Raw genomic sequence first — 60,948 nt, 5'->3', positions numbered from 1 at the left:
ATCTGTTGTTATAAACCAAGATGATTTTATATAGGCAGAGTGGAACTTGTATTAAAGCTTATCCTTCAACTATACTTTTAAAGGAGAAGTACCAGAACAGAGTGTTTTTTAAAATGAGCAATGCCAAAAGACAGAAACATACTTGGAAAATACCTGATCACAAACTTTGAGCACATTAAGTATAAACTAGCACATCACAAATGTAGCCATCACCCTTTATAACACAAAGGCAGCAAAAAAGTTTCTCAAGTTCAGAACCCAGAGCTGCATCAGGTTCACAAACTTCCCTCTTGATAAATTCTGTTTGCCTAATGTATACTAGACAGCAAGCCCAGCTGATAAAAATATTCAAATGGCTCAAGCCAACAAGGTTAAACTTAGTGTTAGGAGGCTCTTAGAATACTTAATAAGACACAAAAAGCCAAATATATTATAAACCAGTGCAATAAGAACTTTAGACAAGGGCAGTGCACCTCTGGTTTAAGAAAACCATATGTACAGATTAATTATAACAAATTAACACTATTTGAAGTGATAGTTTATTTGGAATAGTCAAAACCTGAAAAAACCAATTCTTACTTTAATTCTATATTGCACATACTTTAGTGTCTATTCTTAAAATACATTTACTTTCCTTAAATGTCAGGAGAACGTACCTGTTATTCCGCAGGAACAATTTCCCGTGAATAACTATTCTAATTTTCCTTTCTTGACAAATCAGAACATGAATGAATTCAGCGCTTTAGTCAAAACTGTTTTAAAGAGAATAGTTCTTTTATGTGGCAAAGATAATGTGGCATGTTAAAGACAACATTCTTGGTTTATCAATCGTTTAGTTTTGAAAAACATTTTTCTATTCAGTGCTTGAAAGCCTGACCCATCACCAAATATTCCCTAAATGGACGAGCTGGCCCTGGCCTACTTGAGCACCATGTGCTCAGTGGATGCGGGAGTGTTGAGGAGCCACCAGTATCACACCCAAGGAAAGGACCAGCTCCTCCCTCCTTCTCCTAAAGCAAAGGGTCTAACAGGCCACAGAAACCAGGTATGAACAGTGACTTCATTCCTATAATGCTGAGAAAGCAATGACATCAAAGGGATCTCATGTCCCAAAGTCTTAAGTTCAAGGTTGTTGTGTACAGTGAACTGAAGGGCAGAGAGAGAGGAAAGAGCAGGCCAGAAAAAGGTCCTATGGTGCCAGGAACCTCTTTCAAGGACTCTCACGAAGTCCATCTTCAGTTTCTAGTTCGGCCAACTGCCTCCTCAGGAGATTGACTTTTGCTTGTAATTCTTTATTATAGTCAATGATGTTAACCATTTCCTCATATGCTTCATCCAAATACTTAGACGATCTGTTCCAACGGAGGAAAATTCCTATGGAATCCATGAGTGAAAAACAGAAAGGAGAAAGATATATTCATTGTACCAACATATTATACATCTTACCCTTTTCAAAACTCACACTGATTTTTTTGTATGTGCATGCTAACTAAAAACTCTATTGCTGAGCTATCTATCGTTCCTTTTTGTAATGTGTCTTATGATGTTGCCCAAGCTTACCTCAAACACATGCTCCTCCTGCCTAAACACTGCACGCACCTGGAATTATAGGCTTGGACCACCATACCCAGCTCCTATTTCACTTTATTATACTCTAAGACAGGAACTCTGAAGTACTGAAAGAAACCAATACAGTATCCAAGAATTTCACGTACATGCTTATATATAAAAAGTACTCCTCTGTGATATATTCAGGAAATAAGCTGATAATTTAGTGTTATAAACATTCTAGTTTCCCATTCGTTTTTACAATTTCAGAACTACACAAGTCTGAGAAAGTGAGGGACAGATGTGTGTGCATGTGTGTGCATGTGCCTCCCTCCCTCACTGCTTTCAAGGCAGTCTTCTAGTTCGGCAGACAAATGAAGCTTTCAGTTAGTGTTTCCCTTGCACTGTGGGCTCGTGGGTAATCAGCTGGCATCCTGGGATGCTCCTAGATAAGAAAATCCTCAGATGCTCAAGTCCCTTATACAAACCACTCATCTACACACACCTCCTAGGATTTAAATAATCTGTCTCCACACTACTTATCATTCGTAATACAATGTACATGTTATAAAAAAAAATAGTTGCTTCACTGTGTTATTTGGGAATGACAAGGAAAACAGTCTGCAGACATAGTACAAATGGAATTTTTTCTGAAATTTTTTGACCCACAGTTAGCTGAATCTATGCATGTGGAACCCACAGATACAGAGAATCAACCATGTAAAGATCAAGCAAGCTGTACTGTTTCTTTTATTACATGCTTATTCTATCCTTTTTCTTCAAAATAGAAACCATTTTTGACAGCTAGCTATAATGTAAATATTCATGGAACAACCTTTCAGATCAAAAAGTAGTTTTATACTATATACATATATAATATATATTAAACATACACATGTACACATATACGTATATATACATAATAGCATGATATATTACACACACACACACACACACACACACACACTCATAGGGTTTGAGCTACTGCAAAATTTCTCCTGGCCTTAGGCCAAGAAAGTAAAACCACAATCACAAACCCAGTTCTTTGTGGAACAGTAGGAATTTATCCATAAAGCAAGATTTCCTTCTTTCACTTAATCTCTTAAGTCCCAGTGAGGGTCGATAAAAATTAGTTAAATCATATAACAGACCACTCAACTCACATTTCTCCCAAATTGTCTCTATACTTTTGGTAATTAAACATGGCAGTGATTTTTAGATAGACTGTCCCAGAGATTTCAATAGAAAGAAATCTGTAACCTGTCACTTAAGAGCTTACTCACTCTATGACCTGTAACAATTTATCATAACAAAGAACTTCTCTTTGTGAAATTCTTTACAAAGTCAATACACAAAAACCCACCCAAGAGAACATGCAGAGTTTGCAGGGGAGGGGGAGGCTCAATAGACAGGTGTAGATGTGTAAATGCAGGGAGAGGCAATCAACAGACCATGCCAGGAAATGGTGCATCCAGGACAGGCAAAAACAGAGGGAGAAGGGGCCAGGAGTTTGGCCTAGTGGTTAAAGTGCTTGCCTAGCATGCATGAAGACCTGGGTTCGATTCCTCAGTACCACATATAGAAAAAAAAGCCGGAAGTGGGGCTGAGGCTCAAGTGGTAGAGCTCTAGCCTTGAGAAAGTCCAAGGACAGTGCTCAGGCCCTGAGCTCAAGCCCAGGACTGGCAAAAAAAAAAAAAAAAAAAAAAAAACACAGACGGAGAAAACAAAGCGTCTCTCCTACAAAAACTAAATTGGACTTTCCACACCTGGATTGCCCTTGAGGACAAAACTTATGGTATTTAATTTGTCAAACAGCTACTATTTTTTATCTATGCATGATGCTATTTAATATAAATATAAGGATATCCATATTGTTCTTAAAAAGAGTATTTTACAGCATTGGTTTAATCAATACTTAATATATTCTGAATAGATTTGGGTAATTTTTAAAAACACAAGCTTCACTAGTGAGGACTGTATTTCCAGCAGTCTGGATACCCTACCTTCAAACATGGAAAACTCAGGTGACCACTGTCCCCTATGGATGGCTAAGTGGAATGACTGGGCCTCAGACCATACGATGACATTTAACACAAGAACCTAACTTTATGTCTACTTAATAAAGGCAACAGAGAAGTTTCAAGTTATTCATGACGCAACTGCCTAACTCTCTTATGCCAGATGTCTCTAAGGAGAATAGAAAAGAAAATTAAAACAAGGGTCTAATCACACCACTGGGTGACCAGAGAAAGGACATGGAAGAAGGATCACATCCCACTAAGAAAACATTAACAGCCAATACAGCCAGCTCACCACCTTCAAATGCCAACCATGGCATGTGCTCCACACAGCAGACAGAGCGAACCTGATAGTGGTTAAAGGGAGTTACCTTCCCACAGCTGGAGACTTTGTGGGGCAACCGAAGGCCAGATGACGAGATTGTTGGCTTCAAAGAGAGGATTGGTGAATTTACTCAGCTCACAGGGCCGATTGACCCAGGACCACAGAGACATTGTCTTCTGCTGTAGCTTCAATTTACATCTGCCCAAGAAAGAAAATGAATCAAAGTGGTTAATTTAGAATAACCACTGTCAAATGTACCTCTCAACAAAGTAAGTTTCTTTAATTCTGTACGGCAGAAGACAACACAAGACTCTTAAAAGGGGGGGGGGGAACACAATAAAATAAAAATACTTGCCAGAAAGTTCAAGCAGTACTGTAATTCTCAACAAAACCAGAATCTGGGCTTATCAAGTCTGGTTAATTGGAAATAAAGAATTTCTCAGATTTGTCTGCCCAAGTGGCACCAAACTTCAATTCTCTTATCTCAGACTCCCAAATAGCTAGATTTTTAGGTGTGAGCCACAGGTGCCTGGCCTTGGTTTTCAACCAGTAAAGAGTCAACAAATCCACACACTGGCAAACGCAGTTGTTTAAAACTTACTATTCAATTAGGTGAATGAGGCAAATCCTGCCTCCACTCAGAGGACATGTGGTAATGGTACCCTAAAGAAAGATGGCCCGTTAAGCACCTTGAAACATCACTCTTATCTATTAACTTGACAGCATCCCAGACGGGGGGGACTTGAGGAGGGGGTGGTGGTGGAGGTAGAGTTGGATTATGTTAAGAGTTCTTCCAAAAGTAAGACAGTTCTACATAAAGTAAAATTTAAAATTATCCAGTTTACTCAAAGGTTTTGACCAATAATGAATTTTAAAATTAACCTACTATATTAATTTTAATAGATTTAATCTAACAGATTAGTCTAAAAAATCCCTCATTCACATGTGGTTGTCATAGGCAGTCTTACACATATTAAGTCTATATGACTGTTATGTAATACTCACCTGTAGCATCTACCCTTTTTTTTTCAGCCAGTCCTGGGCTTTGAACTCGGGGCCTGAGCACTGTCCTTGGGACTTTCTCAAGGCTAGAGCTCTATCACTTGAGCCACAGCACCATTTCCAGCTTTTTTCTAGATGTGGTACCAAGGAATTAAACCTGGGACTTCATGCATGCCAGGCAAGCACTCTTACCACTAGGCCAAACTCCTGGCCCACATCTTACCTTTAATAAATAACATTCATATAGACCCAAGTCCTCATTCTCTTAGGAAGTTACTGAAACAACCAACCCCATGTGAGCAGCGCACCCACCTTTCACTTTCACTGTTGCCCAGAAAGGTTCCAAATTGTGAGGCATAAGCATGTTCAAAGAGCATGATGAGGAAATGCTCATTAAATTCAAAGGAGCATGGAAACTGACGGAGTATCTGCCACACACAGTCCAAGAAGAGAAGAAATACAGGTGCCTCCCACTTCTGTTTACTGTTGCAGTAAGCAGACTGTGCACAGCGCTGAAGGAATGGGTGACCAGCCTGTGGGATAAGACCATATTACAGTACCATTTCACATAGTTACAATGACATCAATAGCGACTGAGACATCCAAAAGCCAGGGTAGCTCCCATTCAGATGATTTTTCTAGGTTTAAAATAAGCAAGTTTCACAACTAAGGAAACAAGACAGTTTCCAGATCCTTAGCAAGGCTTGCATATGACCTGAGGAATAGCAACTATCCTTGGAACATGAAATGAAAAAATGATGAACTTAACTAATGACACACTAATAAATTTTCTTAGATCTGTAATATTTGGAGCCAAATCAAAGAATATAAATTCTTGAGTACAAAATCAAGGACAAGCACAAGGATCACATTTTGTTTATCTGAAATACTACCAATTATACTGTAAGCTACACAAACCTTGCCACTAAATGGAAATAGACATGCGACTCTTAAGAAACAGTTTACAGTCATCTTTGACATTGAATTTTTAATTGTATTTGAAAAGTTATTGGCTAGCATTGACTACTGTAGTTCTATGGAGATAAAGCTGTCTTAACCTCTTCTCTGAGAAAGAACTGTAAGAATCTATCATCTACTGCTCTTAGTAAAGAATTACTAGCCCTCCTGTCCAGAACCCAAGTTATGAACCTCACCACAAATCACACTACTCTAGAAATTTCCCAGTCCTGCTCTGTCTTTCCAGTCTTATCTTATCTAACAATGAAAATTCCAGTTATTAATGGGACATGGATACTCATTAGAAGGCAAAGTAAGTAAAGCACATGCTCTTGCTTTTTTTTCACTATACACCATGAATATATAGCCAGACAGATATTCACCAAACATGGCAAGTAAGTTCAGGATGGTCTGCCTTAAACGGAGATTGGCACTCAAGGTTTCAGATTTTGGAGCATTCTGGATATTTAGAAGATGGATGTATAGCTCACAAGTGTATTGCTGTTGTTGCCAAAGTGAATGAATGTGGCAACATGATCAAGAATACAGGCAAAGAAAGACCTCGAAGTTGAGAGGTGTTAAAGATTACAAACACCTACTGAAGGGAAAGCAGATTAATTGTCCTACAAAAATTAAACACACAATTTCAAAATTTCACATATGCTGTCAGCCACCACAAACAAAGATTGCACCATCTATAATTGGCAGTTGCTCCTCTTATCAATTGGCTTTTGCTACCTGTAGCCACTCTCTCTCTATCAGGGCTTCAAAGCCACGGATGGTTCTGCTCCTCGGTTCCAAGATGATCTGGGCCAGTGAGGTCACCTGAAGTGTAGAGTCTGTCCCTTCTGTTCCATGAATCAGTATGGATGCTCCTTCCCTGAGAGGAAAACCAGGGCACAGATGTGGTACACTCCTGGCAGGGTCCAGCACTCTGTTCATAGTAACTTAGTGTTTCGTTCTTATGCACCCTGCCCTGTGCTGTAGGGTTTCTACACAAGGAATTGAATAGATAAGAAGTCTTCTTGGGAAGAAAGAAAGACGAGAATAAGTCCCAAAGGTCAATGGCAAGAATCCCATTAAATTATAATAAATTTTACAGCTTCTTTCAGCTGGATCTTCCTTCCCTTTACAAAACTGAAAAGCAGTCCTAAGCAGTCCTTATCACATGCTTCACATGCTGATCTAATGCTCAAAGTGAAGCAAAGCCTTTTCTCACCCAATAAACATACTAAGATTTTTTTTTTTTTTTTGGCCAGTTCTGTGGCTTGAATTCAGGGGCTAGGCTCTGTCCTTGGACACATTTTGCTCAAGGCTAGCACTTTGCCACTCGAGCTCTAGCGCCACTTTCAGCTTTTTCTGTGTATGTGATACCGAGGGCTTCGTGCCTGTTAGACAAGCACTCTCCACTAGGCCATGCTCCCCCACACTAAGATTCTTTCCTGATCGTGAATTCTATTTGACCACCATTAGCTACCTACAGGGACACTTTCATAAACTATAACAGATCTGGGAAACAAGTCGTAAACAACAATTTGAAATACACAGAAATGGGAAAAAGCAAAGATAGATGTCAATCTAGGTACCACTGTCCTATGAGTTTTATAAGGTATGAGACCCCCCCTATTGAACAAGGAGGAAGAGAAGGAGGAGGAGGAGGAGGAGGAGGAGGAGGAGGAGGAGGAGGAGGAGGAGGAGGAGGTGGAGGTGGTGGAGGAGGAGGAGGAGGAGGAGGAGGAGGAGGTGGAGGAGGTGGAGGAGGTGGAGGTGGAGGTGGAGGAGGAGGAGGAGGAGGAGGAGGAGGAGGAGGAGGTGGAGGTGGTGGTGGTGGTGGTGGTAGAAGAAAGGAAACTCCAGAACTAAATAAGCTACATCCCTCCTCTCCCACTCTTCTTATTGAAACAACAATGAAGAAAAAGTTTCGGAAAAAGAAAGCTTCATGTTTGGTAATTACTGTCATTTCTCTCTCCATGTACAAATATGCTTACATAGTAATGACAATTATTTCCTATTATTTTCACTTTTGGCTAATAACCTCATCCTCAGGATAAAACTAATGAAAATGCTAAAGAATATGACCAAATACTTTAAGACTATTTTGTTGTTTGTCATGGGCCTTGAACTCAGGAACTCAGCTCGTTTGTTCAACTCTACTGCTCTACCGTTTTGAGCCACAGTGGTTTTTAGTGGTTAATTGGAGATAAAGAGTCTCAAAGACTTTTCTGCTGAGGCTAGCTTCAAACCATGAGCCTCAGCTCTCAGCCTCCTTAGTAGCTAGGATTATAGGCTTGAGCCAACAGTGGCATTTGGTTTTTGTTGGGCTTTTATTTTGTTTTTATTTGTCCTTTTTTGGGGAACTGGGAATTGAACCCATAAGGCAAGCTACTGAGCTACAACCCAGCCCTAAGGCTTTCCTACATTCTGAATATATGCCTTGCTTATATAGTTTATTCTGAACTTATTTATCTATCTTTATATTTCGAACAATTAATTCTAAGGCCAGATTTTTATGGACGCATAAATGGTAAACTAGCACATATCAGAAAAGGGAAGCTAAGTATTGTGACATTAATGAGACTCCTGATCTCTCAGGGGAGCTGGAAGGCCCTCTTGTTAAAGGTGGCCAGCCCAAGTAAACAAAAGGGATAAGGATAAAGCTATTCTGTCCCTGAGTTCCCCTAAACTACATCATTTTACTACTGTAGTTGAAAAGGTAGGCAGTACAGAGACAAGTACATGATTCACATTTCATAAGAAAATAGAAACTTGGCCAGGAGGTTGGCCTAGAGGTAGAGTGCTAGCCTAGCAAGCATAAAGCCCTGGGTTCAATTCCTCAGTACCACATATACAGAAAAAGCCAGAAGTGGTGCTGTGGTCAAATGGCAGAGTGCTAGCCTTGAGTAAGCCCTAGGATAGTTCCCAGGCCCTGAGTTCATGCCTCAGGACTGGCCAAAAAAAAAAAAAAAGGAAAATAGAATCCTTGCACTTATTAGGAAAAATCTGGTAGATTTATTAAAAATAAATAAAAACCTCAATGTTAAGGGCACTATTTTGTATTATTGATCTCTCTCCATGGAACCTTGGTCTTTAATTTCCCTATTTTATTGGCTAAATGATCCTGACCTGAAACCTGAAACTATAACAAAGAACAGTGATGGCCTAGCAAACCCATCTCCAAGGGCCTCTAATATTCTCAGTGTTGTCTAACTTACCACAAGACTACAAGCAGCCCATTCCATTTCCAATTTTCTCTCTAGCCATGACCTAGGACATATATATTATATATATATATATATATATATATATATATATATATATATATATATTTCTCTAATTTGGAAGCAATAACAAATGGAAATTTCAAAGGAAAGTGCCACCCAGTTAGGTGATGACAAATACTTATGCCTAGCTATGATTTCAGTGGAAATCCCCTTCTGAAAAAGGGCATTCTTGGGGCCGGGAGTTTGGCCTAGTGGTAGAGTGGTTGCCTAGCATACACAAAGACCCAGGTTTGACTCCTCGGTACCACATACGTGGAAAAAAGCCGGAAGTGGTGTTGAGGCTCAAGAGGTAGAGCTCTAGCCTTAGAAAGCCCAAGGACAGTGCTCAGACCCTGAACTCAAGCCCAGGACTGGCAAAAAAAAAAAAAAAAATGGCATTCTTGGCCAGGAGTATGGCCTAGTGGTAGAGTGCTAGCCTAGTAAGCATAAAGTCCTGGGTTCAATTCCTTAGTACCACATACAAAGCAAAGGCTGGAAATGGTGCTATGGTTCCAGTAGCAGAGTTGAGCCTTGAGAAAGTTCAAGGACAATGTCCAGGCCAAGTTCAAGTCCTAGGAATGGGGGGAGGGGGGTCATTCTAAGCTTCTATAATCATTTTTTACCAATCCTGCTGCCTCTGCCTCTGTTCAGATCTTCTCCCTCAAGTCTCAAGGACTAGTAACCTTTACCTGAGTAAATAAACTAAAACCACTTCATACATTCACATTACTGCCACCAGGCTTCCTCAAGATATAACTGTAGATATGACACTTTTGAGGGGTTTGTGAAGAAGAAATCCTTCGACTATGCAACACAACTACTGCCCTCTGTTCATTGATGCTGAAAAGGTAAAGAGGGAATGTGGCCCTCTGAGAGGAAATAAGAAATTTCATTCTTTTCCCTTTCTTCTTTTTTTTGCCAATCCTGGGCCTTGAACTCAGGACCTGAGCTCTGTCTCTGGGCTTTTTCAAGGTGAGAGCTCCACCACTTGAGCCACAGCACCACTTCCAGCTTTTTCTATGTATGTGGTACTGAGGAATCAAACCTGGGTCTTCATACATGCAAAGCAAGAACTCTACCACTAGGCCAAACTCCTCTTCTTAGTTTTTTTTTAATTTGCCAGTCCTGGGTACTGTCTTTAGACACTTTTTGCTCACAGCCACAACACCACTTCCAGCTTTTGCTGTGTATGCGGTCCTGAGAAATCAAACCCAGGGCTTTGTGCACACTAGGCGAGAACTATAGCACTAGGCTACGCTCCCAGCTCTTTACAGTTTTTTTAAAGAAGAAAACTAGTAACTTTTTAAAAAAATATTTTCATTTACCTTTTGGGTTTATGCAGTGCCAAGGAATCAAACCCAAGGCCTCATACATGCTAGACAAGCACTCTACCACTAAGTCACATTCCTTGCTCAACCTCTAAATATTTTAAGGATTTTATTTGTTTCATGTTTTTAGTGCTTTAAAAACAGTATCAGATGACCTGTATATATACAGGGCTCATATTCATTAAATGATAATTATTAAATACCAAATTCTATAAACATCAGTAACTAGTGTTACCTCTCACACAAAAATTTATAAGATGATCTAAACATTAAGTATAGAATAGGCAGAAACTTTAATACTCCTGTAAACATACATATGGATAAAAACAAAGTGTTTCACAGTCCATGCCCAGTTCAGAGAGGCTGAGATGACATTACCTGTCAATGCACTGGGCCGCTAAGCAGGCAGCTGTCAGAACCTCTTTGATGTGAGTCAGCCAGTTGGAAGCTTCCAACTTCCCGAGCCATCGGTCCATGTTATGTGTTTGGTCATTACAAGCTTCCACAAGCTTGATTAAACTCTCCTGAAGAATGTGGTATCTTTTAAAAATAAGAAAAAGGGAGGGGGGAAAAGATGAAATCAATGATGAAAGGCCATACCAAAAGCTCAACCTCTAATATAACCAAAGCAAAAAGCAGCTCCAAATATTGTAATACGATGACTGAAGACATAAATATGAACAGATGAGACGCAGGGCACAGAGCTGGGTCATCTGCTGGGGCAAGGGCTGGGATGGAGCATTTAGTGACTGGTCACAAGACATCACCACTCACATCCCCAATCTACCTCTATCCCCCACATTACCCTAGCACTCACCCTGAGCCCAAAGCAGTTTCCCCAAATGACACAGATTCCAGGCTTGTATCTTCAAATCTCACCAACCCCCAAGTGGCACTTAAAAAGCTTTCATTTTGTGTCAAACGAGAGACTCTACAGTAATAATCAGCTCCACAGATGCAGAAAAAGCATTCAACTTCCATTAACGACAAAACTCTAAGCAAATTAGGCATGGGAAGATTATTCATCACTACAGTAAAGGCCAGAAACAGAAACAAAAATACTACCTAGAGGCTAGATGCTAGCGGCTCATACTTATAATCCTAGCTACTCCAGAGGCTGAAATCTAAGGACTGCAGTTCAAAGCCAGCCCGGACAGGAAAGTCTGTGAGACGCTCCAATTAACAACCAGAAAACTGGAAGTGGTGCTATGGCTCAAAGTGGTATAGCACTAGCTTTGAGGAAAAGAGCTCAGGGACAATGTCCAGGTCCTGAGGTCAAGCCCTACAATGGGGAAAAAAGAAACATCTAATCTCACTCATCTAGAAAAAAGAAAACTCATGGAAGCAAAGTAAATGGCAGTAACCAGCATGGAGGAGAAGGCACAGAGGAAGAGAGATTTTGGTCCAAAGCTTGGGTCAGATAGGAGAAATAAGTTCTAGAGATGCAATATGCAATACGTTAAGTATAGCTTGTAATACTGTATTGTATAAGTGACAGCAACTCAGAATGCACACCTTAAATGTTCTCATCACAGAAAAATAAACCTGAGGTAATAAATTTGATTAAACATTTCACTATAGCAAAACAGTTCAAAATATACACAATTTTTATCAAACCTTAACCAACCTCTACCAAATAAAACCCACAATATAACTGCCCAGTTGATAATTAGCAAGTAAGTTTCATTTGAATATTGGTGATATCTGAGTAGGGTTTAATCACTCCAGTTGGCTTGCAGTAAGAGCTGTCTCTGTCTCCACAATCTTTACCTCTCAATGGACTTATGAATCCGCCTCCACTGGGGATAATGAGCTTCTTGTTCGAAGCCACCTCCTTTGGCTCTAGCTTGCTGGGCTACATTGAGAGATCGGGTGTCAATGATGTAGCCTCGCTTTCCTGCACGGAGAGTAGCATTTATCAGCTTCTCGTCCTCCTTACACCTTCTCCCATTGGTACCAGTAAGGGGCTGACCACTTCGCATAATTACCTAGAAGCACAATAAACTGAAAATTAAACAGCAGTTGCTTATAAGAGTTCTAAAAAGAAAGGAAGTAGGTGTACTGGAGTGTCTCATAGGGGTTGGAGGCCAATGAGCAAAAGCATCAGGTATCCTGAATTTGAATTCTGGCCTTGGACCAAAAAACAAAAAAAATTTAAAAAGTATCTCACAAACATTCTTGTAATGGGGGGAGGGGAAGGAGATGGATGTCATGGGAAAACAAAAGAAATATTTGCATGTTCTGTCAGTAGTTAATATTTGTAAAAGCAAAAATAAGCCTTGTACTATCACACAATTTTTCTTCCTTCTATCTCAAAATATATTCACAATTAGTGACCGAGAGTTTGGCCTAGTGGTAGAGTGCTTGCCTAGCATGCACAAAGACCCGGGTTTGATTCCTCAGTACCACATACATAGGAAAAAAAAGCCGGAAGTAATGCTGAGGCTCAAGTGGTAGAGCTCTAGCCTTGAGAAAGTCCAAGGACAGTGCTCAGGTCCTGAGCTCAAGCCCAGGACAGGCAAAAAAAAAGAGAAAAAGAACAAAATATATATATTCACAATTAAATCACCTCTATAAGAACAAATATTACAACTTAATGACTTGAACACTCATGAGACTTGCCCTGAATGAAGTAAATAAGGGTCTATTAGTCAATAAACCTTGACTTTATAGTGAAGTAAAATACCCTGCCCTAAATTAACTGCACATCTTTTCAAATACAGGCATGGCTCTCTGTCTACTCCTTCCCTCCCTCTTTCTCTTTCTCTCTGTATATACAACCTGTTTACAATAGTAAATAGAAATGTAAGCAGAGCTTTGTAATCTGATGTTCCTCTGCCCTTTTCTACCTACAGAAAAGGGAAACTTAGTGTCCGACACCTGGTACAGAAAGACAACCACAGACGCTTGGCTGATATCGGGAGATTTCGTCTGCACATGACATAATAAGGCAGCTCACCTTGTAATCACCTGAACATCACACATCCCTAGCAATCATGCTGCTTTTTGAGCCTTCACTCCTATACTTAGGCACATGATTAAAAAAAAAAAATCTGTACTTTTTTTTCTACTTACCTGTCTATTGTCAGTTTGACAGACAATCAACAAACTTTCTGAGAAAGGTAATATGACACTTCCCTACATCAACCACATACACACACACACACACACACACACACACACACACACACACACACACAGAGCTGGCAGGTTTTGGCAAAAATTATAAAAGAGAAATTGTACAATACAAAATAAAAATGAGAAGTTTATATACCATTCTTGTTTTGAGAAACATTTTCAGCATTTTAAAAGCTGCTTGTCTGTTATTTAGCCTTTAATGGCCCTTAGCTATCCCTTTTCAGTATTCTAGGAACTTTACCTTGTTATTTCATCAGACACCTTACTTACAAACCACTGGTAAGTGCAGTTATACCCAGTTGGAGGATACTGTGGCTGTCATGTACGGTATGTGACACGATTTTAGTTTATTCACTCGGTTCCTAATCTGGCATCCTGAGGCCACGTCTTTCGGCAACAGTTAGGGACACTTACCATTCCGTTTTTTTTATGATAATAGCTTAGTACTGGAAAACGCCCACCATGTCGAAAAGTAGCCACCTTGCGGAGAGCGTCATCATCAATGTTCTTGGGCACTACGACAATTGGAGGGTATGAAGGACAGACAGCAAATTCCTTATTGACATAGCTAAGTCTCCACTCGCTGGTCTGAAAAACAAAGCATTTTAAAGCTAAGCAAGCATTTTATGTCACAATATTATCAGAACAAGTTTAAAGGACCTCAGAGACCAATTTCCACTGGTAGAAAAGCCACTGCTTAGAAACCTAATAGAAGGCCTACATTTAAACACCTCAAGGGAGAAATTCCTTCAGGGCTAGCCTTCCTCACTGCAAGATACCAGTGTTCTTAGAAAGTTCTTCCTCATAGCAAGTGAAGCCTGTGGCCTGTCACGTCCTCCATCAGTTCTTACTATCATTCCAGACAGTTCTCATTTTATATCACATCCCACCAAGGATTTAAAGACAATTCTTAGTGTTCTAGTCTCCAAGTTAAGTATACTAAGTACATACAAGATGACTGTGGCCAAGATAATTCCAAGAAATCTGTTCTTTTCTGGGTACCACTAAGTTTGTGAATGTTCCTCTTAAAATAGCTGCCACAGGCTACAGCTCCAAATCATGCATAACAGGAACAGAGCTATATCCTTTGTTGCCTTTTAAGATTTAGAAAAGGAGGAAAGTATAGTAAGATTGGCAGCACATGCCTCACTACAAAGGTTAGACTTAGGAATCAATTAAATGATTTCTATTTCAATACTCTAAAGATTTTACAAGCAAACTATATAAAGATGATCAAATAATCTGCAGAGGCCTAGGATACAGCTCATGGTGAGAACTTACCTAGTATGTGTGAAGCCCTGGTTGGATCTTCAGCACCGTAACAGTTATTATCACTAGTGTTTCTGTGCCAGACTTAGGGCTTACGCTCAGTGCCTGGGCACTAGCGCTTTATCACTTGAGCCACAACTCCATGTCAGGCTTTTCTTTAGTGGCTAATTGGGTAAGAGTCTCATGAATTTCCTGCCTAGGTTGGCTTTAAACAGTGATCCTCAGGGTTCAGCCTTCTGAGTAGATGGATAAAAGGCACGAGCCAGCAGCTCAAAAGTTTTTTTGTTTTTGTTTTTCTTTTGGTCATTCCTGGGGCTTGAACTCAGGGGCCTGAGCAGTGTCCTTGGGCTTTTTCCTCAAGGCTTGCACTCTGCCACTTGAGCCACAGCACCACTTCCAGCTTTTCTAGGCATGTGGTACCGAGGAATTGAACCTGGGTCTTCATGCATACTAAGTAAGCACACTATCACCAGGCCAAACTCCCAGCCCCCAAAAAGGTTTTTCTTAAGTGAGAATTGCAAACCACTTGGAAGTTTCACTTTTTGCAGTTAAGATTTCAATATAGGCCGGGAGTTTAGCTTAGTGGTAGAGTGCTTGCCTAGCATGCACAAAGGCCGGGGTTCAATTCCTCAGTACCACATACATACAAAAAAGCCCGAGTGGTGCTAAGGCTCAAGTGGCAGAGCTCTAGCCTTGAGAAAGCCCAAGAATGGTGCTCAGGCCCTGAGCTCAAGCCCAGGACTGGCAAAAAAAAAAAAAAAAGATTTCAATACATAGCATTAATTCTGGCTGGACTAACAAACTACTATTAGTAGGAAGATAAAAGCTAAAGAGTTAGATATATTATAACACAAACTGGGCCTGAACTCTTGCTGTTGCACAGCTTTTTTGCTCACAGCTAGTATTCTACCATTTGAGCTATGCGTACATTTCTGGTGCACACAAACACACACCCTTTGGTTAACTGGAGATCAGAGTCTCTTAGGCTGGCTCTGAATCAAGATTCTCAAGTTTCAGACTCTTACATGGTAGGATTAAAAACATGAGCCACTACTGTCTAGATTCTTCCTTCCTTTTCTTTTTCTTTTTGGCCTGTCCTGAGGCTTGAACTCAGGGTCTGGGCTCTGTCCCTGAGCCTCTCTGTGTTCAAGGATAACACTCTACCACTTGAACCACAGTGCTACTTCCAGCTTTGTCTGTTTAAGTGGTACTAAGGAATCAAACCTAGGGCTTCATACATGGTAGGCAAGTACTCTACCACTAAGCCACACTCCCAGGCCCATGTGGATCTTTCAATTTGTGCTAAAACATACATGCATGTCCACCTGATGAATTAACTTTTACTATTATACTAAAAAAACCCTTTTCTATTCATAATATTCTGTGTCTTAATGTATTTTTCTTTTGTAATCTGAAATTAACCCACTGTGGAGACCTTAGAGTTTCTGGGAGCTATAACTGAGTGCCGGAAATATTAGTAGATGATGTACCTGTAGAAAGCCTGATGCCAGCGGAAAACTGCAGGTTTGTTTTTGCCTTATCTTGCGCCCAAGTAAAGAGACAAGATTCTGAGTTAGACATTACACAGTGATCCTGTCAAAAGATAGGATGAACGCTTGTATTCTTATCTTACTGCTTCCTGATAACTAGTAACCAGACCCTTAGAACGTGGCCTTTGCTCTGTAAGCAAAACTGCTCCAAGCTAGCATGTCATCTGAAGCACCAGGGTTATGTTGACTTCTGTGGTTCTCATCTGTAATCCTAGCTCCTCGAGAGGCTGAGATCCCAGGACTATGGATCAAAGCCAGAACTAGGCAGATACTTCATCTCCAATGAACCACCAAAAAGCCAGAAGTGGGGCTGTGGCTCAAGTGGTAGAACATCAGCCTTGAACAAAGAAGCTTGGGGACAGCACCCAGGCCCCAGTACAAAGAGTATTTTGTGGTTTAATTGGGTCTATTAAAATCTTTTCACTTTCATGATAAAATGAATATATGTTCTCAACACTGGCATTATGAATAATATGCATGAGTAATTTTTCTCCTCCGAATGCTGTCTTGCTTTTTAAAATAAGAATATGTCACAGTGAGGGCTGGGACTTTGGCCTAGTGGTACAAGTGCTTGCCTAGCATGCACGAAGACCAGTGTTCAAGTCCTCAGTATCAAATATATAGAAAAAGCTGAAGTGGTGCTGTGGATCAAGTGGCAGAGTGCTAGCCTTGAGAAAAGCCCAAGGACAGTGCTCAGGCCCTGAGTTCAATCCCCATGACTAGCAAAAAAAAAAAAAAAAAAAAAAAACCCAAAACAAAAAAGAATATGTCACAGTGGTAGAAAGACACATGCCAACAGACCTGCCTTACAGGGTCTTGCTTCACTCTTCTCCTACAATAAGCACATTTTTTTTTTTGCTCTTTTCTTTCATTCACTCTGCCTTTTAAATGCACTGCTTAGCTTACCAACATTAAAATAATTTTTGATATAACTGGATTTTAAGTCTAGTAATTATTTGTCTGTACCATTTTTCCTTGTTTCTTCTTTTCTTGCCATCTTGTGGATTATTTTAAAAACTCTTTAAGATTTCATTTTAATGTATGGATTAACTTTTTGTTTTTAAGACAAAATCTCACTATGTGATTCAGGCTGCCTGCCTAGGCTGGCCTTGAACGCTTGACTCTACCACCTCCATCTCCTCAGTGCTGGGATTACAGGCTTATGCCACCATACCCAGTGGAAACATTAACTTTTGGAATACAGTAAACCCACTGGAAGAAAAATGCATTTCAGCTACAACTTGGACAAAAAAAAAAAAAAACCACAAATCTCTTACAGAAGTGACAGTACTAACTACACATAGAACTCTTTTATTTTTTTTAAATTTTACTATGTATGTGGTACTGAGGAATCGAACCCAGGACTTTGTGCATGCTAGGCAAGCACTCTACCACTAGGCCAAATTCCTGGCCCCTTATAGAACTCTTTTATACATATAAAAGTCAACTTCACAGTCATTTTCACCACTAAATTAGGTGTTGGGTTGTTTTTCAACATATTTCTCAAACAATAACTTACAGCTGATGAGTAGAGTTCAAACTCTTGCTCAGGAAGGAAGGAATGCCAGCCATCTTCTATCACTTCAAACATGGGCCGGTAGAAGAAAGGGTACATCAGAGTGACTGAGTCCAGAGTAGACAATGCCTAAAAGGCAGAAAGAAAATGAAACAACTCGACATCCATATGAGTCTAATGACAATGGTATCTAGTATTATGCTCTAATATTGCAGCTACCACTAGATATAATTACAGTCCTATAGATGCAACCAACAAAACATTGACATCTAATCATCACCCAGTTATCAGCTATATAAACATATGCTTATTATTTATAATTGGTGCCAAAAAGATGGTACGCATCAGGCACAGTGACTCACACTTATAATCCCAGCCACTCAGAAAGCACAATTCTAGAGGATCAAAGTTTGAGGCCACTTCATGCAAAAAGTTAACAAGATCCTATCTCAAGAAATAAGGTGGGGGGCCGGGAGTTTGGCCTAGTGGTTAAAGTGCTTGCCTAGCATGCATGAAGACCCGGGTTTGAATCCTCGGTACCACATACATAGAAAAAAGCCAGAAGTGGTGCTGAGGCTCAAGTGGTAGAGCTCTAGCCTTGAGAAAGTCCAAGGACAGTGCTCAGGCCCTGAGCTCAAGCCCAGGACTGGCAAAAAAAAAAAAAAAGAAGGTGGTTATGGTGGCACACATCTTTTATAATTCTGTAACACATTCTTGTTTAAAAAACAGACATCTGTGAAGGTTCTCACCCTCCTTTTAATAGACAAACTCATACCATTCTGTGGGCACAGAGCCTAGAACAATCAGTCACACAGAGGTAGAGAAAAAAAAAAAGGCCAATAACTATCCAGACTATATAGATATTATTGTAAACACAAAGTCAATAATGATTTAAATGAAATAATTTAAAATTTGAGTGTATAATACAGCTGTTGGTTAGAATGAGGAATAAATCAGAGTGAGCCTTTAATCAAAATTTTAAACTATCCAAGTAAAATTTCTATTATCTGTGATTGAACCAACATTCAATATTGTTAAACAATCGCTCTTGCTGGGAGTTTGGCCTAGTGGTAGAGTGCTTGCCTAGCATACATGAAGACCTGGGTTTGATTCCTCGGTAGCACATACATAGAAAAAAGCTGGAAGTGGTGCTGAGGCTCAAGTGGTAGAGCTCTAGCCTTGAGAAAGCCCAACAGCAGTGTTCAAGCACTGAGCTCAAGTCCAGAACTGGCAAAAACAAACAAAAACAAAACAAAATAAAACAAAACAAAAAAAAAACACTCTAAAACTTAGATACCATTTTCTTTGTCCGAGATTAGCTCAAGATTTAAAAACTTTACCCAAGATTAAAAAAATCAAGATACAAACTGTGCTATTACAACAATCAGATCAATATTAAGATTTCTGTCACATGTCTATGGAGTTGCAATCTATTACAAAAGACAAGCTAGTACATTCAAGACACAATTCGGTGTAGTTGCTAATGAATTCTTTCACTAGTGCTTTTCATAACTGAGAGGGTAGGTGAGTCAAAGGAGCTTTTAAAGTACCACCTGCTGGGCCGGGAGTTTGGCCTAGTGGTAGAGTGCTTGCCTAGCATGCACAAAGACCCAGGTTCGATTCCTCGGTACCTGAAGTGGTGCTGAGGCTCAAGTGGTAGAGCGCTAGCCTTGAGAAAGTCCAAGGACAGTGCTCAGGCCCTGAGCTCAAGCCCAGGACTGGCAAAAAAACAAAATAAAGTACCACCTGTTTCCCTCAACTTGACCCTACAATGTTTCCAAAATCGGTTCTAACTGTACTTCCTGGTTTAATATTCCACACAAGCTGAGATGTGGAATGTTGCTTGCAGAGTGCTTGCCTAATGCATAGCACGGCTCAATCCCGAGCAATTTTTTTTTTTTTTTTTTTTTTTTGTGCCAGTCCTGGGCTTGAGCTCAGGGCCTGAGCACTGTCCTTGGACTTTCTCAAGGCTAGAGCTCTACCACTTGAGCCTCAGCACCACTTCCGGCTTTTTTCTATATATGTGGTACCAAGGAATCGAACCCGGGTCTTCATGCATGCTAGGCAAGCACTTTAACCACTAGGCCAAACTCCTGGCCCCCGAGCAATTCTTTTTTTAATTCCATAATATTATTTACACCCACTAAAGAAGGAAAAAAAATCTCACAATCTTTGATAAGAGAAAAATATCAAGATTTACATAGTGAACACAAATCATTAGGCAAAACGTTAAAGTTTCTCTTAAGAAGCTCTCTACTTGTTTCTTTCAAACAAGTACTCACATACTCAAGGAAAACAGTTCCTTTATCTGACCCCCATGACCTCCTGGGAATTCTATGAAGTAACTGGAATGTACTTCCACAGAGCTTTCAGCAGTTAATGGAATTAAGGTTCTTCCAACACTACTCTAAGTACAGGAAGCTCCATTACTCCAGTACCAGTGAATCAGGGTGAGACTTTCCCTAGTAGCCTACCTATTTACAAACTGACTATCTAAAGTAAGATGTAAGCGCTGCTCAGTCATAATACAGCTTTTGTCATCCAGTTTTGCCTACAAAATACCTACCTCAATGGAACTGGCTATATTTAAGCACTCTTCCATTCCAGGAATATCCAATTGGATAATTCGAAAATCTTTACATTTTATGATGATGGTTCCTAGTGATCCCACAAATCTGGAAGAAATTACAAATTAGGATAAGAATATAGAAATTCCTAATTTTAAATGACTATTTCTTTGAAAAAACATAGTTGAAATTACCATCAATATTCAAGTTGCTTCTCCTCAATTGGTCTAGTTAAAAGTCAAGTACATATTATGTAAATATTAGCCATAAAGTACTTAATACCTGTAAGTACTTCTTTTTCAAATAAAATAATTCAAATTTGGCTAATTCACTTCACAAAGCCTATGCACACTTCCTCCAAAGAACAAGAAAAGATCTGTAATTAAGGTGTTAAGCAGAGAGAACTTCATCGCAGATTGTACTGAGCTCTGAGCTTGCAGCAAGCAGGTCTTTAAAAGTATCAATACCTCTTTTCATTATTTGAAAACTACTAACTTGGAAGATCTGTATTAAACTGAAGAAGATGTGGGAGTCCATGTCATGTCTAGTCATAAATTCTGTTATCAATAAATTTCAGACAAGTTTATTTTACCTTAGTGAGGCTATCTCTATTCTCTGCATGGTCATATAGTTTGTCTATGCCACCAAGACGTGGCTTTTCTCTTGTGCACTGATTGACCTCAACTCACTTCCATTCTGAATAAACTGGGAAGAATCGATCAAAGGCTGGCAAGCTTACATACATTTTACCCCATCTAGCAACACAGCTCCTGTGTTATTCTTCCCAAGTTTCACCTTGGCACTTGAGTCGGTTAGACTCATATTCACTTCCTGTGGACTTCACAGGCAGACATGGTGAGCAAGGGACCAATCTTAAGAAAATTCCACGGGGCATCCACAACCCATCAGCACAATGGGATGCCTTTTACTAAAATGCATTTTCAAAAGTCACTTGACACTTCTGCTTGTATTAAAAGCAAGGTAACAGGAACTCAATTTACTCTCCCACCTCAAAGAACCCTAACTACTACATACCAAAAAAAGGAACGACTGTTTCCTAGCCACTACACAGCAAGAAATGAAGAAAGAGATAGATTCATGGGCACCAAAATGAGTCCTCCAATTGTTTTGAGAGTTTCCAAGCAGACAGGAAACCTAGAGAGAGCAAGAGTCTACAAAGTCCAAATGAATTAAAGCTCAGAAATGAAAGTACTAGAGAGTACAGAGAAAATTCCAGACATGCTGAGGGAAGACCTCAGGTATCCAGCCTAGTGCTGACCAGCACATGAGTTACAAATAAAGTAACCTCAAGCTGGTGCTATGGAAGTTCACAACGGAAGCGTAATCCTCAAAACAGCACTAAGAGGCCCACGTCAAAGCAATGAGTAGTCAGGGGGTCCCAGGAGCTCCACCTCTCTGGTTCTTTGGTCTTTATTGCTATGGGATAACACAACACAGTCCTTGCCACTAGGATTCCTGGCCTTCAGAACAGGAAGAAATAAACTTCTTTATAAAGTGCCGGTCTGCAATATTCTGTTACATAGCAACGCAAATGGACAGGGGTATCGGGGAAAGGGCCAATTCAGAGGATTAGAGAAAGCAACATCTATTAGGGGGTTGAAAATAATGTCACCAACTAGAATGGGATACCTCTTAAAGAGTACCTAGAAGGTCACACCTCAGTCATGGGAAATAACCACCTCTAAAGGGTGATGCTGACCAAGAAGCATTGTACATACAAATTAACCGATTGAATTCAAAACATTTTGTACAAATACTCAATTTTTTTTTCAGTCATTTTGAACTCAGGGCCTGGGCACCATCCCTGAGCTTTTTCCATTCAAGGCTAGCTTTGAGTTACAGCTCTACTTCCAGTTTTCTGGGGGTTAACTGGAGATAAATTACTGGTGTGAGCCACTGAATTTCTTTTTTAAAAGAAAGAAATAATAATATCCTCTACACTGAAGAGACTACACTAAGCAGACTGAGGTCTGCTTCACACTTATCTTACAAAGCCCCAAAGCCAAAACTTAAAAACAGAATTGTTGCCAAGTGATTTCACTGGTCCCAGACTGAAAGTGAAGAGCATTAGTAAGAATAAGGAAATTGGGCCAGGAGCTTGGCCTAGTGGTAGAGTACTTGATTTAGCATGCATAAAGACCCGGGTTCAATTCCCTGGTACCACATACATAGAAAAAGCCAGAAGTGGTGCTGTGGCTCAGGTGGTAGACTGCTAGCCTTGAGAAAGCCCAAGGACAGTGCTCAGGCCCTGAGCTCAAACCCCAGGACTGGCAAGAAAAAAAAAAAAGGAACTATCCAGTGCCAATCAAGAGACAATCTGCAACATCTGGCATACAATAACATAAAATGATGGCAAGAATGTAGGAGATAGGGCTTCTCTCCCACACCTGGCAGGAAGGTGAACTGGGACAGGCATTGAGTTCCAAGTGAGATCTAAACCTTCTGGTCAATTCTGTCTCAGACACAGTCTCACAGAAATTTATGCAAGACTACACAGGACATGAGCGCACATTTTTTTGGAGTTGTTTAGGACTTGAGGTTATGTAAAAAGGTCTACCAAGTAAAATGTTTTACATACTTTGGAATTCTATGCCACAGGTATGAATCAGTGACATGGATATACCTACTCCTATCGCTGTAGGAAGAGATCCTGAGAAAAGGTGTGTGTCAGAAGATGAAGAAACAGAACAAGTGCTGCAGGGTACCGCTCCAGCAGCTCAGCACTGGCCTTACAAACAAAGGCCCTGAATTCAAACACCAGTGCCTCTAAAACAACAGCATCTGCAACAGTCCCTCAACCAAATCAGGTAAATTAAACTCACATGCATGTGTGTACACACCCACATATGGCAGGGCCATCTGGTTTACAGAGACGCTTAATATGGCTGCCTAAAGGAATTGTGAATGAAGTAGGAAATGAGAGTGGAAAAAACAGGGAGGCCGAAGAATTAAAAATCAGAAGAAGGTTAGAAACATGCTCAGTGATAAAGAGTGCTCACCTGGCATGCACAAGGTCCTAGTTCAATTCCCGCCACCACCACCAAAAAAGAGAACTTTTTATGGTATCAATCATAAAAACTGATTAATCATCAAGTGAATAAGATTATCTCAATTTTCCACCTCCGAGAAGCATGAAGAGAAACGGTCAGTACGACTGGAAGATTTGTATGTGACTGTGCTAAGAAGGTCAAATAAAACAAAAATAAATCAAATAAGCAATGTACATGAAGTTACCCTATAGGCTTATGAAAAAATACTCAAATACAAGGTGCTTCTTCTATCAGAGGTGCTATTTGTTAAGTGACAGACAGGTTCAAAGAGGAACAGCAGCTTTCCCAGGACACCAGTCACAAAAATGTTAAGAAGGCAGGCGTCATCCTCAGCCACTATGTGACTGTCGCCACAGTTGCACTTCATCGGCAAGGCAAACTGCTCCAGCTTTACATCACATCCTACACTGCACACTGCTCACCCCACCACCACATCACCACCTCATTCTAAATCACATCACCCTTTTCCTGGGTCTCTCAGCAGTCTCCTGGCCAAGCCTGATACTGCAGCTTTGTCCTCCATAATTCATTTCCCCCCAGCAGCTAAAACTATATACAAAACTACTACTTACTTCCTTGCTTTCCACTTTCCCTAGGGTCTCTTGAAAAACCCTCTCAAAGGCCTCAAGATGCCGCTCCGGCTCATCCTTCTAGTCATACCCCAAGCGGTATCCCCACCTCCTTGACTGTTCATCATTTTCTAGTCCCACAGGCTTCTTTGCACCCCCCCCCCAACTCAACTCATGTCCTACTAGGAGTTTTCCCCCAGATACTTACCTAGAATCATTTCCTCTCCCCTCAGGCCATAGTTCCAAGGTCATCTGCTTTCTTTGAAATCATTTCCAAAAACACAGCCTCTCTAATCTATCTTTATTTTCCTTCCTGCCACTACCAAACATTGTTTTGTATTGGTTTGTTGATTAATCCAACAGTCCACTCCTCCACTAGTACTAAAAGCTCTTCACTGCTTGAGTCTTTATAGCACTGGCCCAAACAACACTGAGAAAAGACAAACAGAAGAACACTTATGCTCTCTCCACCATACCAAGCAGTTTCCCAGGGAGAGGAGTGGTTTTGCCTCACATCTCCCATAACACCTCATATGCATTCTTTGTGTACTAATGATGCCCAGTACTTGCCAAGTAAATATGGGAAATGAATGGCCATAAAATGAAGTCATTGAGAAATTAGGCATAGCCAAGCAGTGGTGGCTCATGAAATCTGTAGTTCAAAACCAGCAGAATAGTTGATAAGACTCTTTATCCTCCCTCCACACACACACACACTTAGCCAGTAGTGGAGCTGTGGCTCAAGTGGCAGAGTTCAGGCCTTGAGCAGAAAAAGCCAACTCAGAGTAAAAGGCCATCAGTTCAAGCTCCAGTACTGACAGCCAGAATGATCACGGGGAGACCACTAATCCATGCTTCTTGGCACTACTGACCCTTCAGTGGTCTATCTTTCTGTTCTCCCAATCCCTGTACGTCTACATCTAAGCCTCAGTTGTAAGTTTTAAAGGTGACTCCTGACAAAAGGTAAACATATATGCAACTAACATAATACAAACTTGAATATACACTTAATGGAAAGACCAATCATTAAACAGCTGTAGAATTTCAAGGCAAGGAGAATTACTTCCACCTGCAATCACAGATGACACTGTGAAGGAGGAAGCAGTGAAACAGAACACTGATAAGGAACAGACATGACAGCCAAATGTCTGGAACATAAAAGCAATTGGTAAATGAGTATCAAACTTGGGAGGAGCAAGTCATTCTTGTTGAAGGAAGAGCTTAGTTTGTTGATTCCTGAGAACCAATACATAGGCTTGGGTCAAGAAAGGAACTTGAAAAGAACAGCAAGGTGAAGTGGGGCTGTGGCTCCAGGGGTAGGGTGGTAGCCTTGAGCTGAAGAGCTCAGGAAAAACACCCAGGCCCAGAGTTCAAGCCCCAGGACCAAAAAAAAAGAATGGCAAGGACAGCAAATTAGGGCCAGGTTATGGAATGTCAGCAGGCTACAGAGTTTAGCTTTCCCATGCAGGCCAGGAGTACAGTAAGAGCCTCTGCTTGAGTGAATAAATGTAGCATTGCCTCACCCAAACGACCAAAAATTCTACCAGTAAAGATTATTGTTAGGCTTTATCTTTTGTAGAAATCTTAATATTCACATTTCTTTCTGACAATAGAAAAGGTGTCATTCCTGTAAACTGAAGTGACTGAATACACCACTGTTTTTCCATAAGGAGATAAAAAAAAAAAAACTTAATTGCAGATGGAAGTATAGCTTTCTGAATGAGACATTGCTTTGCAAAGAAACAAAGCATGGGGGAGGTAATAAAGGGGAGAGTTTAGCTCATACTTTTCCTTGATAGCCACCGTTGTTCTTTCCAAAAGCATGTCAAAAATGAGGACATTATGGACTTCCTTAGTGGAATTTATTAGAATAATGACTCAAAAGGTAAGCAACTTTTTTTTTTAAGACTGAGTTTCTCTATTGGCGGGGAGGGGGCTAGCCTGGAATTCATTATTCTCCTGCCGAGCAAGCCAAGCAAGGGCTGAAGGCACTGAGTTCAAGCCTCACTACTGACACGTCTACTGCGGCAAACCCTTCAGCAGGCACACCTGTAATCTCACTGGAAAGGCTGAGGGAGGACGACTGCCAGGTTGAGGCCAGCCTGAGCCAACAACGGGTTCCAGGCCAGCCAGAGTCTTAAAAAACAAACAGAGGCCGGGAGTTTGGCCTAGTGGTTAAAGTGCTTGCCTAGCATGCATGAAGACCCGGGTTCGATTCCTCGGTACCACATACATAGAAAAAAGCTGGAAGTGGTGCTGAGGCTCAAGTGGTAGAGCTCTAGCCTTGAGAAAGTCCAAGGACAGTGCTCAGGCGCTGAGCTCAAGCCCAGGACTGGAAAAAAAAAAAAACAAAAACAAAACAGAAAATTGATCTCAGTTATAGCCGTGCACAACTTGTTAACTGTGGTTGACGATAAGGATGCAAGAAATACAATACCAACAAGGAGAAATTTCAAAAGGAAATGCTGAGATTTCACCCAAACGGGCGCCTGCCCGGGTCCCGCCGACCGGTCGACCCGCGCCAGCGCAGGCTTCCCCTGCGAGGGAGGGGGGTCGGGCCCCGGGCCCCGGGCCCCGCGGGCGCTCACCGCTTGTCGATGGCGTCGATGTTGGAGTGAAGGAGCCACAGCTCCTCCGTGCTGTCCTGCCGCGAGGACAGGATGAGGTGGTGGCCCGTCAGACACAGGGTGCCCTCCACGGCCGGGAAGAAGGGCCGGTGCAGCACCGCGTTGTCCACCCGGGGGGTCTTGATCAGCTCGGCGAACTCCATGCCTGCGGCGGGGCCGGGCGGTTAGCCGGCGCGCGCGGGGGCCGGGGAGGCCGGCGGAGGGCCGGGAGGAGCCGGGCCGGACGCGAGGCGGAGAGGCGGCCCGCCGCGGGGCTGAGGCGGGGCGGGGTCCGGGCGGCGTCCGGGCGGGGAGGCCGCGGCCGGCGGGGCGGCGTCCGGGCGGGGAGGCCGCGGGGACCAGGGCGGAGGCCCGGCCTGCCCGGAAGTCTCGGCCGCGCTCCCTCGTCCCCCGGCCTGGGTCTCGGCCCCCGAGAGCGCCTCGCGACAGGCCCGGCCGGCGGGGAGGCTGCGGGGGAGCGGGTAGGGGCCGCTCCGAGGCCGGCTCGCCCCGGTCCGAGCCGCCGGCACTGCTGGCGGAAGAGACGGCTCGCCAACTCCGGGCGGAAGCGGCGCGGCTCGAACCCCGGAAGAAGTAGAGGGGAGAACCGGAAGTCGGTCTCCGCCCGGGTCCGGGCGGAATGCCGCCCCCCCGGGGACAGCCCAGAACCCACGACAGAGGTTCCGGCCCGGGCTCCGCGGGCCGGCGAGGACGGACGGACGGACGGACGGGGAGGCCCTCCACTTGACTACGTCCCCCGAGGGCGGTGAATGGCGGCGGCTCCACCCCGCCCGTGAGGAGAGGCCAAGCGGGATGCGAGAAGACGTAGAACGGAGAAGGAGGGAGAGCTTCAGGGAGGAAGATCCGATTGAACGGGCACGACGGCTCATTCTCGGATGTAGAAAGGCCCAGGCAGGCGTCTGGCTTCCCGTCCGCTGGAGGCGGGGGGTCGGATTCTCCACCAATCCCATCAACTTCCTTTCTGATTTCCTGAAAAGAGCCTGTGAGGCACCGGGGTGGGTCTGAGGCACAGCTCCAGGGACAGAGCCCGGGAGCCGCGAGGTCACACCCAGCGCGGTGGACATAGGGCTGGTATTCTAGAAAGCCGTGAACCGAATAGACAACATGGTTGGTGCGTGCTGGATAAGAGGAAACTGTCAGTATCTGCTCCTCTGGTAGGATGAAGCACTAGAAACCGTTAGAGAAGTCCATACGTACTGAGATGAAGCTGAAGCAGAGGAAGCCCTTGAGAGCTGAGGAAAACAAAACGTTGATAGTTAATATTAGAGCATGGGCCAGGGCCTGGGAGCCCAGGCCTGTCATCCTAGCTACGCAGGAAGCTGAGATCTGAGGATCGGGGTTCAAAGCCAGCCCAGGAAGAAAAGTCCTTGAAGCTCTGATCGCTAATTAACTTCCAAAAAGCAAGAAGTAGAGGTGGGACTCCAGTGGTAGATCACTAGATTTGAGCCAAAAAGCTCAAAGCCCAGGACCAAGGGATGATGACGATGATGATGATGATGATGATGATGATACATGGTAGGAGTGCTGGAATGGGCTTCCCTACATGAACAGTAGGTGGTGGTGGCATTCAGCGATGATAGGCTTCCATTCTATTAAAATAATCCAGTGGAACTAGTCAAGCATTATTATCCAAGCTGCCAGAACATAAAGGTCTCAGAAGATTCTGATAAAGAAGATAATGGCATTTTTTTTTTGTCAGTCATGGGGCTTGAATTCAGGGCCTGGGTACTAACCCTGAGTCTCTTTGTGCTCAAGGCTACCAATTTGAGCCACAGCCCCACTCCTGATTTTTCAGTGGTTCATTGGAGATAAGAGTCACACCAGGACTTCTCTGCTGAGGCTATCTTCAAATTGAGATCTTCAGATTTCAGCCACCTAAGTAGTTAGGATTACAGGTGTGAGCCACTGACACCCGGCTGGATAATGGAATTTCTAACACACACACACACACACACTGTTTTCAAGACCTTGAAGATGTTTTATCACCATACTGTGTGATAAAATGGTACTGATTTGTAATCACCCAGAACTTTCTCTGTCAGTCATCATCACTGTCAAAGTGGAAGCAACAGATTTGACAGGAATCTCACTCTCAAGAAATAACAACTTATAGGCCTGTGTTTACTTAACATCGTCCTCCCTGATACCTTCTCCTCCACCAAAACCAGCTATTACTGCAGATATTTACAGCAGCATTTAGGAGGAAAGAAAACAGACATCACTGTCAAGGTCATTCTCACTTGTAGATAAGGAAACTAACGCAGATGAGCAGCCACAGCGACAATGACATGGGCAAGATCTCCCATTCAGCCAGTGGATTGCAGACTACCAATGTTTTCCAATATATTCACATTTGACTCCTGGAGACCTGGAGAAACAAACAGGAGAGAAATGGTTTTCAGCTCAGACAGGTTTGGAGGATGGTGAATCCCAGCCTGGGGTGGAGCCCACAGCTCTGTGTTCAACCCCAGGCACTCCATGCCCCACTCATTTGCAGTAGACTGGGCTTTGAATGGCTCTTGTCTGTTAAGAATGTTAGAAAACGCAAACAAGGGTTCAAGTCTCCCTGCACTTATCAATAAATGGGAAGGTCTAGGGACAATAAGACTGATGGGTCTGCACTCAGACGCCACCCTTTCACAGACACATTCCAACATCTACTTCCTGAGTCTGGGGCCACTGAGCCCTTTCATTTTGGGGACCAAGTGGAAGAATGGAATCCTGGCAAGTGAGAAGGAGGTGGCAAAGAAGGAAGGAAGGGGGACTGTTTGTACTGCTGTGTAAACCTCACCTTAAATATAGCTGCATATGTCACTCATTGCTTGGATGGAACCACGGGGAAGGTGGGAGGACTGAGCAGCTGGGGGCTAGGTGAGCCCCTCCCCCACTGCCCTGTAGTCCCAGGGCTTCTCATTCAGTGTCCCTGTTGCCTGAGCTATGGCAGCTTCACATGGATAGGGTGCATTCTCAGCAGATGAAGATGTAGAGTATTTCCCAGACCACAGCAGAAGCTACGTCATCTTTCACAACGTAGACTCAAAGGTCGCAGAGTCCTTTCTGCTATCCTCCCTGGATCTAAGCTGTCACAAAAGCCCACCCACTCTACCACAAGAGACCTCCATCTCCCAGTGGGAGCCATGTGAAAGGCTTTTCAACGTACAGTTGAGAGTGTCCACATGTCTGCATGAAGGTCACTTCTGTTCACACTGGCTGCAGGAAAGAAGAGGAGGGAGAAAGCCTGGGAAGTTACCCACTGTCATGCCAAAGTGTTTTTCTGCTCCTGGCCATAGTGAAATGAACTAACGATATGTAATTACATATAATTGGATATAATTAAAATAAAGAGGCACATCTAAGATAAAGGCCTAATTAAAAAGTTGGAAAGTTAACTAGGTGAGAATGTCAACAAGACTAATTTAGTGATTATTGGTGAAGTGTACTGACCTCCTTGAATGTCAGAAAGAGTCAGGGTCCGGTGAATTGGTGAGGCCAACAACCTGCCCTCAGCCCTCAGCCATACACCCCGTACCTCACAGCTCTCATACACACACTCTATAGAAGGCGAAATATGACATGAAGTTTTATTTCCAAACCTTTAATTTGTTTAATAGACGGTGACATTACAATTACCTCTCCCTCACTTACTTTCTCAGCCTTTGGCTTTTTTCCACTGCTCTTTTCTCTCTTGCTTCTCCACTCTTTTATTTTCCTGAATGACAGACTTAGCAGGATGGTCAATAAGTGCCACTCCCCCTACATACAGACAACTAAGTCAATACGCTAAGTCAACGCCCACCTTCATAACTGGTGGCTGGTGGCCACCACAGCAGCCAAGAGATCACAAATACTGTCCTGATGTAAGGTGGTGACAGGAGCCATAGTGGCTTCACCTGGGACATGGATTCAGCATGAGGAAATGATCAGGCACAGGCCTCATTCTCTGGTAGGGCATTCCCTGGTGAGGCCACAGGAAACAAAGCAAAGTTAAAAAAGGCAAAATCTCTGTCTGCTGGTTCGTGCCTGTGGTCTCAGCACTTGAGGTGCTAAGGTAGGAGGATTGCTTGTTTAAGGCAAGCCTGGGCACCCGAGAGACATTACCTATGGACAGACAGACAGACAGACAAACAGACAGAAAGATAAATAGATAATAGATAAGAGAAAGGTGATAGATGATAGATAGCAAAAATAAATACAAGATAAGAAACTTGGTTACTTCATCAATAAATATGCTATCAAAAGACATTGAAAGGGAAATATGAACATGGATTGTGCTTTAGATGATATTGTTGAGTTATTGTTGATTTTCTTGGATATGCTAATGATTATATAGTTATGAAAGAAGACATTCTTTTTCTCCAGAGATAAGTAATTAGCTATTTAAATATGAGTTATTATCATATCTCCTGCTTTTATCCACTTGTCTCTGGAGAAGTCTATGCAAATATTTATTTATAATGTATATGTATTCTTACATGCATGTATTTTGTATATATGAGCATATGTGTACAACCACAATGTGGTGAAAAAGAATAACATAGATAACAAATTAGGACTAGGAGTTTGGCCTAGTGGCAGAGTGCTTGGCTAGCATGCTGACCTGGGTTTGATTCCTAGGTACCACATACATAGAAAAAAGCCAGAAGTGGTGCTGAGGCTCAAGTGGTAGAGCTCTAGCCTTGAGAAAGTCCAAGGACAGTGCTCAGGCCCTGAGCCCAAGCCCAGGACTGGCAAAAAAAAAAAAATTATTGACAATTTGTTAATCTAGCTGATGGATTTGAAGGGTTCACTGTTCTATTCCTTCATTTTTTTTGTGTAGATTAACTTCTTTTCAAAATGTAGACCTTAGAAGTTAAAATTTAAGGGGCGTACAGAATATGGCACTCGGAATGTCTTTTTAGTACATGACTTCTCAAGCGGGAAGGGGCCAGAAAAATGGAGTCTGCCAAGTCCTTTTTCTAAGACATTGACACTTGAGGTTTTATAAACTCTGTCTCGTGCAGAGAGAAAAAAGAGGAAGGGATGGGTGGGGAAAAGGAGGGAAGGAGAGAGGAAGGAAGGGAGAGAAGGAAGAAGAGAAGGAGGGAAGGAGGTAGGGAGGGAAACAAGCAATAGAATGGCTTTTTCAAGCTTCCAGATTAGTGTTTGGCACCCTCTAGTGGAATGTTTGAAAATATAATGATCAAATATTTTATAAATTAGTAATAGCACACATTGTTTACTAAATGCCATGTAGTGAACAAAGCCTTTTAGTGCAGTATTTCATCGTCACAACTATCTATAATTTAGGCATCTGATTTTCTCCCTCCTTCCTTCCTTCCCTCCCTCCTTCCTTTCCTCCTTCCTTCCTTCCTTCCTTCCTTCCTACCTTGCTTGATTTCTTTTTAATTTTGTCAGTCATGGGACTTGAACTCTGGGCCTGGGTGCTGTCCCTGAGTTCTTCAGCTCAAGACTAGCACTGTGCCACTTGGGCCACTTGGGGCCACAGCAACACTTCTGGTTTTCTGATGGTTAATTGGCAATAAGAGTCTTACGGACTTTTGTACCTAGGCTGGCTTTGAACTGCACTCCTCAGTTCTCAGGCTCCTGAGTAGCTCAAATTACAGGGGTGAGGCACTTGCTCCTAGCTAAACACTAACTTTTCTTTTTTTTTTTCTTTTTTTCTTTTCTTTCTTTTTTTTTTGGTCAGTCATGGGAAACACTAGCTTATATCTTTCAGTCCAGCTGTTCTGGCTTCTGCCATCTCCATCATTTTAGAAAATGGTTCTTAGTCTCTTGGGTTTTCTTTTCTTTCCTTTCCTTTTTTTCTTTTTTCTTTTTGATCAATTGCGGGACTTGAACTCGGGGCCTGGGTGCTATCCCTGAACCTCTTTGTGCTCAAGGCTAGAGAGCTCTACCACTAGAGCCGCAGCACCACCTCTGTCCTGGCTTTTCTTAAATCCAAGGTTATTCATTATAAATAAGTTCTAGAAGCCATTTTCTTGTGTCCTGCACCATACTTTTGTTTATTTTATATATAGCTTATTACTAGAAAAATTAAGGTTATAGGAAGGCCAATTAATTTGATGACCAACATGGTGAATATATTTTGTAGTCCCTAGAAACCAGGAAAGCAAGGCATCTATTCCGCTCCCTGAACCACCCTGCCTGCCCTTTCTGCCTCTTCTGCTTCTTCATGAGTAAGATAGGGCCCATGGTTTTGTTTTGTCTTGTTTTTGCCAGTCTTGGGGCTTAAACTCTGGCCCTGGGCACTGTCCTTGAACTTTCTCAAGGTTAAAGCTCTTCCACTTGAGCCACAGTACCACTTCTGGCTTTTTCTGTGTATGTGTTACTGAGGAATTGAACCTAGGGTTTCGTGCATGCTAGGCAAGCATTCTACCAGTACGCCACACTCCCAACTCTAGGGTCAGTTGTTTTGCTCTTTGCTTTTTATTCCCTCTCGACACCCCAGATCCCTGAGGCAGACTGTGGGTCCCCCTGAGTGACAGTGACCTACAGTGAGCTCATGATTTCCCCAAGCCTTGAGCTGCTTGTTCATGAAGAAAAGTAGAAGCACGAGCAGATGCATGCAAAAGTGCCGATATGGTGAAAGACGGTGAAGGGAAGTGCCAGGTTTTACTTTATATCACCCAACTTGAGTGATAACCAACCTACTCTCTGGGAAACTCCCTTAACCCTACCAGGATGGTGAAGCCCGTGACATAATGATCTTCTGAAAGTCCCTTTCCTCCCCATACCATTACATAGGGACCAGGTCTCTAATCCAGGAATGTCGGGAAACAAACCATGTTCCAGCCAGCGCGAGGCCTATATGCTCTCCTTGAGAAATGCACCTGGAATTGGAGACTTCAAGTGAGTGTTGCTCAGGTGGAGGATGCACTGCTGTGCTCCAGAAGTGACTGAATGCTCAGGACATCACTAATGGGTCCATGTGGCTCAGTAGCTGGACTGTAAGCTCCAGGATGCAGCAGCCACTGTGCTTATTAGACTCTCCACACTCAGCAGTGCCTCTGTGACTACTTACTATCTAGAGAAAAGCATGTTTTTAAATCCTAGAAATACCTTAGTCAGTACACCACCTAGCTTCCTCTGGATTAACCGAGTAGGGATAGGGTGCGGTGATGAAGCAGGACATATCACTTCATTTTCCATAGCCTTCTGACATTGTCTTGGGTGTTGAATATTTACATGGGGCCTTGTGCATACTAACCACGTGCCTGCCCATAGACCAGATCCCCAGCAAAATAACCAACCCAGAGCCCACACTCTGCCACCTACTCTGTGGTACACTCACCTTCTGGGTCAATGCTATAGCAGATGACCAAGGACAAGCCCTGTACCCCAGAGCCTCCTGCAGTCCCCCACCCAGCAATGGTTCCGCTGCTCACCCTGCCTCACCCTCTTTCCCACTGGAGCCACACTACAGCTTCTTGGCCAGGCTTTCTCCTCGTGTCTTAGCTCGCTACCCCACGCACTGTGTTGTGCTCCCTCATCTCAGACCAGTTGAGCAGAAAACTAGCTTCTCCATGACAGCCATCTCCTAAGAAGTGGTGAACACTCTGTTTCAAAAACTGCCGTGAAGTCACAAGAACCAAGACTCAGTCACCTTCACGTGTAGGTCCCAAGACAATTTCCATTGTCAAGGAGGAAAGTTTCATGCAGATAATAAGCCGTGCATCTGATTGAAAAGCTCAGGAGGCAGAATCATAAGCCTCTGATGGTCCTCCCCTCAGTGCCTTTTCCAGAGAAGTTTGAGTCCCTTCGGATTCCAGGCCTCTTGCCTCATCCCCACAGGCGCCACCCCTCCACCTCCCCACGCGTCTCCTGCACTGCTTTACTTCATCAACTCAGGTCTGACCTTCCTCATCTGAACCATCCCAGTACCCGCTTCTCCAAGGGGTCTGCCTTCCTCCCACTCTTTATTACCTACAGATACATCGGGATTGCTCATTCTTCTGGATACAAGGGTTTTCTAGATAGGTGCATTACAGTTTTTCACATTCTGTGTCATCTCTGACTTTTTCAAATTTTAATCTACATATGAAACTCAATATATCCAATGCCGTGCATCTAAATTTTATTTTATTTTTCCCAGTACTCAGAGCCTTGTGCTTGCTCGGCTTGTGCTGTACCACTTAAGCAGTACCTAGAGCTAGGCTTTTTGCTGGAGTGTCACGGACTTTTCTACCCAGGCTAGCTTTGAACGTTGATCCTCCAAATCTCAGTCTCCTAGAATTACAGGTATGCGCCACCATTGCCTAACCTTTTATGTTTACATACCGTTTAAAGAAACCTTTGTCTACTTCAAGATCATGAAAACTTCCTGTTATTATCCCCCTCTCAATCTATACTGTTTTGCTTTCCACACTTGGTTATGCAGTCCACAGGGTGTTTGTTAGTTTGGTGTGAAGTGGGACTCCTTTTCCCGTATGGAGAGGCTATTGACCCACCTGTGTTTAAAAGACGACTCTTCCTTTGATGCTCTTGACTGTGTTTCTGGTGACAATGTGGACTCTACCTCATCTTCTCACCAAAGCCACACTGTGTTCACCAGTACAGAGTTCCACAAATCTTACCGCAATCACCCCGAATAGGCAAGAGTTAATGTATGTTCTTCAATAGAAAGAGTGCACATTCAGTATAATCCCAGTCTAGATTCCAGCAAAGCCTGTGCGTGCGCCTGCATGTGTGTACGTGTGTGTGCCTGCGTGTGTATGGGCCTGTGCACACATGTGTATGTGCATGTATATGTGTGTCAATAAGGACACAGGAGCTCTCCAGGCTGTGGATGGGAATTCAGTGTACATTCTCCTGTGAAAGGAGGGGAAAGGAAACCATGGCATCCGCTCTCCCCTCTTTCTCTGTTGCCCATTCTTTGGTTCCTTCTCTGTCTTCCTCTGCTCTTCACACTCAATGCAGAGGACTTGCAGTTCTTGCTACTGTTGTCCTTACCAAGTGGAATCCACATAGTTCTGCTCCCTTTCTCTGGCACCAAGCAGTGTGGCTCCACGAGGATTCCAGTTAGGATTCCACCTCACTGCTCCATCACTCCACCTGGGAACTTCCCTCTTACAACGTGCATCCAACTTCAGTCTCCATCCTCCACTCTGAAGCCTCCTTCTGTGGCCTCCCTCTGGGCACCGCTCCCTCCACCTGTCGACTATTTTATTTATGAACCAGAACATTGGTGCACTGATCCTAGTTTCTAGCATGGTGGACAGACACTGAGGCTCTAGAAGAAACACAGGATCCCACCCTTGAAAGCTCCTTGCTACAGGTCTACAGCAAGGCCAAACTCTCTCCCCCATGACACCATTTAGTGGTCAGTCCCAGGCCCAGATGGTGTGAAGAAGGTGGCTTTGGTTCCACTCTGAGTAGCAGTGATGGAGTGGGAGGTGTGAATGCTGCTCTGACCCTCCCTCCAGGACAGAAGCCCAGCCCAACAGCTCGTCTGCGCCATTCTTTTTCAGCACTATAGAGTGGATTCTGTTCCTGGCTCCATGCCCCAGGGAGGACAGTGCGTGCCTCTGGATGATCAGCTTGGTTTCACTACTGACTCAGCCATTCATTGACTCCTTCATCTGCTTATGCATGGCCATATGCTCGGCGCTATTCGAGGTGCCAGTGGGTGGCAGAACAAGGATATGAACTCAGAACTCCACGTCTGCAGGACATATGTCTTCCTAAAGCACTGTGGTGATGGCCTCATAGCTGCAGGCTGTACATGGCAGGGTGGAGGATGTGGGAAGAAGGCTCTGGAGCTGTCCCTCTCCTCCCATTTCTCCTCAGCATTTCCACCTGTTAGCACTCTCCTCCCCTGTAAGCCTTTTTATCTGTCCTGCACGCTCCACCCATGGAGAAGAGAAGGTGCCCCTCCATGTACCTAGTGCCATGCTCATCACCACACTTCTCAACTAGATTTTTAGTCCCCTGGGATAAGCTTGTTAAACTCAGCTCAGAGCAGTCTTGCAGTGGGGGCTGAATTCTCCCTTCCTGTCTCCCCTTCCCCAGCATGCCTTCCTTATATGTCTTGTTTATTCTTGTTTATTCACAATAGCCCCCCACTGAGCATGCCAGCTTCCAGTCACTTTGGGTTCAGCTGTACCAATTCCCGAGCGCCTCGCAGACATATCTAAGCATGCGCCTTGGCATTCATGTGCTGTCCAGCCCTGTCCACAGACCCGCTGCAGGCCTCTTCTGGGGGCATCCTGGGGTGAGTCCCACAGTGTCTGTTCTAGCATAGGCAGGGGCATCACCCCCTGAGCCCCACATTCATCCAGGTAGGCCAGAACAACCAGCACACCCAGCTAGATCCTGGTCCTAGGAGAATGGAAATTTCGTCCAAAGTGTGAGGAGGGCAAGCTATATATGTTTTTTAAAAAAGGGGGGGAGGAGGGATGCTTTTTCTTTTAATCCTTAGGGTTTTCAGCAACACAATAGCAGCAGGCCTTATTTTAAGCGCTAGGATAATTTGATCTTAATTATATGGTGTGGAGAGGCACTAATAAGTTTACAAATCTGCCTGCAACAGTAAACACATATGTCTTAGAAAATACTACCCTTCTCTTTCCTTATTGTAGGACTGGGAACTTGGGTGATTGTGAATAATTAAGAGGGAGTGACCAAATGGTGATTCAGAGACACCCCTGGGAGCAGTGAGTCTGCAGGGGGGGATGAGGGGGGGGGGATGGTGAGGGCCTCTGAAGGCTGGGGGAGGGGCATCCATCACAGCACATCAGCCAGGAAAGTGCTCTTTCATGCCTTCTATGGCCATTAAGAGGCCAAATGAAGGTTTTAAAGTTCTCAGAAAAATAAAATAAGCCAAATGTATTTAGCCATCAGAGCTTCTGCTACCAGTGCCTCATGCCATGGTGGGATGGAGTCAGCATGGGGGTTTGGATCCAACGTTCGCATGGCCTCCAGCTCAGCTCTGCCACTCAGCAGCTGAAAACCCTCCTCAGGTCCCCATGGGTGTCCCTGAGCTTCTTTGCATAGAATGTGACAAATCCCTACCCAGAGGGAGGCACATCTGCACTGACTGACAGAAGTGAAACCCCAGCACACACCCACCCACCCCCACACGCGCGCGCGCACGCGCGCGCGCACACACACACACACACACACACACACACACGCCACAAGTGGATCAGATGCTTATATTGAGGTCTTTTGTGACCAGTTCAGTTCCTCACCTATAAGAGATACTTGATCAATATTTGCTCAAGGAAGGGCATATAATCACTACTTAGACTTTCCTACTTAACCAAGAAAGTTGCAGGTGCCCGTGGCTCACACCTGTAACCCTAGCTGCTCAGGAAGCTGAGATCTGAGGATCTCATAAGCCAGCTCAAGCTTAGAAAGTCCTTGAGACTCATTTTTTTTTTTTGCCAGTCCTGGGCTTGAACCCAGGGTCTGAGCACTGTCCTTAGGTTTTCTCAAGGCTAGAGCTCCACCACTTGAGCCTCAGCACCATTTCCGGCTTTTTTCTATGTATGTGGTACAGAGGAATCAAACCCAGGTCTTCATGGATGCTAGGCAAGCACTCTACCATTAGGTCAAACTCCCAGCCTTCCTTGAGACTCTTATCAGAAAAGGCTGGCAGGTGGCTAGGAAGGTGGCCTAGTGGTAGAGTGCTTGCCTCACATTCATGAAGCCCTGGGTTCAATTCTTCAGCACCATGTACACAGAAAAGTCCAGAGGTGAAGCTGTGGCTAGTGGTAGAGTGTTAACCTTGAACAAAAGAAGCTCAGGAACAGTGCACAGGCCCTGAGTTCAAGACTCAGGACTGACAAAAAAAATGCTGGCAGTGGTGCTGTGGCTCAAGTAGTGGAGCACTAACTAGCCTTGAGCAGATGCAGCTCAGGGACAGTGTCCAAGCCCTGAGTTCAAAGCCCAGGACTGGCAACAACAACAAAAAAAAGGAGGAAAAGGAAGGAAGGAAGAAGAAAGGAAGGAAGGAAGGAAGGAAGGAAGGAAGGAAGGAAGGAAGGAAGGAAGGAAGGGAAAGAAGAAAGTCAAGCACAGAGAGGCTAAGTATTTTAGTTAAACCACATAGCAAGTAGAACTACGAGAAAGTGGCTTTTTAGACTTGACAAGGGAAGTCTAAATTCAGAACAGCCAAACAAGATGACAGAAGCAAACTAGGGGCTATGTTCTGTGCCATGATCTTTGTCTTCAAATTGCAATAATTTACTAGAACATTTGTCCCAAAGAGGAAAAATGAAAACTCCAAAAGCTGAGGGAGTGTGAATGCCTGACTACCAGTTTCCCTGGATAAAACAGAAATTTCAGTTCTGTGATATATGTGTTTAGGCAGATTAAATTCATGTTTGATTACAAACCTCAGGATAAAAGGAAAATAAATATGTTCATGCAGACTCGGGATTCCCAAAGACAGGAGAAGACAAAAATCATCAGTTAATCCTGTGGCAGCAGCTGTCTCTGGGGGGTCTGGGGTGGGTGCTATCTTGGCAGCCTGAGACCCTCCATGAGGGGCTCTACATGACACTGGAATGGCGCCCACACCCCTCTTGCTGCGCTGGGTGAATCCTATGTATTTTTTCTGGCGTCTTCTCTCCTGCCTTCTCCTCCTACACACCAGCCAGTGTGCCTGTGCTCAACTCCCCAGAGCCTTATTGCCTGAGCCCTTCCCCCTGCTCTTGTTAACCTGTTGGGAAATCCTAATCACTCCTGAAAGCCCAATTGAAATGTCTAAATCCCCTCTAAGTCCCTTCCTAGCTCCTCAGCAGGAAATGATTGCTTTCTCTGCAGTCCCAAAGGGCTTGGGAGTTTTCTCCTTCCATTCATCAGACTCTGCCGCTTATTAAAATGACATTTATTTGTGAACTGGTCTGACTTCCCCTCTGGATCTGTAAATACCCCCCCCAACCCTTGGTCTTCCAGCTTCAATACCTTGAACACATTAAAGATGTATGTGAAGAATGGAGATGGAAAGGAAACTATTTCAGTGTCCAAAATAAACACACAGGTAAGTCAGGCTGGGTTCAGTCCTGCAGTGAGATTCTACACAATTATTTAAGTAAGTGATTAAGTAAAGGGGTGTGCTATTGGAGAGTAGGACCAGTGAGAAGACGGGAAGAAAGAATAATGCCAAATATTTTATATGTACATATGGAGAAGTCATAACAAAACTGATTTAAGGGGGCTGGGAGCATGGCCTAGTGGTAGAGTGCTCACCGAGCATGCAAGAAGTCCTGGGTTCAATTCCTTGGTACCACATACACAAAAAAAGCCAGAAGTGCTGCTGTGGCTCAGGATAGTGCCAGGCCCTGAGTTCGAGCCCCAAGACTGGAAAAAACTGATTTAAAGTTTGAAGGTGTGTCTCAAGTGGAAGAGCCCCTGCCTAGCAGGAATGAGGCCCTGCCTGCAAACTCCAGGACTGCTCGCCGAAAACTGGCTAGCATCTCTAATCTAGCCACTTAGGAAGTAGAGATCTGAATCCAGCCCAATCAGAAAAGTCCAGGAGGCTCTCATTTCCAGTTAGCTACCCAAAAGCTAGATGTAGAGCTGTCACATAAGTGGTAGAGCACCAGCCTTAAGCAAAAATGTTAAAGGACAGCACTCAGGCCCTGAGTTCAAGCCCTAGTACTGGAACATCCACACACAAAATTTTCAAGAGAGAGGGTTGGAGGGTTAGACAGTAATACAGGGTATGAATTGGATCAAAATCCATTATATGCATGTATGGAAACGCCTCACTTTGTATACTGGATAGATGCCAACAAGCAGGATTTTTAAAAAAAACATGCATAAACACAGGAGGGGCAACGTGTCTTTCTACAAGAGAGAGGACAACAGTGTGGGGCAACACCTGAATGCTGATGCTACCTTAATGAGGCTATGGCTGGTCACTGAGCAGACTGTCTATTGTCACCAAGTTCCCGATCCCCTTCAGTGAGCGACAGGAAACCACTCAGGTGAGTTATGTGTACCACATGAGTGTGAGTATGGAGGTGGCCAGTGGAATGGGAGCCCCAGAAATTCTGTTATGGTAGTGCCAATCCAGTGGTATCTATGATTTCTCCTTCCTGTGAGAACTAATGGAGCCTGGGCTGCTGGCAGGACAGCTACAGAGGTAGCACCTCCTCCAGCTGGGCTGTCAGTCACCCCAGTGGCTATAGGCACACAGGGAGAAGGGAAGTGTCCTGTATTACACTGCTGGGATTTGGGTGAGTGAACCGAGTGCTGGGCTCATAGTAGAGATTCATAAACATTAGTTCCTATTTTTCTGTGTTCCTTGGATGACTGTTCTGGGGCTTGAACTCGGGGCCTGTCCCTTAGCTTTGTTGTTCAAAGCTGGTACTGTGCCGCTTGAGCCACAACTCTGCTTTTGGCTTTTTGCTCGTTAATTAGAGATAAGAGCCTCACGAACCTCCCTGCCCAGGCTGACCTCAAACTGTAATTCTCAAATCTCAGCCTCCAGAATAAGTAGGATTTCAGGTATAAGCCACCAGTGGTTACTTTCCCTTTCTTTTTTTTTTTTGCCAGTCCTGGGCTTGAGCTCAGGGCCTGAGCCCTGTCCTTGGACATTCTCAAGGCTAGAGCTCTACCACTTGAGCCTCAGCACCACTTCCGGCTTTTTTCTATGTATGTGGTACCAAGGAATCGAACTCGGGTCTTTGTGCATGCTAGGCAAGCACTTTAACCACTAGGCCAAACTCCCGGCCCCTTCCCTTTCTTTCTTGATGATCTTTCCATGTAGTGAACTTGAAACTATATTTGAATAAATTTAGCCCAGGAAGAAATCATGATAGGGTATTCAGAGAAGGGCCCCAATGTGTGGCCCCGGTGGGAAACTCTGGGGGGACCAGCATAGATACAGAATTTTGGGGTTCCCTTAGTTTATTTTCAGTGTTAGGGATGGAACCCAGAGCCTTACCAGCATGGAAAGTTCTCTAGCACTGAGCTACAAGTCATTTGGCATTCAGCGTGCCTGCCCTCTCCACCTTCAGCTTGGTGGGGCAAAAGAGAGAGGAATTTCTGAATATCTGCCATGACCCCATAGCAGGGGTTTGAAGGGTTGTGTGGGGGATAAAAGGTTGTAAAAGGAGGTGAGGCTTAAGAGGCTGTGGAGAAAGGAAAGTGTCACATTTAATCCTATTTGTTCTTTGGGAATTTTCTAAAGCCCGACAAAGAAAATCGCATCTAACGCCTGGTCTCACATGCATGCCGTGCAGCACTGTCTTTATGTCCTTTTCTCCTAACTCTGTGCACGTGGCTGCACAGATCTGAAGAAAGACAAAGGTTGTTTGAATGGTGTTAATGTAGGGTGATGGCAAATCATAATCTTATAATCAAAATGGTTCACTCATTCGTGGGAGCTTTTGAGAGCTCACGCTCTTTGGAAAGTACAGAAGAAAAGACTTGAAATCGCTCGCCACCCACCTCTGGCACACAAGTGCTGCACGCATTTAATGAGGGAAAGCCTGGGCGCTGTAAACTCCAGGGGAAGAAGTTGGGTGGCCAATCTGAAGTATGACTGCAACTAGTTAGGCAGGAGCAGTGCGTGTGGGAGGCTCACTGCTGCTTCCTGGGGTGGCTTTTCTTTTGGGGTTCCCCAGTTGCCCCAGAAACAGAACTTTTGCTGAGAGAGACCTTGGGAATAGAGCCATATTATGAATTCCGTGTGTGTGTGTGTGTGTGTGTGTGTGTGTGTGTGTGTGTGTGCGTGCGTGCGTGTTTCTGGGGCTTGAACTTAGGACCTCACACTTAGATTGTCTGCACACTTGTCTCTAGCTCTGCTTTCTGCAAGTTGTTTTGGAAACGGAATCTAGAGGACTTTTCTGCCCAGGCTGGCCTGGAACATCGATCCTCAGGCTTCAGCATCCTGCATAGCTAGGATTAGAGTTGTAAGTCCCTGGTGCCCAGCTCATAGTCTGGATTCTTACTTCTTATAACCCCCTGGCCTAGCTCAGCAGCCTCCCTAATGGGTTCCACTTTACACAGCATAGCTGATTAGAGGAAAGGTACGGAACTTAGGCATATAGCTTATAAATAACTTAATCCTTTTGGAAAAAGGATATGGAGTGAATATAATGAGAGAAATAATAGTATTAAATGGCACATAAGAATTTTGTATCACTGTCCATGCAAAGCAGTTTAAACTGTTTTATAGTAACGTTTTCATTGGTGCAAAGCTGTTTATAGAACGTCAGGATGAATAAAGCTATTCCTAGTGGGGTGGTACAAAATAGTCTCAATAATGATCACACTCTTGAATTTTCAGGGTAGTGTGGCACTCACAGAGTTCATTCAAAGTTTTTTCTCTGTGGCAGCCTGTCACACTGACTTGGGAGGGGGTGGAAGGGTGGGGGGAGTGGGCAGGCAACCCTGCTTAAACTGAGTCCATCTCACAGACAGGATGGTGAGGAAACGAACGCAATCGCTGGTGAAGGTTGTGGTTTCAAATCTAGGTTTTGTTCCATCAACCAAATCAAAAATGGTAGAGACAAAGTCAAAGGCAAAAGACCCAAGAAAAGAAACAGATGCATACTTGATGATTAAAAAGCCACTTTGAGTAGAGTTCAAGAGAGGCTTTAGAAGATAATCTTTAGTAGTGGTTTTCAAAGAGGTATCTTGTCTTTCTCTTAAGGAAACTACAGTGTGATTTCTGCTTTTCTCCATAGATGAACAGAAAGGAAGACAGTATGTGTCTTAGCAGAGCAGGAAATGGACCTGAAGTTGTGGAGAGAGAAGGCTGTTGATAAATTAGTAGGAAACCTCAAAACTCATGATTAGTTTAACTTGACTCAAGAGACAATCAAAAGCTCATGCACATTCTTATGAAGAGTGTGGCAGGAGCAAACCAGTGAAGATGATTCTTTCTACACCAAGCTCCAGAAGTGGAGCTGTGGCTCAAATGCTAGCTTTGAGGAATAAAGCTCAGACATGGTGCCTGGGTCCTGAATTCAAGCCCCAGGATCAATACATACAGACATGCACACAGACAGGCACATACAGACACAGACAGATACACACACACACACACACACACACACACACACACACACACACACACACACACAGTTTTTTCTTGGTTCCATATCAAGAATATCTATTGCTGACTCCAATCAAGACCAAAACTCAAGCTCATTCTTCTTTTTTTTCCAGTCCTAGGCTTGGGCTGGCTCAGGGCCTGAGCACTGTCCTTGTTTCTTTCTTTCTTTCTTTTTTTTGTCATTGTTGTCGTTTGTTGGTTGGTTTGTTGTTTTTCTTCTCAAGGCTAGAGCTCTACCACTTGAGTCACAGCACCACTTCTGTCTTTTTTTCTATGTATCTGGTACCAAGGAATCCAACCCCGGTCTTCGTGCACGCTCGGCAAGCACTCTACCACTAGGCCAAACTCCTGGCCCTCAAGCTCATTCTTTGTTAACAGTTTTATACAATGTACACATATATTTTGAGTCCCAGGAAAGTATTTTTTTTATTAGAAAGTTGCTTTTAATTTGTCTGCATCTCAATTTTCTCTAGGGAAGAAGGTGTGTGTGTGTGTGTGTGTGTGTGTGTGTGTGTGTGTGTGTGTGTGTTTTGAGCTCCTCCTGACTCAATGTGTGGCACAGAGAGAACTCTTTATTAGGTATGTTTTCCTGTCTCTGTAAATAAATAGACAACATCTTTCTACCTTGGGCACCGCACAATACAAAGTTAAGTGAGGCCATTAGAGTGAGCCTCAATCCAGTATATTTAGCGAAGAGCTCAAAACACAGATACCTGTGGAAGAAGACCGTGCAAGGACAGTGGTAGATAGCTGTCTAACCAGCCAAGGAAAAGGGCTTCAGGAGATACTGATCCTGCTGCCAGCTTGACCTTGAACTTCCAGTCTCCAGAACTATGGGGAAGTAGATCTCTGTTGTCTAAGCCATCAAAACCGTGCCTTTTTCTTTTTCTTTTCCTTTTTTAAAAATCATTGTAGTCTTTTCAAGTTGATCCTGAGAATATATCAGAGTCTTATCACTGAAAGGACTGAAGGCTTGCGAATCTTGGAGCAGGAGGGCTTGAGAAAGAAATTTTTACTGTATTAGCTTATAAGGCATCGATTTTCATTTCCATTTTTTCTTTTAAAAATGCATCTCTCTTAGAACACATTATTTCAAATCCCATCATGAGAATGGTCAAACCCATTGAATATATTTCTTACTTCGTTTATGCTTTCTAGAAAGACTGGCTACACTAGGTTTTGTTGTAAATGTTCAGATCTGCATGAATACTGGAAAACTGCACAAAGGAATTCCACAATAGAGAAGAACCTTGGGAAGGAACTGGAAATAAAATCTCTCAATCTGCTAATAATTCAGCTGATGAGAGACAGAACAGCTCAACAATAAATAATGAAAGCAATGAAAAAGTCTTTCAGACTTTTGTGATTTTGATCAGAAGATGACAAGTATATTTAACGGAGACAAACTAATAACTAATTGGAGATCAAGGAGGCCGGTCCAGTGACATATCTAGGCAGAAAAATAATCCTCTAGCATACAGATCAAGAAAAAGATTTAGGGATCATTTTGGGAAAATCATCAAAACTATCCATCTAGTATGTAGTTCTAGAAACAAAGGCAATCAGCATTAGCTAAGAGAACATTAAAAAAAAACTGGAGCTGGCACCTGCTATTTCAAAAAGATATGATTGATCTTGTTGGGAATATTGCCATGCTAGCAATTGTTGCACACCTGACGGTGATAAAACAATATCAAATGCAGCTCTTTACAGCAGGAGGAGGCAAACACCGGTGTATTCAAAGGCCAAGCAGGGAGGTAAATGAAATGTGTGAAAGTGACTTGGTAAGACTTTCAGATGGGAACCAGATCAGAATGAGGATGTTTAAAGGTTTTTGGATTCAAGCACATATACACTGCATCCACCTGTTCCAGCTCATGTCTTTGGTTCTCAATATAGGACCATGACTTAAGAAGGTTTACTTTGTGTCTCTCTTCTGCTTCACCCCTGCTCTGGGAGTCTCTACAAAGCTGGGCTGCATTGCTGGGTCACCTATTCTGTGCACACTGCACCTACAAGATGGTCCCATCCACGTGGTACTGGCTGAACACGATGAAATGAAGGCACTCAGTGGTCTCGATAGTGGAAGCTGTGACAGAATGGAGCTGTGCCTGTGATTCAGTGATGGCCGTGTCTGCAGGCATGCCTAAAAGAGCTCGTGGTGGGTGGGCCCCAAATGCCAGTTCCGTGCACCACTCAGCCTCCTGGTACCTAATTTGCATGAGGTGTGTGAAGTATTTCTGTCTTGGTTATGTATAATGTTTCCTGTCTCCTCACCCCACCAAACCCTGCTTTCCTTCTTCTCAGGTCTTTCTCCTCTTTGGTTTTCTAAAAGGAATTTCTCAGCTGGGTTTTCTTTGTCTGTTCTCTTATCCCTGCTTGTTTTTCTCTTTGCTCTCATCTTTTTCTGATGATCCCTGTGCTACTAAAGATGGGTGACCACAAAAAATCCAGGTGAATGACAGCCCCCAAGAGAGAACTGCTCTATTTGGAGAGATAGGGTTGAACTGATCTTCTACTCCCTTAAATGGCAGGGCCTTGCCCTAGGAAATGATAGCCCTGGAATGGTTAAATAATTAAGAAGTACCTTAGGATGAACCTAATGCTTATGCCACATTTTGCTCTACACTATCTATGCAAAAGAACACATGTATATACAGCTAACAAACATAATGATAAAGTGAATCTACCTTAGGTGTGGAGCACCAAAAGTGGTGTTGAATTTCCCGGATGTTCCTTAAAGACCTCCCGAGTCTGCCAATCCTGGTCTAGGAACGTCACAATGAGCATCCAGGCTGGCTGGGCACCACAACGGTGGTGAAGGTTGCTTTTGTACCTGTCACATCTTTCCTCTTCCCAAATGCCCAGGGAAGCTCATCATATTTGTTCTGTCTCCATTTCCATCCAAGCTGCACAAAAGGGAAGGCCAGTATGGAGGGAGAGGGGTTCAGTCTATCAAGATAGCCGAGTTATTTAGAGTCATTGCTGGCTGTGAATTAGTTCTGTTTTTATACAACTCCAAATAACTACTGAAAGGGGAACGAAGTCTAGTCACATGCTGCTCAGGTTTGAGTATCCTTATCCTAAACCCTTGGGGTCAGCAGTGGTTTGGGTTCAAGAGTTGTTTGGGGAATGTTTACACAGATGCTATATGTTTGGTGTCCCAAATCTAAAAATCCACACTCTGAAATGCTCCAAAATCTGAAACATTTTGTGTTTTACTCAAGAAATTTCCAGAGCCGGGTGTGGTGGCTCACGCCTGTAATCCTAGCTACTTAGGAGGCTGAGATTTGAGGATCAAGATTCAAAGCCACCCTAATTAACCTTTAGAAAATGGGAAGTGGGGCTTGGCTCCAGGGTAGGGTGGTAGCCTAGAGCTGAAGAGCTCAGGGACAGTGCCCAGGCAGAGTACAAGCCCCATGACCCACACACAAAAAAGAAAGAAATGTCCAGTTTGGAAGCACTATAGTTGTTGGGTTTGGGATTAGATTGTGAGGCTGTATTCATTTTCAGCTGCTGTAGAACTTGGTATTGAGTCGAGTCACTCAAAACAATGTATGCTGTCGGTCCCACAGGCCTATGTCATCTCACCTGTAGGGCAGCCAAGAGAAGAACTCTCCCCCACTCAGGTTGCTGACAGGATTAACTGTACCCTGGTGCAGTTCTTACCTTATGCTGGCTGATGGTGGAGGCTGCCCCTCCCCCACCCCTAGTCCCAGGGGAAATCCCCCAGGTTCCCTGTCCCATGGGACTTCTCAATTGCCATTCGCTACTTCAAGGCCATAAAGAGAGAGCCTCAGGCAGGGCTGGGAAGACATCTTAGGCAGTGTACGTGGGAAGGGTGAATCCATCTCCTTAGCCATCTCCAATGGTTGGGTAGAGACATAGGTCCTGCCCACACCCAGGGGAAAGATGGAGCTAGAGGGGTGGGCAGTGGCAGGAAGCCAGCAGAAGTCCCCCCTTTATGATCAAGAAAGCACTCGGGAACACTGAAACAAAAAACCCTAGTCGGCAGGTTGCTCTGGTTGAGATTTCTTCTCAAAGATCATGCTTGACTCTATTAACTGCAAGCTGGCATTCTGCTGACATTTTAAAACCAAGTGGAGCATTGTATAGTGCTGACTTCCTGGAAGGAGTGACTTATTATTGTATTATACAAAATTTAAGCCCTCAAGCATGCGCCCCCAAAGGGGTTTCATTTAGAAAATCATAAAATGAAACTCACGAGAGGAAAAGAAATACAGAATAAAAGCAACTATTGTGCTAATGTTTAAAATGACAATTCATTCTGATTGGAAAAATTAATCTGTTTCAGAAGAGGATTTTTTTCTCCAACAGAAAATGAGTTTCTCCCTTTTTCTACTAAATAGTGAATATAGAGTCGCCAGCTAATTAGTCATCTTCAAGATCACTATTGGCTGTCAATTATTGCTCTAAGCCTCCACAGTTATCAATTCTACTTTTCTTTCTTTCTTTTTTCTTTTTTTGCCAGTCCTGGGCTTGAGCTCAGGGCCTGAGCACTGTCCTTGGACTTTCTCAAGGCTAGAGCTCTACCACTTGAGCCTCAGCACCACTTCTGGCTTTTTTCTATGTATGTGGTACCGAGGAATCGAACCCCGGTCTTTCTTCATGCATGCTAGGCAAACACTTTAACCACTAGGCCAAACTCCCAGCCCCTTTTTTTCTTTTTTTAAGTCTGAAACCAGGACTGAAACTCAATACCTAATGCTTTCACTTATTGGTAATGCTCTACCAAACAAGCCATGCCCCCAAACCCTCAAAACTATTTTTCTAAAACACAATGGTGATATGGTCACTTTTATGATAAAAGCTTACTGACACTTATGAATCTTCAAAAATGAGCACCAATTCCACTCCCATCTTTCTCTTCTTCCAGGAATCTAATGCTCTGCATGCACAGCAACTGCTGTGTGTGTGCCCATTTCCATTTCTTTCCTCCCTCTGAACATATTACATAATCTTCCTGGTATTACATCACCACTGTTCTTGAGAGGCCCAGAGAGTTTGCTTCTAGGCCCTGAAAAGAGTGATACACCTGAGATTCTTTTTTTTTTTTTTTTGCAAGTCCTGGGCTTGAGCTCAGGGCCTGAGCACTGTCCTTGGATTTTTCTCAAGGCTAGAGCTCTACCACTTGAGCCTCAGCACCACTTCTGGCTTTTTCTAAGTATGTGGTACCAAGGAATTGAACCTGGGTCTTCGTGCATGCTAGGCAAACACTCTACCACTAGGCCAAACTCCCGGCCCACACCTGAGATTCTTATCTCCAATTAACCACTCAAAAACCAGAAGTGGTGCTCTGACTCACTTGAGTACAAAGAAGCTCAAGGACAGCTCCCGAGCCCTGAGTTCAAGCCCCACAACAGACCAAAAAAAAAAAAAAAGAAAGAAAAGAAATGTACGACAGAACCAAACTTTTCATACACAGCCTGCCTCCTGTGATTACAAAAGTTTTATTAATTGAAAGATCTAGAGGAAGCTATAATTTGATCATGACCTGAAAGCATACAGCACCTGCGGTACACCAGCAGACGGAAATTGGCTTTTGAGCATTGTGTCTGACAAGCATCAGGAACTTAAAAATATTTGTTGATAAAATCCTGTTGTACTCACAAAATCAAATAAGTATTCTGTAAAATTTAACATGACTTTATGACTAATTTATAACTTTGTCTCATTAATTCATGTTTGTAGGTGTCTGCTTTTGTCTTCCATTAATCATAATTACCAGAAATTATTTCATAGTTCTTTATATCAAAGTTCTATGGACAGTAGGTTTTCAATAAACACTTGCTGAATTTACCTAGACTTAGTGTCTGCCACAGTCTGAAATACTGTAACAAGTAGCTAAAACTTGAGAAAGGGCCAGGAGTTTGGCCTAGTGGTAGAGTGCTTGCCTAGCATGCACAAAGACCCGGGTTCGATTCCTCAGTACCACATACATAGAAAAAAAGCCAGAAGTGGTGCTGAGGCTCAAGTGGTGGAGCTCTAGCCTTGAGAAAGTCCAAGGACAGTGCTCAGGCCCTGAGCTCAAGCCCAGGACTGGCATCAGACAAAAAAAAACAAAGAACTTGAGAAAGACACTGCAATTGACTTCCCATTTCTTGGTTGTGCTGATGATAACGATAATGGTCTAAAGTCACCTGTAGGTGTAATAACTGCAAATGACTGAACTGTTGTTTTTTTTTTTTTCATTTGAGCCAACCATATTACTTTGGCCAAAAGACTAAGTATGTATTTGATCAAATCTTGAATTTTTGGTGAGGACTAGAGAAAGGAGTTAAATTTGGAGGTCATGTAGTAGGACAAACACAAATCTTTATAATCCAGAATCACTTTTCCTGGAAATGGCATATTGATCATTACTGAATAATAATGAAGAAGAATGAAGTTCATTATTGTTAGATAGTGTAACAGATAGATATATAAGGAAGGCCCAGAAAAGTTTTCTTAAATCGATTCACAAATGTCACAGTTATAACTAGGTCTTAGAGACAAACCTTTAAAAAATACAGATATACTGACCCTCATTCCTAAACACCATGGATACTGCAAGCACATACGTATTTCCTGCCCTGCTGTATACTTCCACCCAATTTGATTATCTTTTTTCCATCCCAGATTTTGTCCACACAATTTCTCCTTACCACCACCAACACCCATAGGTATTTTTCTTGATTATGCAAATGTAAACAAATAGGAATCAGTAATAAATGCAATCTTTTCCCTGCCTTAAGAAAATGTTTGCATGGTATATTATCCTGTACCTTGCCCTTTTTGTATAATAAAACCTCCAGCAACTCCTATATCCTTGTAAGGAAAATTACCATTTTTCAACAACGCTGTATCATATTCTGTTGTGTGAATGCCATATTGTATTTAAGAGTTTCTCATGAGCTGACATTTAGGTGTATTTCCCCTCCATTTTTTCTTGTGTTATAAAAATGCTACATGAATAATATTGCTACATGAGTAACATGCATTTTCTGACACATGCAAATTCATGTGTAAACTAAATTCCCATTAGGACTGTTGTCCCAGAGGATAACTGCATGTTTTTGGTCAGTCGTGGGTCTTGGTGGTGTCCCTGAGCTTTCAGTGACAGCGCCACTTGTGGTTTTGTGGTGGTTCACTGGAGAGAGGAGTCTCACAGACTTTCCTGCCTGGGCTGGCTTCAGACTGTGATCTTCACATCTCAGTCTCCTGAGCAGCTAGGATTACAGGTGTGAGCCACCATCGTCCAGCAGTAACTGCATTTTAAACGTTGATAGTGTCTACTTCCCCCATATAGAGATTGTGTTACCAACAGTGTATGAGAGTGCTTGCTGATGGGTTCAGTTTTTAGCATCAAATATAGGAATGCAGCTTCTAAGGATAATGGGTTCTCTGAGTTTACTCTGCAATACTTAGTGAAGTCCTACAGAAGTTAGTAACATATTAACCACAGGACTGATGAGGACAATACCTACCTAATGCTGTAAAACTTCCTTCAGGCTCAAATCCTATTAAGAACATATAAGGAAACCTTTTCAAAATGGTTGTTTATTTTGGTAAGAATTCAAGGGTCCATTCTCCTCAATTTGGCAATGTAACAGTCCCTCCTGTGATTATGACAGTAACTTTCATTTCACTTAGATCTTGTCACTAGCTTCGTGGGCCTAAATCATGTGAGGGTAGGTGGCATAGATTTTGGAATGATACCTGCCTGATTCAATCCTATGTTTACCTATCGCTCAAGAGTGTGACTCAAAGGTTAAGTCATTTGGGAGAACTGAGGGTGTTTTGAGATTATTAAAATTAAGAACTAATACCTATGTCTTTTGGGATTGTCATAATATTAGGAGGAATAACAATTGGGAGAGTGTTAATACACAATAACGCTTGACACTAATTTTCCCCTTCTTTCTGAAAACAGCAGAGAACTGGGAAGAAAACCCCTAAAGGTTTCTAAATAGCTAAGTTTTATGTCACAATTTCTTTGTTAATGTTACCTACTATACTCACAAAACCTTAAAAATATATTTAGTATTAGTATCCATGTGAATACAACATGCTCTGTTGTTTGGCTCCCCAGACAATATAAAGTGGCTACTATAAGGGCCAAAATTGTCAACGGATTAAACTATAGAAGGAAGAGATTAAATAATAAATGGTTAGGGAAAAAACCTGCCACCGCGAACAGAGGTGTAGGCCTGGATGAGTACACTATTCCCATATTACATTTTAGGAAAGTGGAATCAAAACCTGTGCATTGTACCTTATGCTTAAACCACTGAAGGCATTATTCTTCCAAATTCAGGCAAGAATTTGAATCTCATCTCATAGCATAAGGCCACCTGAAGGTCAGGAGAAGGTTGTCTGGGGTTCGAGTATAGCTTGGGTGGTACAGCATGTACTTAGCACATTGAAGCCCTGGGTTCAATCTCTATCACTTGAATAAATAAACAAACAAACAGACAAGTAAGAGGTCACCAATCTGATTGGTAGAGGGAAAGCAGGTCAATGGGCAACATTTATTTTCACTTAATCCTATTTAAGTTGGAAATATCTATGTAATGTGCCAATGAGATGTTTTATAGAAGATACACATTATAATATAGAAATCACAATTTGGGGACTTAAAAAAAAATCTGAGGGGCTGGGAGCGTAGCCTAGTGTTAGAGTGCTCACCTAGCGTGCATGAAGCCCTGGGTTTGATCCCCTGGAGTCATGTACACAGAAAAAGCCAGAAGTGGCACCATGACTCAAGTGGTAGAGGGCTAGTCTCGAGCAAAAAAGTGTCCAAGGACAGTGCCCAGCTCCTGAGTTCAAGTCCCAGGACTGGCAAAAAAGAGATCTGCTGGTTGTCAGTAGCTCCTGTGTGTAATCCTAGCTCCTAAGGAGGCTGGGATGTGAGAATGGCAGCTGGAAGCCAGGCCATGCAGGAAAGTCTGTGAGACTCTTTATCTCCAATTAACCATCAAAAAGCTAGAAACAGAGTTGTGGATTAAGTGGTAGAATGCTAATCTTGAGCCCAAAAACTCAAGTGACTGAGCCCAGGCCCTGAGTTCAAGCCCCAGGACTGACACTCTCACAAAAACTATGAAGCTACCCAGAAAATGAACCAACTCAATTGTTTATCCAGTATTTATTGAGTGTTAACATTTTTCTAAGTGCTTGACTTATTCAGTAGACTTAATCACCCCCAAGTTCTGGATTAAAAGAAGTACCATTCTCAGCCTTGAACAAAGTCACATTCACCTTCCCCATACATTTATTAATCACTGCAACTGATTCTATTTTAGAGCCTTTTGGTTTTTGATTGTCCATTTTCCAAAGAAGACAGAAAGATAAAAAGTTGTTTTACCAGCAAATATAAAGTTGAAATTCCTTGACAACCTTTGAATCTTACATATCTGCTTGAAATATCAAGTGATGAACACTTTTGACTCATAATCTCATTTGTCAGTCTTAGTGAGTATAATTTACTTAGCTAATTTCCCTAGTGGATTATGATTTTTCAAGGTATGGAGAACTAGGAGTCATAAATATGCCATTACTGCCTGCCTTTGTATTTCATTGCACAACCTCACAGCTTAAATGGAGAAAATATATTTAAAAGCACAAGCTAATTACAGCTATATTTTAGAAGTATTTCAAAAACTCTTTATTAGAGATACCAAATATATTTAATGGAATTTAAGCACATATGTTGGTACTATGTAATCATAACAATAGCAATAATGGTAGCAATGATAAAAAGTTAATGCTTCTTTTGCCACCTATATCTGGTGGTATAAATTGCAGATCAGCAAATTTTCAAAGAAGACACTGCTTATTGTTCTTATAATCAAAAGATAGAAATTGAGATTTCAAGGTTACCTTGCCCACATTATTCACGTTATTCAAGTTAACTGCCATCCCAACAGGAGCACTGGAACTCCAAACTTAAGACTGCTTAAGGCATCATTATTTCAAATTCAAGAAGAGAACAGAAATTTATGTACATGTAAAAATAACGTTAACCTGTGAGCTCTAGGCTTTACTGCCAGAGCAAGTAAGAACTATATGCTTATTTCAAAAAGTAGATTTTGAAGCTGTGAGGTGGCCCATGCCTATAATCCCAGGGTCTCAGGTAGGTGGAAGTCAGCCTGGGGTATCTATATATGGAGAGTCTGCCTCACCAACAACAAGTTAATAACAAAAGAGTTAGAATCACACACATACACACACACACACACACACACACACACACACCCCTTCAAATGTTATGTCAGGGTCAAAGCAAGTACCTTCTCAGGTTTTACAGGTTTTACCTTGGCATATATACTCATGAAAAGTTGTGTCCTACAATATGGTATCCTTATCTGCGACTATCAAAGTTAACTTTTTCCCTCAGAACTTCAGTGCCATGCAAATAGTACTAATGTGTCCTCTGACCATTCTGAAGAACTTTATTCTTATAAAATTTTACTAAGAGAAGTAGGTGGAATCAGAGGTTTTACATTTGAAAATTATAGAGGTCAGTGAGGAAATCCTGTTGTTTCCTTTCCTTTTTATTTTTATTTTTTTCAAATTTTCAAAATGTTCATTTCACTTCGTTAACCACTGGAACCATGGTTTGCTCTATGTGGTTTAAGATATACTCCCATGGCAAGATCATTATAATTCAAATCCATTCAGCGATGTTTCACTTAGGAAATCTGTTAGCTAAGTTCAAAGCGCGTCCCCTGCACCTATTTTAATGACCTAGCACATTAATAACATTTTCAGTCACTTCCAGCCATGTTTACTCACAGAGCCTTAGCACCCATACAATTCCTCACACATTCCAGTGGCCAGGCAGCTTGGGAGGGCTTGGGGTGAGCACTGGCTGGGCCATCCTGGGCCACCCTGGGCCTCCCTGGGTCATCCTGGGTCACCCTGGGCCACCCTGGGTCATCCTGGGTCACCCTGAGCCACCCTGGGTCAGCCTGGGTCATCCTGGGCCATCCCGGGTCACCCTGGGCCGCCCTGGGTCACCGTGGGCCACCCTGGGTCGCTCTGGGCTACCCTGGGTCATCCTGGGCCACTCTAGGTCACCCTGAGCCACCCTGGGTCATCCTGGGCCATCATGGGCCACCCTGGGCCACCCTGAGACATCCTGGGTCATCCTGGGTCACCCTGAGCCACCCTGGGTCATCCTGGGTCACCCTGGGCCATCCTGGTCACCCTGGGCCATCCTGGGTCACCCTGAGACATCCTGGGTCATCCTGGGTCACCCTGGGTCACCTTGGGCCATCCTGGGTCACTCTGGGCCACCCTGAGCCATCCTGCGTCGCTCTGGGCCATCCTAGGTCACCCTGAGCCACCCTGGGTCATCCTAGGCCATCCTGGGTCACCCTGGGCCATCCTGGTCACCCTGGGCCATCCTGGGTCACCCTGAGCCACCCTGAGACATCCTGGGTCATCCTGGGTCACCTTGGGCCATCCTGGGTCACTCTGGGCCACCCTGAGCCATCCTGGGTCGCTCTGGGCCATCCTGGGTCACCCTGAGCCACCCTGGGTCATCCTAGGCCATCCTGGGTCACCCTGGGCCATCCTGGTCACCCTGGGCCATCCTGGGTCACCCTGAGCCACCCTGAGACATCCTGGGTCATCCTGGGTCACCTTGGGCCATCCTGGGTCACTCTGGGCCACCCTGAGCCATCCTGGGTCACCCTGGGCCACCCAGGGGTCAGAGTCTGACTGGTGTGCACTGTGACAGGGCGGGGAATGCACCCAAGGTCACGCGAGTCGCACTGGGCGCTCACTGTGGGACGACGGCACAGCCCGGCTGGCTCCTGGCTGAGGGGGAGGTGGACCCTCGAGGACACACGACAGTAGCCCGTGGGCAGGGCAGGAAGCGGGGTCCACCGAGTGCGGGGCGGGGGAGGGCCAGGGTGCCGGCTGGGCGGGCGTCTGGGCGGGGTGGCGGGGTCGAGAGCCGCTCCACACGGACAGGCGGGGTGAGGTGTGCGGGGAACACGAAGGCGGCCGGGCGCCCACGCCGGTGGGGGCGGAGGGGGGGGCGTCCAGCTCCAGCATGAGGTCATCCCGGCTCCCGGAAGTGACGCGGCCGGCCCCTGCTGGCGCCGGCCCCGCCCCTTCCCCCCGAGGCCCCGCCCCCGCCCGCGGCCGTTCCGCGCGGAGCCGGGCCGAGCGCGGCGCCGCCGAGGAAGGGGGCCCCGAGACGGCTGGCACTGCCCCCTCCAGGGACCGCTCCGGACCGCCCCGCTCGGCCCGGCGGGGTTCTGAAGCGCCGGGGGGTCAACCTGATGGGTTTCGGGGTCAACGGAAGAGGGGCAGGGGAGCCCTGGCGGGGCGAACCCCCCGGCCCCCCGCCCCGCGGCTGAGGCGCAGGAGGGCGGCCATCTTGGCCGGGAGGGCAGGGCCGGGGAGCGCGGGGCGCCGTGCGATTGGAGGACGCGCCCGGAAGTGACGTCAGCCTCCCGGAAGCGGAGGGGTTCCCTGGCCCGCTCCCCCCGCCCCCCGCTCGTGCGCGCCCGCGCCTCCCCGCCCCCCTTCCTCGCCACTCGTTTCCCCCCCTCCCCGGTCCCTGCCTGCTCCCCCCCTCCCGTCCCGCCCCCCCACCTCCGGAGCTGGGAAGAGAGTCAAGATGGCGGCGAAATCCGATGGCGGTGGCGTGGGGGTGGGCTTCGCCCAGCTGCACAACCTGGACGAGGCGGTGGGCAGCGGCGGCGAGGAGGACGGGGAGCCCGGGGGCGGCGGCGGCGGCGGCGGCGGAGGCGGCGGCGGCGGCGGCGGCGGGGACGGCGGGGACGGCGCGGAGCCCGGCGAGAGCAGCTCGCTGCACATCTGCCACTGCTGCAACACCTCCTCGTGCTACTGGGGCTGCCGCTCCGCCTGCCTGCGCTCCCTCCTGGGCCGGAGGCCGCGCCGCAGCCCCGCCGCCGCCGGCGCCGCCGCCAGCGCCGACGGGGGGGCCCCGCCGCCGGCCCCGCCGCCGCCGCCGCCCGCGGGCCCCGGCCGCCGCCCCCCGACGCCCTCGCCCGCCGAGCGGCCGTGGCTCGACTGCCTGTGGATCGTGCTGGCGCTGCTCGTGTTCTTCGGGGACGTGGGCACCGACCTGTGGCTGGCCCTCGACTACTACCGCAAGGGGGACTACGGCTGCTTCGGGCTGACCCTGTTCTTCGTGCTGGTGCCGTCGCTGCTGGTGCAGAGCCTGAGCTTCCGCTGGTTCGTGCAGGACTACACGGGCGGCGGGCTGGGCGCCGTGGAGGGGCTCAGCAGCCGGGGGCCCCCCATGATGGGGGCCGGCTACGGCCGCGGCGGCGCGGGGGGCTCGGCCACGCCGGGGGCGCAGCGCCTGTGCCGCCTGTCCGTGTGGATCTGGCAGTCGGTCATCCACCTGCTGCAGATGGGGCAGGTGTGGAGGTAAGCGCGCCGCGGGGTGGGGGGGTGTGTGGGGGGGTCCCGTCCTCCTCCTCCTCCCCCCGCCTCCCCCCCATCGTCCCCCCTCCCCCTCCAGAAGCGCTGGCTTGCCGACGGCCCGCCGTCCCCGCCGAGGCCCGGCCACGCCTTTTGGCCCTGGGAGGCCCGGGTCAGCCGCTGGCCGGTCGCCAGCCTTCCCTGGATCGCGCTGGGGGTGGGGTGGGGTGGGGTGAGGGGACCTGGCCTTCCCCCTCCGCTGCCTCCCGCGCCAGCCCTCGTCGGCGCTGCCCCTGGAGCGGGCAGAGCCCACCTGATGGCTGTTTGCAGTCGGCGTTCCCCTGCATCCCCTCTGCCCTCCGCAGCAGCCTGCGCGGCCTGCGGAGCAGCCCTCGCACCTCTCACTCGAGCGCCCCTTCGTGCCGCGGCCCCGTCCCCTCTTGCAGAAAATGACTTGCGGAGGTAGCCGTGCCCCTCTCTTAGTGACAGGTAAAAAATGATAATAATAATAATAATAATAACAGTAATAATAAACTGGGTGGTGTGTGATGGCGCCAACGTGTGGTCTCAGTCGCTGTCAGCCTCTAGGAAGAGCCGAGCTGGCCCCCTGGGCCCCTGCGCTGGCCTTGGGGACAACTGTTTACCCAAGACCAGCTCCACAGCCCTCCCTTCCTCTCGGGAAGCAGGGGAGACAGGCTCACTGAAGACGAGGGGGACAGCCCTGCAGGTAGATGCAGGCGCATACGTGGAAAGACGAGGCCGCACTGCTTGGCTCCCCACTCCCAAGAGATTTCCTGTGGCCTCGTGTACCAGATGACAGCCGTGTGCCCGGGTTGGCTGTGAGCAAAGTTCAGATCCCACGTTGAATCTTGATAACCCTTGAGAAAACAAAGGGCTAAACGTAACCAGGAGAGTGCATGCGAAAACTGCCATCAGAAATTGACAAGGAGAAGGGAGCCGGAGGTGGTTGGGTGATTTTCCTGGCTTCCTTCCCTTGAGTTGTTTACTGGTGCTCAGGTTAAACCAAGGTGCATTTGTCTGCAGACGAATTGTTTCCTGCTGATAGAGAAGGGGAAAAAATAGGAGTGGTGCAGATGGAGCACCTTTTGGTTGTTTGGAGCATAACTTGAGGTCAAGTAAAGTTTTGAAATGGGTATCTAAGTCTTCGATCCCCTTCCCTTCACCAGTTCCATACTGAATCCAAGGTAATGCGTTTGGTATGGGGAATGCCTTTTGCCCAGGCTCTTCTGGTAAAATGCAGTTAAGAGGGAGAGGGAAAGAGCCTTTGAAGTGCTTGGGGAATTTAGCAATATGTATTTATTAAGGAGGCTTCTGGGGAGCAAACCCGGACCCTGTCTCCATATCTGAGACTTCTGAGTGTGGACAAGAGGAATGTGTGTATCAGGATGAAATTCTTGCAAATTATTTTTTTTATGTACCCCATTATATTTATTGGCAGTAAGCTTCTGGGACATAATGAGGCTGAAGTTGTTTTGCAGTCTTTTTAAGTAGAATTCTCATGGTCTCTTCCCCATCCCCATGATCTGAACTTTAATTGTGTTTGGGGAAAGTAGAACTGCACATTTTGGGACAGACTGAACGGTACACTGTAAGTACCTTTAAGTAGCGTTAAGTCCCTTTAAACTTAGCTGCCTCTCCATCTTCATTTATATTTCAACGTGTAGTAGTATTCACATGTGTGTGTGTGTGTGTGTGTTATATGTAGTATATGTATGTCCCATGTTTGCACACATCTTATTATCTGTAGTGGCATATATATGTGTGTTATGAAGATGTCTTTGATTTTTATCATGTTTAATTTTTTTTATTCTTAAGATTAGAATAAATCTGCAAATACCTTGAGAGAGAAGGTATTGGAAGCATGCTAATTCAGCTAAGCTATTTCATCTACAGTGCTGCATTTGAAAAGAAGTATTTCCTGAGGCAGGATTTTGTTGTTGTGTTTTTCTATTTTCTGGTATACTGGCTTTGCTTGAGATGCTCCAGAAGCAAGGTGTACCCTTCCAACCTGCAGGTACCAGGCAGGGTGCTTTCACTGAAAGCATTCATATGGAAGAGCCTTGGCGAAAGGGGTTTGTTCTTTTCTTGCTCTTATTTCTTGACAAAACAGTTGCCTGTCAACAGGAGTAAGCACATAGCAATCCAGCTTTTACTGGAGATCCTTTGGGGTGTTGTTGTCTCCTTAGTTGCACATGCTGTCAAATTTTGCTGTTTCATGTGATCGCATGGCAGCAAGGCTAAGGCCTAGGAGTTGCTGCATCATTTGATTCGGGCCACAATTCTAAGAAAAGACGTCAGGGAAGCTGTACCTTGTCAAAGCCAATTCCACCAAGACAGGGAAACCAGTCTCTTTACATGCTTTTTCTGTCCTTCTTGAAAAATGTAAAATTATTTGAGGCTTGCTTGGACAAAGCACAGTGCCCACTTAAGAATTTTGTTGCCCCTGACACTAAGGTGGTACACTTGTACAAGTGCCATCTTTTTTTATCAGGATGGTAATATTTTGACATGCCATTCCTGCACATGGCTTTACAGAATGGAAGACAATATTTTTGGCTGGGCCAATCTCAGAGCATGGAGGAGTACTTGTGTGTGTAATGCTTTGGTATTTGGAACCTGCTTCAGGAGACCCTGAGTACGTGATTAAGATTCCCTTAGAGCTTGGAGTTACTGGAAGTCAGTACTGAACATGTAGCTTATTGTGTTGCTCTGTTTGCACTGCTGTCAGGTGCTCTTCCCAAGGCTGACCGGCTTCTGAGTCACTCAAAACAGTACCATGGGTCATTCTAGGCTTTGCTTCTGGTTACCAGGAAGTGAGACCATTTTCCTGGAGGGAACAGTGATACCTGTAAGATTGAGTTTGTATCTTGTGTTGCGTGCAAGTCCTTCCTTTGCTGTGCCACCTTTGGAGAGTCCTTAGCAGTTCTGCCCTGTTAGGAAGCAACAGTTCTTTCACCAGAATCAAGTCTAACCACCAGTCATCCCTTGATCTCCCTTGGAATTTAAATTTTCTGTGTGTGTGGGGGGGGGGGGGGCGGAATCCAGCCTCACAGAGTAAAAGAGAAAGGTCAATTCTTCATAGTACTGGCCATTTCTAAAGTGAAGGTCAAGTGTCCTTGGATAGGATGGCATGGAAGGTGACTTTGAATGGAGAAAAAGAAAAGGTGCTTTACGTTTCTTACAGCACCATCATTCTGAACAGTCAGAAGCTGGTGATCTGACCTAGGCATCCTGGGTCTGAGGCTCTACCCCTGCAGCACAACGGGGCAGCTGAAGGTCCTTCTCATCAACCTGCCCCTCCATTCCCCCCCCACCCCCCCGACACACACACACTGTGTGGGTCTTTGTTCATGTCCAATATTTTAAAACAGTGTTTTAGAATTCAGATATAGAACCTCCTGCTGTTTCACAGAAATGGAGAAGACTCAAGGCAGTGGCCAAGCAGTCACAGCTCCTGAAGCTCCAGGGGGTCTTTTGGGGGACTGAGGCTGATTAGCAACTACTTAGAACTAGGCTTCAGGTATATTTCACAGACCACAGTGAAATGTGCCGAGTAGCTGGGAAAGGGAGGATGCAGTATTTCATTGTGAAGTTTGGTCCAGTGACAGCACTGTAACAGAATGACTTTACTATGGAAACATGAGTGTCAAAAAGGACTTGGCTCTCTCAAGGGAATGCACTTGTGCTTTTTTTTTTTTCCTTATTTTTTCCCTGTAAACTCAGATCTTCACACATGCTAGATGGCTAGATGTACGCTCTCC

General features: G+C 44.5%; 2 protein-coding genes across 5 annotated transcripts in view; one reads left to right on the top strand and one right to left on the bottom strand.

The window, feature by feature from the left end:
* Window positions 1-520: 520 nt before the first annotated feature.
* On the bottom strand, window positions 521-27,141 carry Mtmr9 (myotubularin related protein 9). The gene is made up of 10 exons (XM_090353691.1): window positions 26,707-27,141; window positions 20,478-20,586; window positions 17,915-18,040; window positions 13,991-14,164; window positions 12,209-12,426; window positions 10,817-10,978; window positions 6,589-6,730; window positions 5,206-5,426; window positions 3,938-4,089; window positions 521-1,374 (listed from the first exon to the last, which is right to left on the bottom strand). Exons 1-10 carry the CDS (start codon window positions 26,886-26,888, stop codon window positions 1,211-1,213), a joined length of 1,650 nt encoding a protein of 549 aa, XP_090209817.1. The 5' UTR covers window positions 26,889-27,141; the 3' UTR covers window positions 521-1,210.
* A 28,785-nt stretch (window positions 27,142-55,926) lies between these two features.
* The window catches only part of Xkr6 (XK related 6), a 142,999-nt gene continuing 137,977 nt past the window's right edge, over window positions 55,927-60,948 (top strand). Inside the window, exon 1 of one of the 4 annotated variants that reach the window (XM_090353690.1) lies at window positions 55,927-57,172. In XM_090353690.1, the coding sequence (XP_090209816.1) occupies window positions 56,394-57,172 (779 nt within the window). In that variant the 5' untranslated portion in view covers window positions 55,927-56,393. Of the gene's footprint in view, window positions 57,173-57,545; window positions 57,656-60,948 lie in introns of those variants that run through there. The other 3 variants (XR_016538950.1, XR_016538949.1, XR_016538947.1) reach the window with 3 other exon arrangements.

The sequence above is a fragment of the Megascapheus bottae genome, chromosome 20, assembly GCF_031878675.1.
Source record: "Megascapheus bottae isolate mThoBot1 chromosome 20, mThoBot2.hap1, whole genome shotgun sequence".
NCBI lineage: Eukaryota > Metazoa > Chordata > Mammalia > Rodentia > Geomyidae > Megascapheus > Megascapheus bottae.
The sequence above is the reverse complement of the archived record's forward strand: the minus strand, read 5'-3'. Positions and strand labels throughout refer to the sequence as shown.

Coding starts and splice junctions, on each gene's coding strand:
- Mtmr9 (XM_090353691.1), bottom strand. CDS start 26,888: ATGGAGTTCGCCGAGCTGATCAAGACCCCCCGGGTGGACAACGCGGTG. Junction 14,165..17,914: donor TTGAACTCTACTCATCAGCT/GTAAGTTATTGT, acceptor TTTGTTTTTCAG/ACCAGCGAGTGGAGACTTAG. Junction 10,979..12,208: donor ATTCATAAGTCCATTGAGAG/GTAAAGATTGTG, acceptor TATTTTTAAAAG/ATACCACATTCTTCAGGAGA.